The sequence below is a fragment of the Arvicola amphibius genome, unplaced genomic scaffold (assembly GCF_903992535.2).
Source record: "Arvicola amphibius unplaced genomic scaffold, mArvAmp1.2, whole genome shotgun sequence".
Classification (NCBI taxonomy): Eukaryota; Metazoa; Chordata; class Mammalia; order Rodentia; family Cricetidae; genus Arvicola; species Arvicola amphibius.
Genome location: NW_024582351.1, coordinates 3,896 through 75,984, shown reverse-complemented (window position 1 = coordinate 75,984; position 72,089 = coordinate 3,896). Strand labels below are relative to the sequence as shown.

Below are 72,089 nucleotides of genomic sequence, written 5' to 3'. Positions count from 1 at the left end.
TTGGATGAGGAACAGGATATGCTTTAGGAAAGTGGGATGAATGTGTAGAAAAATACACTTTGTGGCCTAGGTCCCTGTCCACTGGACTGGAAGGGCAGAGCAGAAAGTTCTGTGATATCTGAATAATTTGATTTCTGATCACCCAGTCTGGGAGCTGATAATATTCTGAGGCCCAGCTGGGTGTTGTTACCCAGTGACGGACTCTGGGAAGGCTTAGCAAGCATGGATCATATTGGTAGGTAGATTACAGATGCTTCTTTCCAGTAGTCTTCTCTGCTTCTGTTGTAATGAGTTGTAAGGAAGACCACACATTATGCCATGGTGAGTGTAGCATGTTCAGAGGTCTGTTGAGCTGTCATTTCTGCTGGTATTTGGATGGACCATGAGCCAGGTCATGATTCTGTTGGTCTAGTCCTCTGAGTCTCCCTGAGTTTGGATTTCCTGGGGAGAGGGAGACTCTGCAGCCCTGGCATGGAAGGATATTTTGCTTGTAATATCACTGTCCAGTGTACAAACTGAGTCATGCTTTTGGTGTTCAATTGGAAGACAGATTTGAAAACTAATAGTCTGGTTTCTAGAAGTTCTGAATATTGCAGTCTACTTTCAAGTTTGTCTTATAAATGTTTCAAATAGTTTAAAAGCTGGTAGAACTACAGTGATGTTGATTTAGCAATGCATGATTAAAGTGTTTCTTACTTTCTTCTACCACCAGCTGCAATGGAGTGATTCATTGATGTTTATTTTCAGGAGACAAAAGGAGTTTCTGAGCTGCAGGGGTTTCTTAGGTGTGTATAGTGTTGGGCAGGTAGATAGAGTAGAATCTATATCTTGTGCTATAATCCATATGACAGGAAGCACAAATTATTCTATATTGTTTTGGGATTGGGCATTAGTGGGGCTGGGTTTACCTGAAAACACAAGGAGGTCTAAGGGGCTGTAGAACCATAGCAGTAGATCATCTTTTTATTTGCAGAGAGGGCTCTAGAACATGGTGACTCTCTGGAATAAAGAACAGTTGCTGGAGGGTTAGAAACAACAGTTTCATGGTCACTTTGTGGTAATTTTGTGAAAATTGTGAAGTCTTTTTATTTAATTTTTATACACATAGAATCATAGGTAGCTGGATAACATTAGGCAAGATAATACATTTCATGACTAAGTTTCCTTTGTTCTTTTATTAATAGCTGACTATATTTTCCTGCCTTTGTTCTTGGCTTTTTCGCTCCATTCTCTTTATTCTTTCCCAATTATCATACACATTCTTGATTGATCAGCATTGTGGTAATTTTTTCCCCTGAGACAGAGTCTTTGTGGCTTTGGAGCCTGTCTTGAAACTTGCTCTGTAGACCAGGCTGGCTTCACACTAACAGAGATCCTCCTGTCTCTGCCTCCTGAGTGCTGGGATGAAAGGTGTGTGCCACTCCCACCCAGAAAGAAGTCATATAATGTCTGTGTACTATTTTTTTCATAATCCCATTGATTACTCTGTGTGCTTCCAATATGAATGTAGCTTTGTAATTAGCTTTCCTATTATAAAATGTTGGGAATTGTCATTGCCCTATGTTCACTTATGGTTCAAATTTAAAATACACATCATCTTAATTTTGATGCATCATGTTTCCAAGGATCATCTATTCTTTATTTAGGTTTTGTTGCTCTTGTTAATGTGTGAGAGACTTTTGATTTATTGGATAAAAGGTATTATGGTTGTTGGCAGGTGGCTCAGCACATATTCATTTTTGAGGTGACCTGAGTTCAGATACCTACACTCAAGTTGTGAGGCTCATAACACTACCATTTCAGATCCAGGAGTGGAGTAGTGGCTGTCCTTGGTATGTGGAGGTGGGGGTGGGGTTGCTGTCCCCACGTGTGGAGGAGTGGCTGGGCTTGGCAGGTAAGGGGTCCCTGTCCCGAAACTAGATGGAGCTTATTGCTGAGGCTCATGGCTGGTGTGGTGGGTCCTCTCCTGCCTGGGTGGGAGTCAGTGGACAGACACAGAGTTTATTGTGTTCCTGCCTCATCCTGCCTCATTCTAAGTAGTTCCAAGGGATCCCTGCTTGCAGCCTCTGAATAACTTCAAGGCCTGGGCTGTGTCTGCACAGAGCAGAGCTTTTAGAGCAGCAAATGTTGGTTCATGTAGTGCTTTTATTGTCACATGTGGAGAGAGATCAACAAATATTCCAAACTTGGAGACTACTGGTCTCTACAGTATCCTCAGAAGTTTTGCACTGTTAACAATTATGTTTATTATCCGTCTGTAGTTAATTTTGTGGCTCTTGTAAAATGTTTCTACTGTGTAGAGTAGCACTCTGCTGCTAAACTGTGTTGTAGAAGAGTAGAATTTATTATAGAATTAATGGTATAAGGATTTACCAGTTCTTAGGAGACATTAGGTCACACAAAGTAGAATTTAAGTAAGGGAGGACTGCATCCCAGATACCCCAAAGATAAGTAGTATGCAAACCATGCTGGTTAGAGATTAGTATAATGAGATTCAATTGTTTGTTCACCAGGATTAATCAGCTATTAAAGTACATTCCTATAACAAAGAGACAACCATGATTTACAACCAGCCAAAAGACTCACTTCCCCATCAATGGCCTCTAACATGCTGCTGAAGGGGCCATTACAGGGTCACAACCTGTGGGCCATGAAAGTATAATAATTTTAGAATAGCAGCATTTTTCAGCTTTTAGAAAAGCGAATTAGAGTCAATGTCCCCTATACTGGTTGAGGTGGACTTGTTTCCTGTCTGTAGCCCCACACGACATTACCCTTGCTGCACCACAGGTATAAAATTACCAGTTTGAGTTATATTGTGGGGTGTCCATTGCAATAACAATAAAAGGATTGGTGTGAGGAGCATGGCTTCCCCCTCAGAACAAAAGAGTAGGAACAGTGTACTGTGTACACTGCAGGGGTAAACACACTGGACAATTGCTAGATCTTAGACTGAAGTTTAAGACCATGGACTGAAGGGTTACCATAACAAAGAAGGACCTGATGGTGCACAGTGTGTGACTTTCTGTGGAATTTCCCATTATACATTATTTTCTTCCATGTGAATGAAGACAGACACTGGTAGGTGTACAGTTTAGTGAGGATAACTTGAACTCATAAGTATTCATTTTCCAAATAGTAAACTCTCCCATGCAGATATGTTCAATCTTGGTTGACACATTTAATCAGCTCATGTGCTTGAGACACAGGCCATTGGCTGTAACTCCATGTTTCAGCTTAGAGCACTCAGCAGCTAACATTTTTCATGGGACAAAGTCATTTTTTCTCTCACTAATGGCATTCTCCCTACCAGGGAAGTACCTACTCTGTTTCAAAGTTAGTATAACTAAGTGTCCAATTATTTTTATTGTTTTTAGAATTGAAATATTGTTTTCAGTTTTCAGATTTCACTTTCTTCAATGGCAGTATTGCTATAATCTCTTTGTTTCTATTTTCCAATGTTTCCCAGTTTTTTAATTTAATTCCATTTATAAGTGCTGTTTATTTATTCATCTATTTATTTTTATCAGCTTAGAGCAGTGATTCTCAAACTTGGTAGGTCATGACTCATTTTGGGGGATCAAATGAACCTATCACGGGACTGGGCTAAGACCATCAGAAAGTACAGATATTTATATTATAATTCATAACTAGCAAAAATACATTCATGAAGTAGTATTGAACATAGTTTTACAGGTGGGGAGATCACTACATCAAGAGGAACTGTATTAAAGGGTCCTAGCAATGGGAAGATTGAAAACAACTGGTTTAGAGTAATGTGTCCTCTAGCTCAGGCTTGCATCATACTATGTAACTGACAATTGCTGTGAACACCTAATCCTGCCTCTGCTACCCAGTGCTGCAAAGACAGTCCTGCAGCTCCTATCAGGCTGGACCTTGACTGGTCTGTGTGAAGGAGGAATAGATCAGTGAATGAGTCTCCTCCAATTTCTGTAGATTTTATTGTGAATTTACAAGTGAAGTGGGATCTATTTAAGAATTGAGTTCACTGACCAAGTGTAAAGCGAGTGTAGTCACAATAGACAAAGGATGGCCACGAAGGAGGGTTAAAAACTTTCTTGCTGTGACAGTAGTTGACATTAGCAGTACGTAGTGAGGTGATCAATTTTATATTTTCCATAAATGTCCTGTCTGGCCATTTCATGGGTCCACATACCATGCATACAAGAATCTATATAAATCACTTATCATTAAACCAAATTACTGTAGTTACAGTAGTTCAAGTAAAATAGAAGAGCTAAATAAAATGGTGTATCCCTGCCTCCCATGATTTATTTTTCAGGTTTAAGATGTATACTCTGAGAGAAATGATGGTAGTAATACTTTATTTGCTTTAATACAAATCCATAGTCTCTGGAACACATGACCATAAAGCCTGTTTCAACTTTTGAACAGAATTTTTCGGGATCATAAATACATTATTTCCACTATTTTCTGCCTTCAAGCCCTGTCATATACCCTTCATTGTGTTCTAATTCATGGCTTCTTTTTGTTTAACAGCAATTACTGTTTGAATGTGACCTGTGTTTGATTGCAGGACTTCCCAGCTATGAAGTAAAGGGTTGGCTACACTGGAGCAGGTTGGCTGAGCTGTCAGGGCTGCTTGTACAGGGATGAACCATGAACCAGACAGTTTTCTGTTGTTCTTTGTCGTGACCTCGGAAGTGTCCCTTGGCCTCTGACCTTTGTTGAGTATTGGGGAGATTGTGATATTGTTGCCTTGTGCTATATAATTGAGAATTTCTTTGAACACCTCATACTGCCTCTGCTGCCCAGTGCTGGGTAGATAGTCCTACAATTTCTTCAGGACTGGGCTTTGACTGGTCAGTAAAAAGGAAAAATGAACCAGCTAATGAGTGACCTCCAGTCTCTCTGACTTTCAGTGTGTGATTTTAGATGAAGAGAGATCTGTGCAAGAATTTAGTACATAGACCAAGCTTGAAGCTGGTAGATTCACAGTGCAGATAGGGAGAGACAGGACAGTGGTTGAGAACTTTCCTAATTCAACAGTAGTTGAGATAAGCAATATGAAGCTAGGTGATCAATTTTAGATGCTCAATAAATGTCCTGATGGTCATTTCTTGATGTCCACAGACCAGGCAATCAAGAATTTTGACGGACCTTATTATGAAACCAAATTGCTATAGTTGCCCAAGCCCTACCATGACTCCTCAGTGTCTTCTAATTCATGGCCTGCTTTTCTTTAACAACAGTTGTGACTGTGACTTGTGTTTGGCTGCAGGATATCCTAGGTAAGAGGCGATGGATTGTCTGCACTGTACATGGAGCATATGATGGGATGTCTACATAAAGGACCCTGTGCTTCGGATGAGCAACAGGATATGCTCTCAGATATACTAACTTTCTAGACTAGGGCCCTGTGCAGTGGACTGGAATGGCATAGCAGAAATTTTTGTGATATCTGAGTAATTTGATCTCTGATCACCCAGTAGGGGAACTGAAAATATTCTGAGGCCCAGCTGGGTGGCATTAGCCAGTGAGGGACTCTGGGAAGGCTTAGCAAGCAGGAATAATAGTTGTAGCTAGCTTACAGGTGGTTCTTTCCAGGATTCTTCTCTGCTTGTGTTGTAATGAGTTCTAAGGAAGACCACTAGCTACGCCATGGTGCATGCAGGGTGTTCAGAGACGATCTCTTGAGCTCTCAGTTCTGCTGGGATTTGGATGGACTATGAACCAGGCTATGGTTCTGTTGGTCTAGGTAGTGACCTGGCCAGTGGTCCTTGTCCTCTGAGTCTCCCAGTGTATGAATTTTCTGGGAAGAGAAATAATGCAGCTCTAGTATGGTATGATATTATGCTTGTAATATCATTGTCTAATGTACACATAGGGGCATGCTTTTGGTGTTCAGTGGGAAGAAGGATTGGAAAACTATTGGTGTGGTTTCTAGAATTTCTGAGTATTGCATTCCACTTTCAAGCTTGTAATATAAATGTTTCAAATAATTTAAAAGGTGGTAGAACAATGGTAGTGTTGATTTTCTTTTGGCAATACATGATTAGAATGTTTCTAACTTTTGCTATCACCAGCCACAATGATATGATTCAGTGATGTTTACTTTCAGAGGATCAAAGGAGCTACCAAGGTTTCTCAGGTGAGGATGGTGTTGGGCAGGTAGATACGGCAGAATCTATATCTTTTGCTATAATTCTTGTGACAGGAAGCAGATTTTAAATTATTCTATTTTTCTAAATATTTATCTTAAATATTGTTCACATTCTTGATTGTTATACCTTTTTGGAATTTTTTTTTTTTTAGTTTTGCTTTTTTTCTGGTTTTGAACTCACAGAGATCTGCCTGTGTCTGCCTCCCAAGTGCTGGGATTAAAGATGTACACCACCACTTTCCAGCAGGAAGTCTTTTCATATCAATCTGTACAATATTTTTTTTTATAATCACATTGATCACTCTTATTGTTTATATACTCTCCATTACAATACAGTTCTCAGTGGACATAGTATGTCAGCCTGATAGCACTCAAGGTAAATTCCCACTTTTAAAGATAGCTTTCTCATAGCTGCATACACAGAATGTACATCCTGCCAAGTCTTTCCCAGGCTATGTACTCTACCTCATTCCTAAAACCACAAGGTCACATGTCATTAGGGATGAATTGCATACAGTTGCCTGGAAAAGAGGCTGTGTACTTTGATGGATATCCTTTGTAAGCAGTCCCAGGTTATCACACGAAGGTACCAATTGTTTGCCTTCAGATAGTGCTGAGCAACTACAAATAAAAGAAAACTGAATAGAAACTGTATATAATAATGTAATAAGTTAGTATTTCCTAGTTATAAACTGTTCAACTAAACTTTAGATAAAACACAAGACATTATTTATATGATACATGGCATCACTACCATAATCATTCTTTTGGGTTTTAATGTATGTAGTTGATACCAAGAAACAGCAAATGCATAACAAAATATCATGGAATTGATATTTACAGCATCCAGTACAACACAACTAAGAAATCCCTCTTAAAACGATGATGCTCCAGCTTATTCTAGAGAGTTACACAGGTAGACTCTATCCTTTCTATGGGTGAGCATCTCATTTGCTGTTATCACTACATACATGTATACACAAAGGGTAAATAAACATTTACATCTTAGCATCCAAATCTCTAATAGTCCTGATTAGCATACTCCTTGTGTTCTGGGGTATTTCAGAGGCAGCACTCCCTCAGCTAAATTCTACTCTGTGTGACTTATTCTCTCCTAAGCATTGGTCAATCCTTAATATCACCAATTGTACTCTTGTACATTGCGACTGAGTAGTGTAGTACTATGCAGTACATGAGATGCCATTTACAACTTCCACAAATTAACTCCCAATGGGTCTTACACCTAAATTTTCCTACTTCAACAGTAGCTGAGATTAGTAATGTGGAACTAGGTAATTAATTTTAGATGCTCAGTAAATGTCCTGATGGTCATTTCTTGGTGTCCACAGAACAGGCAATCAAGAATCTGGACTGACCTTATTATGAAACCAAATTGCTATAGTTATAATAGTTCAACCAAAATAGATCAGAGTGAAGTGTTTTGGCCTTGTCCGACAGGACTTTTATTTTACTGGTTTTAGATATATACCCTGAAGTAAAAGGTTTGAGATATCTTTGATGTGCTCTAATACAAATCCCTAGTTTCTGGAGCACATGGCCATAAATCCTGTTTTAACTTTTCAAAATAATTTCTTGAGATTATAACTATATCATATCTACATTCTCTTTTTGGTCCTCAAGCCCTACCATGGCCCATCAGTGTCTTCTAATTTATTGCCTGCTTTAATTTAACAACAGTTGTGAATGTGACCTGTGTTTGGCTGCAGGATTTTCCATGTATGAAGGTGATGTGTTGGCTGCACTGCACATTGAGTATGTAATGTCATGTGCACACAAAGGACCCTGGGCTTTGGATGAGTAACATATATGCTCTATGAAAGTGGAGGAATCTCTACTAAAATACAAACTTTCTGGACTAAGGCCCTGTCTACTGTGCTTGAAGGGCAGAACAGAAAGTTCTGTGATATCTGAGTCATTTGATCTCTGATCACCCATTATGGGAGCTGATAATATTCTTAGTCCCAGCAGGGTAGTGTTAGCCAGTGAGGGACTCTGGGAAGGCCTAGCAAGCAGAAATAATAGTGTGTGCTAGCTTAAAGGTTGTTCTTTCCAGGATTCTTCTCTGCTTCTCTTGTAATGACTTGTAAGGAAGACCACAAGCTATGCCATGGTGAGTACAGGGTGTTCAGAGAAGGTCTGTTGAGCTGTTATTTCTGCTGGGATCTTGATGGATCATGAGCCAGGCTGTGATTCTATTGCTCTATGTAATGACCTGATTAGTGCTCCTTGTCCTCTGAGCCTCCTTGTGTTTGAATTTCCTGGGTAGAGGGAGACTGCAGTCCTGGTATGATAGGATATTATGCTTGTAATATCACTGTCCAGTGTACAAACAGAGTCATGCTTTTGGTGTGATGTAAAAAGAGAGATTTGAAAACTGATGATATGGTTTCTAGAAGTTCTGAATATTGCAGTCTACTTTCAAGTTTGTCTTATAAATGTTTCAAATAGTTTAAAAGCTGGTAGAACTACAGTGATGTTCATTTAGCAATGCATGTTAAGATGTTTCTAACTTTCTGCTACCACTAGCTGCAATGGTGTGATTCATTGATGTTTAGTTCCAGGGGACAAAGGTAGTTTCTGACCTCCAGAGCTTTCTTAGGTGTAAGAATTTAGTTCACTGACCAGCTGTAAAGCAAGCATAGTCACAACAGAAAAAGGAATGGGCAAAAAAAGAGGGAGAAAGCTTTTCTGCTGTGACAGTAGTTGACATTAGCAATGAGTAGTAACTCACCACAAACTATGCATTCAAGAATCTGTATAAAAACTGAACTTATTAAACCAAATTACTGTAGTTACAATAGCTCAAGCAAACTAGAACAACTAGATAAAAAGGTGTGGTCCTGCTTAACATGACTATATACCCTCAGAGAATGATGTTTTACTTGGTATGCTCCAATACAGATCCCTAGTCTCTGGAGCACATGAGCATGAAACTTGTTTAAACTTTTTAACTGTAATTTTTGATATTGTAATTACATTATTTTCACAAACTCTCTCTCGCTCCTGTTTCCATGGACCCTTTATTGTGTTCTAATCCATGTCCTCTTTTTAACAATTATTGTTTGAATGTGACCTGTGTTTGGTTGCAGGACCTCCCAACTATGAATAAAGGGTTGGCTACACTGGACATTGAGTGTATAATGGAATGTGTACACATAGGACTGTGTGTCTTGGAGGAGGAACAGGAATTGCTCTGGGAGAATAGAAGATTTTACTAAACTACAAATTAGGGTCTTGTCTCACGATAGTGTGGAAGGACAAACCTGGAGGACTTTTGCTCTCTGAGACATTTAATCTCTGTTCACCCAGTAGGTTAACTACTAATGTCTTGAAGCCCAGATTGGTGATCCTAGCTAATCAAGAACTCTCCTTGGTAATCAGGAGCACCAGTAGCTTACAGGTTCTTTAAAGGATTCTCTTTTTCCTTGGTAATCAGGAACACCAGGAAGAGCAGGTTGGCTGAGCTATTAGCTGCTTAGAAAGCAATGCACCATGAGCCAGACAGGTTCTGTTAGTTTGTGTGGTGACCTGGGTAGTGGCCCTTGGCCTCTGAGCTTTGTTGAGTCTGAATTCCCTGGGGGAGCGGGAGGCTTTGCCATACTCGCATGGGAGACTATGAACTTATAATGTTGTTGCCTCCTGCTATGTAATTGAGAATTGCTTTAAACACCTAATCCTTCCTCTGCTGCCCAGTGCTGGGTAGGTAGTCCTGCAACTCCTTCAGGACTTGGCCTTGGCCTGTTTGTGAGAAGGAAAAATAGACCAGCTAATGAGTGACTTCCAGTATCTCTGTCTTTTAGTGTTGCTTATAAATGAAGAGGGATCTGTACAAGAACTTGAGTACATAGGTCAAGCTTGAAGCTGGTAGATTTACAGTGCAGAAAGGGAGAGACAGGACAGTGGTTGAGAATTTTCCTACTTCAACAGTAGTTGAGATTAGCAGTGTTTAGCTATGTACTAATTACCTAATTAGAAATTAGGTAATAAATGTTAGATGCTCCATAGATGTCCTGGGTGGCCATTTCTTGTCCACAGTCCAGGGTAATCAAGAATCCTGACAAAGAACTGACTTTGTCATAATGCCAAATTGCTATAGTTACAGTAGTTCAACCAAAATAGATCTGAGTAAAATGTGGCCCTGCCTAAGAGGACTGTTATTTTACTGGTTTTAAACATACACCCTGAGATAAAAGGTTTGAGAAATCTTTGATGTTCCCTTTGATTTTATGCTGCTCAAGGGGCCATTACAGAGTCACAATCTGTGTACTCTGAAAGTTTAATAATTCTAGAACAGCTGCATTTTTCAGTTTTTAGAAACACATTTTACAGTCAATGTCCCCTATAATGATTGAGGTGGACTTGAATCCTGTCTGTAGCCCCACAGAGCATTTCCCTTGCTATCCTCTTGATGAACCACCTTAAATTTTTGGATTAGTGTAGGCCCATATTTTGTTATGGCGCAAGTGCCATAGGCCTGGTCTGAGGTTGTCACGTAGCTTTGCAGACAAGCTGTCTCAGCCTAACAATAGCCAGGATGTGCTGCTCCTTCCTCTTTTGTTATTAATGTATGTCACCTGAGGAGAGGTGTTTGCTGAAGCTGATCAGGCTGTTTGGTGCTCCTTCCTTTTGTTGCTTGGTGGATGTCTTATAGAGATGCTAATTCAGGCCTACGTGACAGTTAGCATCCTAGCAAGCAGGTAGATGCCCACGTGACAAAAAAGCCATTCACTGGGTTACCTAGGAGACAGAGGAATGTATTCCCTCCCCCATGTGACATGATGATATACAAACTGTATGGAGAATAAACGAGAGATCTTGTCCTTCAAGGATGACCATGTAAGTTGTGTCTGAATTTTCACGGCTCCGTTTCAGTCTAGTTAGGGAAAATAGTTATCTATGTTGCACCCACATGTGCCTCGACATAATGGCGCCACAACGTGGTGCTGACCACCGAACCCCAAGATTAAAGCCAACGTGGTGCTGACCATTGAACTCTGAGACGAATGCTGGAGGAAGAAGTACGAAAAAGAACGTGGTGCTGACCGACGAACTCCATAAAAAGCCAGAGAAAGGAGACGACGATGGAAGACCGGAAATGCTGTCCTCTGAACCCCATGAGAAATCGGAGAAAGGACTGAGGGGAAAGTGAGGCTGATTGGCGCTCCCCAAAAAGCAGGGAAGAGGTGACCAGACGTGAGGAACCCGCGAGAAAAAAAATCTGTTGATGCGTGAGTAGTGAGCTCTCAGAAATAGAGATGTAGAATAGAGAAAGAAATGTAGAAAAGCAGGACAAAATTTAAATGGGGTGTAAAAATTTGTAAATAAGTTATGGTGTAAGGAAAAAGTATTCAGTTATATATGTTGGTAACTAAAGCGAGTGAGAATGGAGCAGGAACAATGGCAGAGTTATTAAGAATCTGTAAGCGATATAGATGCAGAATTGAAACTTTTATTACTTGCTAAATGAGTAGCAAAGGTGAAGGAAAAATCACTTTTGGCCTAAGAATCAACTAATTACCTCTGAGATTGAGGAGCCATGTGCTCACAGTAGCCAGCTAATACAACCCACCTACAGGTAAAAGGCAAGCAGGAGCAAGAGTAAGTAAGTTTAGAGAGCAAATTTAACCTCACAGTCTATAGAACAGAGGAGAGGATTCAAAAATTCTTCTAATTTTATGTTTTACAAGTTAAAATAAAAGAGATATTTAAAAATCTGCCCACCAGAGCTCCGGAAGGCAGGCTAACAAAGTGAGCCTGGAGAAAAAAATGTTTAAATTAAGGTAGCCTCTATGATAAGCAGGTTAAAATGCTTCTTTTCTGTTTCACAATTTTTCTTCTCTGTCAAAAGTCTGCTGTTTGTAGGCAGGTGAATTTGTAGTCAAGGTGTGTTCATTTCAGTACTGTGGCTCTGTAGTAAAGTTTAAAGTCAGAGATTGTAATACATTCAATAGTTCCTTGATTGTACAGGACTTAAAGATTGTTTAGGCTATCCTGATTTTGTCCTTTCTCATAAGGTTGAGGGTTGTTTTTTTGAAGTCTGAAGATTTTTGTTAGAATTTAATGGGCATTTGCATTAAATCTGTGGCTTGCTTTCAGTAAGATTGTCAATTTTCCTATGTTGTCGCTGTTTTTACAAGAGAATCGGAGATCTTTCCATTGTCTGACTTAAATTTCTTCCTTCAGAGATTCAAAGTTTTTGTTATACAGGTTTTAAAATTTGTGCGATTAGAATTACTCAAAGATATTTGTGGTATTTGTGGCTATCTCATTTATGATGTGTGTCGAAGGGATACATTTAGATCATTTTCAGATTCTGTGTATGATTAAGTAATTTTGCTGTGAATATGGTTGAGCACATGTGCTTTTGGCGTGGTTGAGCATCTTTTGTATATAGGCACCAAAGTGGTATTGCTGAGTTTTTAAAGTAGCTTGTTACCATAATTTCAAATTCTTTTCAGTCATTACCGATGTATTTAGCACTATTGGTCATTACCAGATTTTTCCCTTCACCTTATGCAGCTGTAAATACAGGTCATTAGTGTTAAGAGTATAATACCATTTGCTGTTATTAAATCCCATTTTCATTCATTGCAACTGTTAAACCCTTAGTCTGCCCCATGGTTAAGTGAAGAGGGGTTTTAGTCATTCTTTATTTTGAGTCTTTATTTACCTGAGGGGAAAGCTTAGGTGTTCTTAGGTTTAATATTTTATTCAAAATGAGTTCTGTGTCCCATAAACCGAGAACACTCAAATGTTCAGTTTGTATCTTAGTTCTGAAGCAACAGGTTTCACACCACAGCCAGCTGCAGACACTGCAGTCATCTCATCTCAGCAGGATGGATCTCTTTGTCAGAAGTCTCCCTGTGGCAAAGCGAGTTGCAGGTCCAGATCAGGCTCCTCTCTGTGGGCTGGGTTACCATATTCCTCCTGGAGCTCTTCTCATTCCCTTAATTCTGCTGGGCAGTTGTCAGCTAAGCTGTCCTCATGTCCATTGTCCTTCTGCTGAGTGCATCGAATTAGTCAGTCTGGAAGCCATCTGGCTTGATTTTCATCCTGTGAGAAAACACAGACATGCCCTCGACCCCACATTAGGATGGGATCGGGTCCTTTTCAAATTCCAGAGCAAGGATCCTTCCACCTTGCTTTAGCAAATGTGGTTTTTGTACCATTATGCCACTATCTGTCCGCAGTTAATCACTCTGGACATCCGTATTTAGAAAGTCTAGTGTAAACAATGCATGATTTAAGGCATTGTGTGGCATCTGAGGACTAATTTTTGCCTATTTTTTGAGTTGTGTTTTCAAGGAGCTATGTGCACACTCCACAATTCCTTGTCCTTGAGGATTATATGGAATACTAGTTTTATTAACGATGTTCCATTGAGTACAAAATCTTTGAAAAGCTTTGTTAACATCCGGATCCATTGTCCGTCTTTATTACCTTTGGGGTTCCCATGCATGAAAAGCATTTTAAGCAATGAGTTATTACATGTTTGGCAGCTTCCCCAGTTTGTGCTGTGGCCATCATGAATCCTGAGTACGTATCAATTGTCACATGTACATATCTCAATTTTCCAAACTCAGTAATGTGAGTTACATCCATTTGCCATATATGGTTAGGAAGCAGTCCACCGGGATTTACCCCCAAATGAGACACAGGTAAATATTGTGGACATCTTTCACATTGTTTCACAATTTGTCGGGCAGCTTCTCTGGTTAGCTTAAATTGCTTTCTTAAACTTAAGCTGTTTTGGTGGTGCAAAGCATGTGATTGCTGTGCAAGTTCAACCTGAGATATAGCAATTATTTTGCTTCCTGAGTATGCTGAAACAATATTTTAACTTGTTCATTACTAGTTCCTATATATGACACAGTTTCTAAGATTTGCAATACCTCAAATATACAGGCTATCAGTATATAGATTAAAAGCCTTATTATCAAAATTCTTAAATATCAGAGCTACAGCCTGCAGCTCAACTATTTGAGGTGAAGCCGGTTCTGTCTGTACCACGTGTCCTTTACCATTGACTACATAAACAGCTTTTCCATTAGATGAGCCATCCGTGAAAATCAACAAAGCATCCTTCATGGGATTCTTTGCTATTATTTTAGGAAAAATGAATGAATGCTGTTGAGTAAACTGCAATAACCAGTCAGCTGGGAAAAGATTATTAATCTGACCCTGAAACTGAGCAAGTGCAATTGCCCATGAATCACTGTTTTGAAATAACCATTCAGTTTCCTGCTGTGTAAGGAACATTGATTACAGCTCGTTCTTTGACAAAATTTTTTCTAGATTGCATTCTGCTTTTCTGTGCTAGGCATGCTACTGCTTCAAAATAAGGATTTAATACTTTTACTGGTGATACAGACAGATGCAGCCACAACAGTGGTCCGTTCTGCCATAAGACTGCTGTAGGTGCCAGTCTTGTATGTAACATACATGCTTGCCATGTTTGGCTGTAATCAATCTAGCACACCTGCTGTTCCTGTATAGCCTGCTCTATCTGTTAGAGAGTCTGTCTGGCAGCTTCTGAAAGCTGTCATAATTTGGATCACTGACTCCTTTAAGTAATTCATTTAAAGACTGAAGGTCACCTTTAAGAAACCTTAAGGCCTTGGCCATTGTATATTTCCTAATAACCTTTGAGTTTTAAGTCATCCTTCCTGATTTTTATCTTCTGAGTCTTGATTTCTTTGGGGTATAACATATAACCCACATTGAAAAGGCGGGTGCCTCTGTGCTTTCTCAGGACCAATAATTAACCCTGCATGGCTTAGGCTTTGTTGCAACACGAGAGAAAGCTAGGAAGCAATGTTTCCCCATGTTTTGCCTTCATTTATTAGCTTGAGTTTATATCCTAAGCTCCCAGAAGGTTGGACTGTGATCTAGGAATATCAACCAGAGAAACTTCATTACCTGAGTTGCTTTTTGATAGAGAATTTATATCACAGCAACAGAGAAGAATGTTGCAACAAAAAAATGATACCTCAAATGTAATTTTCTTACTGTAAAGGACTTGAAATTCTTAGGCCCGCCCTTGCTATCCTGAAGGGTGAAAACTGGTTATCAGTTCCAACACCACTGTGGACTTTGTTTATAATATTCTTTATTTACCCAATGTTCCTCTTGTGCAACATTGTCTGATTAGCCTCTTTCTGAATTTGTATACTTCCTTTTAAAACCAAACTCATTGATTTACATTAGCAAGATACTTGCTGTTGAATTTGATGTAAACCTTCAGTCAATCTGGGATTTGTCTTTCTGTAGATTAGCAGACAGTGCTGGGAATGCTGTGCTCTGTCCCTTCTGCTCACCTGGTTCTGTCACTCATACCTCACTAACCAATCAGAGCTTCCAGAAGACCCACCAGTCAAATGGGATGGTTCTCCAGGGAACCACGCTTCTTGTTTAGTGAATCCTGAAGAAATCATAGTCTCATGCACTGTGCCTTGGGCTCTCTTGTTGGGAAAGACCATTTATCCGCTCAGCAGCTGCACCATGGTGAGTGGTTGCTCTCCATAGATTGGAATAGCAGTGGGCCAAGGTGAGTTAGGGACCAATGTCCCCAGGTGGGGAAGAGTGGCAAGCTTTGGTGCTTGTAGCCGCTCTCCCCACCTGCAGAGGAGTGACTGGGCTTGGTGGGTGAGGGGCCACTGTTCCCAAACTAGGTGCAGCGGCCTGCTGAGGCTTGTGGCTGGTGTGGTTGCATCTTCTCCTGGCTGTGTGGGAATCAGTGGATAAACAGAGTTTAGTGTGTTCCTGCCTCATCCTAAATAGTCCTAAGTGATCCTTGAAATACCCTGCTGGCAGCCTCTGGATAACTTCACTGCCCAGGCTTTGTCTGCACAGAGCAGAGCTTTGGGAGCTGCAAATGGTGGTGCCTTGTAGTGCTTATGTTGTCGCATGTGGAGAGACATCAACAAATTTTTCAAACTTTGAGACTACTGGTCTCTCCAGTATCTTCAGAAGTTCTGCACTTTTAGCATTTAGGTTTAGGATCCATGTGTAGTTAATTTTGTGGAGCTCATAAACAGTTTCTCATGTGTAGAGTAGCACTCCACTGCTAAACTGTGAAGTAGGATTGCATAATTGATAATAGAATTAATGTTATAAGAATTTACCAGTTCTTAGGAGACATTAAGTCACACAAAGTAGAATTTAAGTGACGGAGTGCTACATTCCAAATTCCCCAATGATAAATAGTATACTAACCATGCCTGTTAGAGATTAGTATCATGAGATGCAAATGTTTGTTCACCAGGATTAATAAGCCATTAAGGTACATTCCTATAACAAATGAGACAACCATGATTTGCAATCAGCTAAAAGACCCACTTTCCCATCAAAGGCCTCTAACATGTTGCTCAAGGGGCCATTACAGGGTCACAACCTGTGTGCCATGAAAGTATAATAATTCTAGAACAGCTGCATTTTTCACTTTTTAGAAACACAGTTTACAGTCAATGTTCCCTATACTGATTGAGGTCAACTTGAATCCTGTCTGTAGCCCCACAGGGTATTACCCTTGCTATCCTCTTGAATAACTGCCATAAATTTTTGGATTACAAGTATGCAGCACCACAGAGTTCTAAAATTACCAGTTTGAGTCATATCTTGTACCGTCCATTGCAATAACAATAAAAGGATTTGCATGGAACATGGTTTCTCCCTTCATACCAGAAGAGTAGGAACAGTATACTGTGTACACTGGAAGGGGGAAAAAGACTGGACAATAACTAGATCACAGAATGAAGTTTAAGGGAGTGATCTTCAGAGCTATTCATTACAAAGAACGACTTGATTGGGCACAGTGTGTGACTTTCTGTGTAATTTCCCATCATACATTAATTCCTCTCATGCAATTGAAGACAGACACTGGTGTATGTACAATTTAGGGATAGCTTGAATTACTACATATTTAGTTTCCAATTAATAAACTCACGTACAGATGTATTCAATCCTGGTTGACATAGTTATGTCAGCTCAGATGTTTGAGACACAGGCCATTGGTTGTATCTCCATGTTTCAGCTTTGAGCACTCAGCAGCTAACTTTTTACAAGGGACAAAGTCATGCATTCTCTTATTAATGGTATTCTCCCTACCAGGGAAGTACCTACTCTGTTTCAAAGTCAGTATAACTAAGTGTTCAACTATTTTTATCATTTTTATAATTGAATTATTATAATTTTTTAGATTTCATTTTCTTCAAAGGCATTACTGCTTTTATCTTTTTTCTATTTTCCAGTGTTTCCCAGTATTTGAATTATCAGTTTAGAGCAGTGGTTATCAACCTGGTGGGTCATGGCTCATTTTGGATTGATCAAATGAACCTAGCATAGGACTGGCCTAAGATCATCATAAAGTACAGATATTTATATTATAATTCATAACAGTAGCAAAAATATAGTTATGAAGTAGCAGCAAAAATAAATTTATAGATGGGGTGTCACTACATGAGTAATTGTATTAAAGGGTCATAGTACTAGGGATATTGAGAACAACTGGTTTAGATTAATGTCTCCTCTAGCTAAAACTTGTATCATGCTTTGTAACTGAGAATTGCTGTGAATTCCATAATCCTGCCTCTGTTACCCCATTGATGGAAAGATAGTCCAGCAACTCTTACCAGGCTGGACCTTGACTGGTCTGTGTGAAGGAGAAATAGATCAGTGAATGAGAATCCTTCAATTTCTGTAGATTTTATCTATAAGTGAAGCTGGTAGATTCACAGTGCAGAAAGGGAGAGACGGGACATTGGTTGAGAACTTTCCTACATCAACAGTAGTTGAGATTAGCAATGTGGAACTAGATAATGAATTTTAGGTGCTCCCTAAATGTCCTGATTGTCATAACTTGATGTCTACAGACCAGGCAATCAAGAATCTGGATAAAGAACTGAACATATCATGAAATCAAATTGCTATAGTTACAGTAGTTCAACCAAAATAGATCAGAGTGAAATTTTGTGTGTCTGCCTAACAGGACTGTTATTTTACTGGTTTTAGATAGACATCCTGAGGTACAAGTTTGAGAGAGATCTTTGTGCTCTAGTACAAATTCCTAGTTTCTGGAACACATTGTCATAAATCCTGTTTCAACTTTTCAAAATAATTTCTTGAGATTATAACTATATCATCCACATTCTCTTATCCTCAAGCCTTACCATGACCCTTCAGTGTCTTCTCATTCTTGTCTTGCTTTTGTTTAACAGCAGTTGTGAATGTGACCTGCATTTGGCTGCAGTGCACATTGAGTGTGTATGGAATGTGCATACAAAGCACCCTGTGCTTTGGATGAGGAGCAGGGTAAGCTTTAGGAAAGTAGAGGAATGTCTACTAAAATACTAACCTTCTAGACTACAGCCCTGTCCACTGAACTGGAAGGGCAGAGCAGAAAGTTTTGTGATATCTGAGTAATTTGATCTCTGATTACTCATTATGGGAGCTGATAATATTCTGAGGCCCTGCTGGGTGGTGGTAGACAGTTAGAGACTCTGGGAAAGCTTAGTAAGCAGTAGGTAGCTTACAAGTGGTTTTTCCAGGAGTCTTCTCTGCTTCTGTTGTAATGAGTTGTAAGGAAGTCCACAAGCTATGCCATGGTGAGTGTAGGGTGCTCAGAGAAGGTCTGTTCATCTGTCATTTCTCCTGGGATTTTGATTGGCCATGAGGCAAGCTATGGTTCTGTTTGTCTTGTCCTCTGAGCATCCCTGAGTATGGATTTCCTGGGTAGAGGGAGACTCTGCAGCTCTGTCATGGTAGGATATTATGCTTGTAATATCACTGTTCAGTGTACAAACAGTCATGCTCTTGATGTGCATTGGGAAGAGATTTGAAAATTGATGTTGTGGTTTCTAGAATTTCTGGATATTGCATTTCACTTTCAAGTTTGTCTTATGAATCTTTAAATAGTTTAAAAGCTGGTAGTCTTATGGTGATGTTTATTGTCTCTTAGCAATACATGATTAGATACTTCTAACTTTCTGCTATCACCAGCTATAATGACATGATTCAGTGATGTTTAGTACCAGTGGACAAAAGGAGCTACCAAGGTTTCTCAGGTGTTCATGGTTTTGTGGAGGTAGATAGGGCAGAATCTACATTTTTTGCTATAATCGATGTGACAGGAAGGAGATACTAAATTATTCCATTTTTTAAATATTTCTATAAATATTTATCCTCAATGTTTTTATAAATATTGATCATGAATATTTTTCCCATTCTTGATTGTTATAGCTCTTCCTCTACGCCTGCCCAGACTCCTAAGAAGCAACATGTGATCTGCCCTGCGATGAAAGGTACTGAGCCACATGGCTAACATAGATCAGAATAATGGATTACTTTAAGCCACAAGAGCTAATAAGTAGCCAGAGCTACTGGGCCAATCAGTTTTATATCTTATGGAGATCTCTGATTTTGTTTACGGCTTGTCAGCTGGTGGGGAACTGGGCAGAAACCTCAACATGCAGGCCCCCCTCATGTTACAGAATGGCGTCCACATGGATAACTGCATCCACAGAATGTCTGAGAAAGCTATAGAAAGAATACAGTTAAGCATGTTTTCTAGGTAGCAGTAATTTCTTGGGTCTGCTTCCTAGAGGAAAGTAAGCACTCTCATGTAAGGGAAGCTTCCTGACCCAGCTTTAGCTGCAAAACCCTGCAGCTATTTTAAGAGTTCCTGCCATGAAACATTTAAACGGTGTTGATGAAAAGGTAAACATATGCTTTTCAGTTTTCAGCCATAGCAGAAAAAAAGCTGAGCAGTTTTAAAATGCTGACTTTCTTGGCTGTCCTGCCAGGGCAAACTCTGATTCTTTCAGTCAGTAAGTCCGATTACGAAAGCACTTGAGTATGGTCTGTGAGCAGAATGCTGCAGCTTGCTTGGTGGTAGGGACCTTGAAACACTGTAGAGTTGTGGAAATCAATGCTGCTCTGGCCAGTACCTGAGCCACAAGGCTGGAATCAGAGAAAGCTAGATCCAGCTGTCAAAGCCATGGCTTTAATCCTCTCCATAAAGACTCATGTGGTCAGAAAAAGAGATATACAGTAAAGAGAGAGTCAAAGATGAAGAAAACCTCTAAATGGTTTATAGTGTGTTTAAAATATGTAGGCTATAGGTTAAAGTTCTTAAAGTGAAAAAAGAGTAGTTGGGTGTTGTGGTACACACCTTTAATCCCAACACTTTGGAGCCAGAGGTAGATTGACCTCTGAGACCTTGGTACTTCAGGGTGTGGTGGAACACACCTTTAATCCCAATGCCTGGGAGGCAGGGACAGACAGCTCTGTGAGTTCAAGGTGTGGTAGCACACACCTTTAATCCCAGCACTGGGGAGGCAGATCTCTGTGAGTTCAGGGACTGCCTGCTCTACTGAGTTGTTCCTGGATGAAGATATACAGAGAACCTGTCTCAAAAAGTAAAAGTAAAAATAAAAGAAATGGAGGTTAAGTAAATCCACATAAAGATGGAAAATACACGGAGAATCTTGATACTGTATGTTATGCAGTCTTTGAATTGTTTTAATGCTGGCCCTTCATCTTACAAAACAGCATTACAAATAATATGGCTTCTGTGTGATTATTTTAGGTCTGAGCAGCTGGGAACAAACAAGCAGCCACCCATCCATTCCTTCGAGAAGGTAAGGCACATTGCTTTGTGGAAGGTCCAAGCCCCTATTACTATATCTAGGCTGAGCAATGTATCCATCCAAAGAGAACAGGTATCCGAAAACCAGTACAAGCAGTAGAGATAAATCTGGTGCCACTCCCAGTGGCCCATCCGTCTGCCCCAGCCATACCACTGTCAACCACATTCAAGGGAATAGTTTGTACCTATGATGGTTCCTTCCTAGTCTGAGTGGTGATGGTGAGCTCACAAGAAGCTCATTTAAACTATTTCAGTGGGTGGACCCATCGTGGTCTTGACCTCTTTGCTCATATTCTCATTTCTTCCACTCTTCAATTGGACTTTGAAAGGTCAGTCCATAGCTGTGATGTGGGTCAGTTGCTGGATGAAGGTTCTTTGGTGATATGTAAGTTATTCATTAGTCTGACTGCAAGACAAGGCCAGCTCAGGTCACCTCCACTCTTGCTTAGGGTCTTATCTGGGGTTATGCTTGTGGATTCCTGGGAATTTTTCTAGAGTCAGGTTTCTAACTCCATAATGGCTCCCTCAATCAAGATATCTCTTTCCTTGCTCTCATCTCTGACCTCCCTCCCTTTCAACTATCCCATTTCATCTATTCTCACCCCTTCCTTTTCCCCTCCTCTACCTTCCCTTTTCCTCCATTCCTGGGTTCCCATTTTTATTCAAGTGATCTTGTATATTTTAACTTTTCAAGTTGATCTATGTATGTTTTTCTTAGTGTATACTTTGTTACTTAGCTATTCTAGGATCATGAACTATAGGCTCAATATTCTTTATTTATAGCTAGTATCCACTTATGAGTGAGTACATACCATATTCATCTTTTTGGGTCTGAGTTACCTCACCCAGGATGGTGTTTTCTAGTTCCATCCTTTTGCATGCAAAATTTAACATCATTGTTTTTTTAACCACTCAGTAGTACTCTAACTAAAAGATAGTTTTTGATGACAGCTTCTGTTTCTTTACAGTTTATTCATCTATTTAAATTGCTCACCTGGTCTTGATTTAATTTTGATATATACTACTTAACTAGAAAATTGTCCATTTCTTTTATGTTTTCGATTTTGTGGACTATACATTTTTGTAGTGTGATCTGACAATTCTCTGGATTTCCTTAGTGTCTGTTATGTATCCCTTTTAATTTCTGATTATGTTAATTTTGATGTTATCTCGCTGCTTTTTTATTAGTTTGGATAAGGGTTTGTCTAGTGACCTTTCTCCACTTTCTTTATGTGTTTTGAACTTTCCTCTTAGCACTACTTTAATAGTGTTCTATAGTTTTGGGTACTCTGTGGCTTCATTTTTGTTTAATTTTAGGAAGTCATTAATTTCTTTATATTTTCCTTGATCCATGGTTGGTTCAATTATTTACAGTTCAATTTCCATGAATTTGTAGGATTCTTGATAGTATTGTTGTGAAGTTCTAACTTTAAAACATGGTGATCCAATAGTACAGCTATTACTAAACCTAACATAAATTTGGATTCTTTAAATATCTTATAGAAGAATTCTATAACAGTATGGTCCAGAGAATTTTGAGCCCAAGAATGACCTAAGTTTACATGTAGACAAATATGTGTTCACTGATGTAGTATCATAAGGGATTCATTTTGAGGGTTAAACTTAGGAATTAATACATGAATGCAATTGCTAATCATAACTAATTCCAGTAGTAAAATTGAATCTTCCAAATAAAAATACATATGGTAGTAGCACACAAGCAGTAACATTACTCTTGTATATAAGGATAAATATATAAGCAGAAGTGAATTCTTCTGTTCCAATGTACGTAAAGCACAACATTCACATAAGCCTGCAAGAATGTATGTAAAGCACAAAAGCCCCATAAGCCTGCAAGAATGTATGTAAAGCACAACATCCACATAAGCCTGCAATAATGTAAGTAAAGCACAACAGCCCCATAAGCCTGCAAGAATGTATGTAAAGCACAACAGCCCCATAAGCCTGCAAGAATGTATGTAAAGCACCACAGCCCCATAAGCCTGCAAGGATGTATGTAAAGCACAACAGCCACATGAGCTGTAGCAACAACAGCAATAAGGTTAAAAAGTACAGCTATTACTAAACCTAACATAAATTTGGATTTTTTAAATATCTTATAGAAGAATTCTATAACAGTATGGTCCAGAGAATTTTGAGCCCAGAATGACCTAAGTTTACATGTAGACAAATATGTGCTCACTGATGTAGTATCATAAGGGATTCATTTTGAGGGTTAAACTTAAGAGGAATTAATACATGAATGCAATTGCTAATCATAACTAATTCCAGTAGTAAAATTGAATCTTCCAAATAAAAATACATATGGTAGTAGCACACAAGCAGTAACATTACTCTTGTATATAATGATAAATATATAAGCAGAAGTGAATTCTTCTGTTCCAATGTACATAAAGCACAACATTCACATAAGCCTGCAAGAATGTATGTAAAGCACAAAAGCCCCATAAGCCTGCAAGAATGTATGTAAAGCACCACAGCCACATAAGCCTTCAAGAATGTATGTAAAGCACAACATCCACATAAGCCTGCAATAATGTAAGTAAAGCACAACAGCCCCATAAGCCTGCAAGAATGTATGTAAACCACAACAGCCCCATAAGCCTGCAAGAATGTATGTAAAGCACCACAGCCCCATAAGCCTGCAAGAATGTATGTAAAGCACAACAGCCACATGAGCTGTAGCAACAACAGCAATAAGGTTAAAAAGTACAGCTATTACTAAACCTAACATAAATTTGGATTTTTTAAATATCTTATAGAAGAATTCTATAACAGTATGGTCCAGAGAATTTTGAGCCCAAGAATGACCTAAGTTTACATGTAGACAAATATGTGCTCACTGATGTAGTATCATAAGGGATTCATTTTGAGGGTTAAACTTAAGAGGAATTAATACATGAATGCAATTGCTAATCATAACTAATTCCAGTAGTAAAATTGAATCTTCCAAATAAAAATACATATGGTAGTAGCACACAAGCAGTAACATTACTCTTGTATATAGGGATAAATATATAAGCAGAAGTGAATTCTTCTGTTCCAACAAGTGATGCATTAAAAAGCTGAACATGTTTTAAGGCAGTTATGATTTTCCAAATATGCGTCTGTATTTCAGTAAGGACTGTGAATAAGGCAATGAGATCATCACTGACTCTCCCTTCTCCCAATGCCAGAAAACTTTCCATTTATCATTTATTCTCATTTCTATTCATCCTGGTAACATTAATCAAGTCACAAGTGGTAGGATTCCATTCAGAACAAGTGTTAATAAATTCACCATATGGACCACAATTGATCCATTTATGTTGAATTATTTTCCAAATTTTCCCAAACAAGTTTTTGGTTAGTCTTCAGGTTAGTCTTCAGGTTTTGGTCTGGGCTTCTGATTTGAAGTATATTTTATGGTTCAGGTTATGTTTTATATTCATGAGGATTTAGGTATCATTCGGGTTTGAGTTTATGGTATGGTATAGTGTTCAGGTTTGTAAAAAGCATTACCTCAAATCTGAAATCCCTTTTTACTCATGTACATAGTCATTAGAAACTCTTGCCTCTTTGCAATAAACAATACCTCAATTAATAGCAGTAATGAAAATGAAAACAAGTACATAAAAACAAGGCAAAAAGTATACAGAAGCAAAGCAGTTCTTTATAAACTGGTAGGGTATGAATAAATGAGCTCAAAGTCCATTCTTTTATCCATGGTCCAGATTGTGACAGAACATTTGAGATAAGTTTGTTTTCATCTATGCTTGATTTGCCAAGCATCTGTTTCCCAAGTTCATCTCACCTGTCCCATGAGGAGCCTGCACTCTGAGCCAGTTCTGTGTCTCCAGTTTCCTATGTTATTTTTAATTTCAAGTCAAAAGGAGCTTTAACCATAAAGTATGTACATATTCTGTGTGTTTAATATAAAACTCATTCATAAACCAAAATAAAAGTATAAGGTTGTAAGAACCCCCTAGGATCTAACCCTGTCAGTTTTTCACAAAAAATTTGTCCAATGTTAAAGGTATCTGAATCAGGAAATGATTTAGCAAAAGTCCTATATCATTATGTAAGTGATCATTGAAAGATTGAACATAGGCATTGCCCAAAAGATTTCATGTAAAGAATTGTTATAAGCCCAATCATTAATGCAAAAAGTGGTTGAACTCCAATCTCAACACAGTTATTTGTATCTTGTAAAGATACAAATAACTTAAGTACATCAATCTCTGTCTGAAGTCAAGCATATGTTTGAAAAGTCAAGCATATGTTTGTAAAGATACAAATAACTTAAGTACATCAATCTCTGTCTGAAGTCAAGCATATGTTTGAAATGGCTTAATCAAGATTCATGAGAATCTTTATGCCATTGCCCTACAAAGTGTTTCATCTGTAAGAATGTATGTAAAGCACAACATCCACATAACCCTGCAAGAATGTATGTAAAGCGCAACAGGCCCATAAGCCTGCAAGAATGTATGTAAAGCACAATATCCACATAAGCCTGCAAGAATGTATGTAAAGCACCACAGCCATATAAGTCTGCAAGAATGTATGTAAAGCACAACATACACATAAGCCTGCAATAAATGTATGTAAAGCACAACAGCCCCATAAGCCTGCAAGAATGTATGTAAAGCACCACAGCCACATAAGCTGTAGCAACAACAGCAATAAGGTTAAAAAATACAGCTACTACTAAACCTAACATTAACTTGGTGTTTTTCAAAATCTTATAGAATTCTATATCAATATTATCTAGAGAATTTTGAGCTCAAGAATGACCTAAGTTTACACGTAGACAAATATGTGTTCACTGATGTAGAATCATAAGGCATTGATTATGAGGGTTAAACTTAAGAGGAATTAATACATGAATACATTTGCTAATCATAAGTAATTCCAGTAGTAAAATTGATCCTTCCTATTAAAAATACATGTGGTAGTAGCACACAAGCAGTATCATTACTCTTGTATATAAGGTAAATATATAAGCATAAGTGCATTCTTCTGTTCCAACAAGTGATGCACTAAAAAGCTGAACAGGTTTTAAGGCAGTTACGATTTTCCAAATATGCATCTGCAGTGCAGTAAGGACTGTGAATAAGACAATGTGATCATCACTGACTCTCCCTTCTCCCAATGCCAGAGAACTTTCCATTTATCATTTATTCTCATCTAAATTCATCCTGGTACAATTAATCGAGTCACAAGTGGTAAGATTCCATTCAGAACAAGTTTTAAAAAACTGTCCGTATGGTCCACAATTGATCCATTGATTTTTGAATTATTTTCCATATTTTCCCAAACATGTTTTCCAAATAATTTGCTGATATTTTAAATTATAATATGTAAAATCTGGACATACAGAATATGCCAATTCATTATTTTTTGTGATATTATCCCAGGTATGATTAATGGACTATGATCATAGTCTTTGAAGATAAGTACGATATCTGCCTATTTTAAATACCAGGTTGTAAGCAATGCTGAAATCCCATTGGAAAACAAGGACCATTTCCAAATCCTATTGGTTTCTTTTTATCCACACAAGTCAAATTATATTGAGACGCCTCAAAATTATTCAGATAAGTCAAATTATTCCAAGAAGGAGAGAAGATACTGGGATGGTATACACTAACACATCAGTATCTCCCCAAAAGACAGGCTCAAATGTTGGTGGGTTAGGTACATAAGCCCAATAACTTAGGGCTGATCACTGATCAGTAGAGACAGATACCAGAGCACATATGGCCAGAAAATGATGTTCAGCTATAACCAGTCTTCTGCTGGAAAATAATCTAACCCTGGGATGCCAGAGATATTACGTGACCCCATGTTGGTAAGGGTAAAGACCTATGTCATCGAGGTCGCTTCCATAAAGATAATTGTGCCATTGCCAATACTAGAATGTCATCTTTGTGTCTCTACATTACCCCAAGATAGTTTATGTAATTTGTGGCTTTTTTCAAAAGTGATATTTTTCTGATTTCTCTCTCATCTCCTTCATCATTTGTATATAGGGGGCTACTGATGTTTTTTTGAGTTGACCTTGTATCCTGCCACTTCACTGAAGGTATTTATCCTATGTAGGAGTTTCCCTGTAGAGTTTTTGAGGCTACTTACACATAATCTAATAATGTTCGCAACTAATAAGTTTGACTTCTTCCTTTATAATTTGAATCACCTTGATTGCCTTTTGTTGTCTTACTGCTTTATCAGAACTTGAAGAACTATATTCTATATGCAGTGTATATCCTCATCTTCCTTATTTTAGTGGAATTACCTTTCTTCTCCACTTAATTTGTTTCTGGGCGTCAGGTTGCTGTATATTGCGTTGATTATGTTTAAATATTCTCCTCGTATCCCTGATCTCTCCCTGACCTGTATCATAAATGTGTATCAGATTTTGTCAATTCCTTTTTTAGTATGTAATATGTTGGTCATGTTTTTCTTTCAGTTTATTTATATGATGGATCACATGAATAGATTTTTGAATGTTTTATCATTCTTGCATCTCTGGGATGAAGGTGATTTGATTATGAAGGATTTTTTTGATGTTGTCTTGGATTTGGTTTGCCAGCATTTTCTGGAGTATTGTTGCATCCATGTTCATAAGTACGACTAGTTTGTAATTCTTTCTTGTTTGAGTCTTTGTGGTTTTGGTATCAGAGTAACTATAAAACTATTTGCTCCTGTGATATTTCTGTTTGTGAGGGTTTCTATGACAGCTTCTATATCCTTGGAGTTTATATGTCTTTAAATTTTTCACCTGTTGATTTAATTTTGGTATATGGTACCTAACCAGAAAATTGTCCTTTTGTGTTTCTTAATTTGGTGGAGTACAGGTTTGGATTAATATGTGTTATGGTTATAGTTCTTGTTTTTGTTAGTGTTTTGGTTTTGCTTATGGTATGTGTTTGTCTTCGGGTTTGATTTAGAGTTTGTTTAGAGTTAGGGGGTTCACGTTTGGTTTAGTGTTCATGTTTGTGTTCTGGTTCCATTTAAGGTATGGTTTATGGTTTGTGTTTGGGTTCAGATACTGGTTTAGGGGTTTGCTTTCAGTGATCAGGTCAAGGTTCTGGAAGAGGGTTTGTTAGTGTTTTTTTAGGGATCCGAGTTTGGGATAAGTTTTCTGTTAGGTAGGGTTTGGTTTTGGGTTAAGGTTTAGGGTTCCGGTTAGGGATCATGTTTTGGTTAGTATTCAGGTTTTTGTCTGTGTTTCTGATTTGAAGTACATTTTAGGGTTCAGTATGGTTTATATTAACATGAGGATTTAGGGATCGTTCATGTTCAAGAATATGACAGCTTCTATATCCTTGGAGTTTATATGTCTTTAAATTTTTCACCTGTTGATTTAATTTTGGTATATGTTACCTAACCAGAAAATTGTCATTTTGTGTTTCTTAATTTGGTGGAGTAAAGGTTTGGATTAAGATATGTGTTATGGTTATAGTTTTCGTTTTTGTTAGTGTTTTGGTTTTGCTTATGGTATGTGTTTGTCTTCGGGTTTGATTTAGAGTTTGAGAGTCAGGGGGTTCACGTTTGGTTTAGTGTTCATGTTTGTGTTTGGGTTCCATTTAAGGTATGGTTTATGGTTTGTGTTTGGGTTCAGATACTGGTTTAACGGTTTGCTTTCAGGGATCAGGTCAAGGTTCTGGAAGTGGGTTTGTTAGTGTTTCTTCAGGGATACGAGTTGGGTTAAGTTTTCTGTTAGGGTACGGTTCGGTTTTGGGGTAAGGTTTAGGGTTCCGGTTAGGGATCATGTTTTGGTTAGTATTCAGGTTTTTGTCTGTGTTTCTGATTTGAAGTATATTTTAGGGTTCAGGTTATGGTTTAGATTCACATGAGGATTTAGGCATCATTCATGTTCGAGTTTATGGTATGGCTTAGTGTTCAGGTTAGTAAAAAGCATTAACACAAATCTGAAACCCCCCTTTACTCATGTACATGGTCATTAGAAACTCTTCGCTCCTTGCAATAAACAATACCTCAATTAATAGCAGTAATGAAAATGAAAACAAGTACATAAAAACAAGGCAAAAAGTATACAGAAGCAAAGCAGTTCTTTATAACTGGTAGGCCATGAAGAAATGAGCTCAAAGTCCAATCTTTTATCCAGGGTCCACATTCTGACAGAACATTTGAGATAAGTTTGTTTTCATCTATGCTTGATTTGCCAAGCAACTGTGTCCCAAGTTCATCTCACCTGTCCCATGAGGAGCCTGCACTCTGAGCCAGTTCTGTGTCTCCAGTTTCCTATGTTATTTTTATTTCAAGTCAAAAGGAGCTTTAACCATAAAGTATGTACATATTTTGTGTGTTGTTGGATATAAAACTCAATCCAAAATAAAAGTATAAGGAGTTGTCGAATATAAAACTCATAATCCAAAATAAAAGTATAAGGTTGTAAGAACCGCCTAACACCTAATCCTGTAAATTTGTCGCCAAACAATTTGGCCAATGTTAGAGGCATCTGAATCGGGAAATGATTTAGCAAAAGTCCTATATCATTATGTAAGTGATCATTGAAAGATTGAACATAGGCATTTCCCAAAAGATTTCATGTAACGAATTGTTATAAGCCTAATCATTAATTCAAAAAAGTGGTTGAATTCCAATCTCCACACAGTTATTTGTATCTTGCAAAGACACAAATTTCTTTCCCAACCATCCCACAGATTGCTTAAGTACATCAATCTGTCTGAAGTCCAGCATATATTTGAACTTGCTGAATCAAGATTCATGAGAATCTTTATGCCATTTCCCTATAGTGTTTTTTTTTTTTGCAAGGATGTATGTAAAGCAATACCAGCCACATATGCAGTAGTAACAACAGCAATACAGTTAAAAATTGCAGCTATTACTAAACCTAACATGAATTTTGTTCTTTTCAATATCTTCTTGAAATATTCTATAACAATATGATCTAGAGAATTTTGAGACCAATAACTAACTACCTAAGCTTACACGTAGACAAATATGTGTTTACTGTTCAGTATCATAAGTGATTGATTATGAGGGTTAAACTTAAGATGAAAAGTAATTCCAGTAGTAAAATTTATTCTTCCTATTAAAAATATATGTGGTAGTAGCACACAAGCAGTAACATTACTCTTGTATATACGGGAAATATATAAGCAGAAGTGCATTATGTTCCAACAAATGATGCATTAAAAAGCTGAACAGGTTTTAAGACAATTACTTTTTTCCAAATATGCATCTGCAGTGCATTAAGGACTGCGAGTAAGGCAATGCGATCATCAATGACTCTTCCTTCTCCCAGTGCCAGAAAACTGCTTCCATTTATCACTTATTCTCATCTAAATTCATCCTGGTAATACTGAGCAAATCACAAGTGGTAAGATTCCATTTAGAATAAGTTTTAAAAAATTGACCGTATGGTCCATAATTGATCCATTGATTTTTGAATCATTTTCCAAATTTGGCCAAACATGTTTTCCAAATAATTTGCTGATATTTTAAAATATAATATGTAAAATCTGGGCATACAGAATATGCCATTTTCTAATTTTCTGTGATATTATCCCAGGTATGATTAATAGACTATGATCATAGTCTTTGAAGATAAGTACAATATCTGCCTATTTTAAATACCAGGTTGTAAGCAATGTTGAAATCCCATTGGAAAACAAGGACCATTTCAAATCCTATTGGTTTCTTTTTATCCACACAAGTCAAATTATATTGAGACGCCTCAAAATTATTCAGATAAGTCAAATTATTCCAAGAAGGAGAGAGGATACTGGGATGGTATACACTAACACATCAGTATCTCCCCAAAAGACAGGCTCAAATGTTGGTGGGTTAGGGACATAAGCCCAATAATTTACAGCTGATCATAGTTCAGAAGAGACAGATACCAGATCATATATGGCCAGAAAAAGATGTTCAGCTATAACCGGTCTTCTAGACTGATGGAAAATAATCCAACCCTGGGATGCCAGAGATCTCACGTGACCCAATGTTGGTAAGGGTAAGACCTATGTCGTTGAGGTCGCTTTCATAAAGATAATTGTGCCATTGCCAATACTAGAATGTTTTCTTTGTGTCTCTACATCACCCCAAGATAGTTTATGTAATTTGTGGCTTTTTTCAAATGTGATGTTTCTCTTATTTCTTTCTCAACTCATTTATCATTTGTACATAGGTGGCTACTGATGTTTTTTTGAGTTGACCTTGTATCCTGCCACATCACTGAAGGTATTTATCCTATGTAGGAGTTTCCCTGTAGAGTTTTTGAGGCTACTTACACACATAATCTAATACTTATTGTTCGCAAATAATAAGTTTGACTTCTTCCTTCATAATTTGAATCCCCTTGATTGCCTTTTGTTGTCTTACTGCTTTATCAGAACTTGAAGAACTATATTCTATATGGAGTGTACATCCTCATCTTCCTTATTTTAGTGGAATTACCTTTATTCTCCACTTTATGCCATTGCCCTATAGTGTTTGCAAGGATGTATGTAAAGCAATATCAGCCACATATGCAGTAGGAACAACAGCAATATGGTTAAAAATTGTAGCTATTACTAAACCTAACATGAATTATGTTCTTTTCAATATCTTATTGAAGTATTCTATAACAATACGGTCTAGAGAATTTTGAGACCAATAACCACGTAAGTTTACATGTAGACAAATATGTGTCTCCTTCCCTTGGTGTCCTGAGTTCTGTGACTGCAGATGCGCATCACCAGACCTCGGTGACACTTTAGAGCTATGTGCAGTTTAGAGTCTGGATCTGTGATAATATGGATGGTGACGTAGTTTCGAAGTTTGAGAGATGACTGACAAACTTAGGAAAGCAGCCAAACGTGTCCCCGGGAAACGCTGGGATACCCAGATAAATGATACTGCTAGGCTTAGGTGTTTTATGGGTGTGAGAAAAGAGTAGGGTTTAACTCAACTCTTCTTCCTGCTCTGCCTGGTGTTTTCTCCAGTCTCTAGAGGTCTCTGACATTGAACCTCTGGGTTGTTTTGGGAACATCTCAGTCACAAAACCCCAACATTTTAATGGCTCTTGGTGCTCTTTGAAGAAGATAAATTTTGTATCCATTTACCAAGTAGAGTAAATGCTGCAGGTGGGTTATGGTTTGGTGTCCCACTTTTAAAACTGTATGATTACTTGAAATCTGATGGCTTGTTTTTGTTAGGTAACAAACCGAAAGTATCCAAAACTGAAAGAAGTGGATGATGTGCTTGGTGGAGCAGCTGCCTGGGAGAACGTGGACTCTACTGCAGGTGGGAAGTTTTCCATTACAACGCCAGTGACTCAACCCTGCTTATTATTACTTATTATATTTAATAATAATAAGTCATTTATTATAATACAGCCCTGTATATTATTAGGACCAATGACATGGTTTAGCAGGTAAAAGCTCTTGTATTTGACCCTTGAAGCTCAGATAGCTGACTCAAGGAAAGTTGTTTTCCACCCTCCCCCAGTAAGTATGAAAGAACTAAGGAAATATAAATAATGACAAATATCAGTAATTACAAATATCTTGTGTTTGCAAATACAGGAAGTTTTTTTTTTTTTTTTTTTGGTTTTTCGAGACAGGGTTTCTCTGCAGCTTTTTTAGAGCCTGTCCTGGAGCTAGCTCTTGTAGACCAGGCTGGTCTCGAACTCACAGAGATCCGCCTGCCTCTGCCTCCCGAGTGCTGGGATTAAAGGCGTGCGCCACCGCCGCCCGGCTACAGGAAGTATTTTGATGATACGTTTTAGTTACAATATAGTCGTTCTTTAAGCAAGGCATTTAAACTTTTTGGTTTATTTGATTTGTTTTGTTTTGTTTTGAGAAAGAATTTCTTTGTGTAGCCCTGTGTGTCCTGGACCTACTCTGTAGACCATGCTGGCCTCGAACTCAGAGATTCACCTGTCTTCCTGCGAAATTCTAGGGTTTTTTGTTTGTTTGTTTGTTTTGGTTTTTCGAGACAGCATTTCTCTGTAGCTTTGGAGCTTGTCCTGGAACTAGCTCTTGTAGACCAGGCTGGTCTCGAACTCACAGAGATCTGCCTACCTCTGCCTCCCACGTGCTGGGATTAAAGGTGTGTGCCACCACCACCACCCAGCTCAAATTCTAGGTTTAAAGGCATGTGCACCACCACCTGGCTGTATTAAAAAATTTAAAGCAGGTTCTTTCAAGGAAAGATATTCTGAAAGGGAAATCACCATACTGATACCCGCTCCATTGTTTCATTTAGATTCTCCAGGTCAGATTGGACCAGTATAAAAATCTGGTATACTCTTTTTGAAGCAGGTTTGGAGTTTATTACAAAAAAGTTTCAATGTTGGTTTAAACTTAAATATTGATGGTTGTTGAAAGGGGAGAGATACATAGAGGGCAGTCATCCATGCTTTTTATTCTGTATGGATTTAAAAGTTTTGTGGCTCAAGCTTGTAAGCCAGTACTCTCAACCCTATCTCAATCAGTCAATCAGTCAATAGTTTTGGGGAAGCTGGGTGGTGCCAGCACTCAAGAGACAGAGACAAGCAGATCTCTGTGAGTTTGAGGAAATACACAAATCTATGTTAAAAGTTAGAATTAGCTAGGTGTGGTAGTACAGTTTGAGAGGTGGAGACAGGAAAATCAGGAGCTGAAGGTCATCTTGGCTACCTAGTGACCTTGAGGCCAACTCCAAGAACTTGTTTTTATAAAAGCAAACAACAAAAACCTTGAAAATGGAAAATGAGTAGGGGCTTAATATTTTTTAAATCTATTTTTATTTATTTATTTATTTATTTATTTATTTATTTATTTTTTGGTTTTTCGAGACAGGGTTTCTCTGCAGCTTTAGAGCCTGTCCTGGAACTAGCTCTTGTAGACCAGGCAGGTCCCGAACTCACAGAGATCCGCCTGCCTCTGCCTCCCGAGTGCTGGGATTAAAGGCGTGTGCCACCACCGCCTGGCTATTTGTTTATTTTTGAGATAGACTCTTATTATATAGCCCAGGCTGGCCTTGTGGCAAGCCTCTTGTCTCAGTCTCTTACGTCCTGGAATATAGCTGTGTACTACCACCCTGGGCAGGTATTTTTGTTTATAGCCTCTCAAAACAGACTACAAGAGACCCTTCTCATGCTATGCTTCCATCCAGTCTTCAGTAAAATTTGAGAAAGTGATACTAGGAAGGTGCTTTCAAAGTCACAGTCTCTCCAGTCCCCTTAGTATTGGTGTGCTGTGGGTCGGATGTTGCTATTGGCAAATTTACCATTGGCAGCATAGTCTGGATGAACGTGGGAATGAGATATTTACCCATACTTAATAGTATTTGTGTAATGTGGATGACTGGTTTTTCTCTTTGTCAGAGCCATGTCCCAAATGTGAACATCCGCGTGCCTATTTCATGCAGCTTCAGACCCGTTCTGCAGATGAGCCAATGACCACCTTCTACAAGTGCTGCAATGCTCAGTGTGGACATCGCTGGAGAGACTAGGGGCAGGGCTTCCCAGCTGCAGCCCTGACTTTGTGTGCTGAAGGTCTTTGCTGTGTGATAGGAAGCTAACTCTTCTGTGGTGGAGGACGAGGGTGAAACAGGTCCTCTGCAGGTCAGCAGATAAAAACCTTAATGCACAGGGGCCTCGGGTCCTTGGGAAATACACATGGTTTTGTTCCTTTATTCTTTGTGTTTATATACTTACTACCATTAGAACTAGAAACTTGGTTTATAGCCAAAGATAATCTTGAACCTCCTATTCCTCTTGCCTCTGTCTCAGAAGTATTAAGATGATAGGCATGTAAACTATGTTCATTCTATGCAGTGCTGGGCATTGAACTCTGAGCCTCATGCATGCAGACAAGTACAGACAATTAACTCAGTCAACTGAGCTATATCTCCAGCCATTTAATTTTTAAGATAATTTGTATTTTTTCTCTCTAGAACAATTATAAAAATATCCACAAAATCATTGAAAAGCACTTTAAAATTCAGGACTGACACGATACAGCTTGTATGATTAATAACTAAACAAACTTCTGTTATTTGGATTTTCTGAATGATGTTGATAGGAATTTAAAAGTAACCAAAAATATTTTCTATTTTCAGCTAGGGAGAAAGGGCCACAATAGAGCCTATGCCTAGCACTTACAAAAGTCTGTGTTTGAGCCACATTCAAAAGCCTATTAAAACTTCAATAAATTTAGAAAAGTTACTTATTTCCTAGAATTACTAGTGAGATTACTCTATATAGTGGGCATATTTTTTATGATGGAAGCTCTGGTCCTTTCCATGCAACTGGACAGTCATATACATGATAAAGAATGCAGATAGTAAGGAAATCTAAAATATCAGTATCCTCTTATGAACATAACACATCTAATGTTTTCAGAGTCCTTAAATAGTGTGGATGAGTAATTCACAAACAAAAGCTGACTTTGAAATCTTTGATCTGTGGTTATTTTCAAGCCTTTAGAACTCTGTTGACTATCTCCTTTCACTGATTCTGTTACAAAGGAGAGCCACATAGTCTTCTTTGAATGAAGATGTATTTGGGTATTAGATCACTTGCCTAGCATATGACAAGTTCTGGGCTCAATCCTTGGTACTGAATGACAGAGGTGTGGGGGAGAATGATAATTTTTACTGTTGGTAAGGGTTAAGACATTCTCACATTGCTGGTGAGAGTAGAAGATTCTATTCCTGAGAATAGTTTCTCAGGACAGTGAGGTAATATCTATCAGTAATTTAAAATGCTTCCCAAGGCTGACAGACATGCAATGTTACCACCTGAGAGGCCCATTCTCTTTTTCTCTGTTCAATTTCCCGCCTGGCTTTACTCTGCTAAGCCATTGGCCATAACAGCTTTATTCATCAACTAATAAAAACCACATATGTACAGAAGGACATCCCACATCAGTAGACATGAAACTAGACAAGAATTTGTAATAGTTTAAGTAAAATGCTATAGGTCCCCGAATGGCAGCAGTGGGCAGTGGGTCCTGAGACTACGGCAGGCCATGAAGGCAGCCGGGTCCCAGGAAGGAAGCCATGTGGTGGGTGAGAGACAGAGATGGACAGGCACGCCATGCAGAGTGAAGTTGGATAATTATTTAGTGGGTTAGGGAAGGGAAGGGGAGAAGGAGGAAGAGCAGAGAGAGAGAAAGAGAGAAATGGGGGGAGAAGTGGGGAGAAGTGAGACAGAAGCTGCCTCTTAAAGAAGGAAGGGACCCAGACTGGAAGCTGAAGATCAGCTTGCCTCAGCAGATGGAGGTGGGGGAATGGGAGTGGCTTGTCTCTTAAAGGGACAGGACAGACCATTACAGAATTGGTTTAGGCCGCACTAATAAGTTACTACTATACTGAATGGGTCGCTGTGTTCATCTCAGTATCTGGAATGAGCCAGGGACTATACCTTATTCACCTTTAGGTCCTCTGCATACTACTTGTTCAGTTTTAAAATGCTACCAGATGGGTCGATTAACCTGGCTTTTTCTGGCATTTGTACAGGTAAATAGTAGTTTGACTTCAGCCTTTCTTAGGTGAAACTCTCTTAAAGCCTTTCCTCTTTTCTCTCAGATAGCTAAACATTCCCAGTCTTGAAAGAATTCTGTCAGTCATCCTCAAGTATCAGCCTTGTGGTGGCCAAATGGACAGCTGATTATCTTCTTGCAGCCTGTCTTGGGCTTGTTCTAGCAGATGAATGATATTATAGACTTGAAATGTAACTCGGTGGTCTTAGGTTCAATACTAACATTAGGAGGTAGGAGGGTTGTCTTAGGGTTTCTATTGCTGTGAAGAGACCCCATAACCACAGAAACTTTTATAAAGGAAAACATTTAATTGGTGTGGCTTGCTTACAGTTCAGAGATTCAGTCCGTTGTCATCATGGTGGTGACATGGCAATATATAGGCACACATGGTACTGGATAAGTAACTGAGAGTCTTACATCTTGCAGGCAACGGGAAGTTGTTGTGGGATACCTCTTGTTTGTTTCCAGCTGCTCAGCCCTGAAATGATCACACAGAAATCATATTATTTGCAATACTGTTCGGCCAATAGCTTAAGCGTATTTCTAGCTAACTCAAATCTTAAATTAAGCCATCTCCATTAATCTGTGTATCGCCACAAGGCTGTGACTTACTGGGTAAAGTTCTGGCATCTGTCTCCAGGAGGGCTACATGGCTTCTCTCTGACTCTGCCTCCTTTTCCCCAACATTTAGTTTAGTTTTCCCTGCCTAACTAAGTTCTACCTTGCTAAAGGCTAAGCCAGTTTCTTTATTCATTAACCAATAAAAGCTACACATAGATAGAAGGACCTCTCACACCAGGAATTGATCTGAGAAACTGGGTGGTGTCTTAAGCATATATTAGACCTTAAAGCATGCCTCCACAGCAACATACTTCCTCCCACAAGGTCACACCTACACCAACAAAGCCACATTTCCTAATAGTGCCTCCCTTTGGGGACGACTCTTTTCAAACCACTACAAAGGGGGAGAAAAATTAATGACACAGTTACATCCAGAACTGTGTCATAGAACATAAAGGAAGGCTCCATAGGAGCGTGTAGGTCCTCCCATGGCTAGTCTCCACATAGCTTATTTGTTGAATGTGTATTTTAAATAACGCAAAAATCATTCTTGGCAGAGGGATCTGCTCTTTATGAATAAAGCAGGTGCAGAGAGCTGTTAGTCATATTTGGTCACTAGATGAGATAAAGGGTCAGAGAGAGGAAGGGCCATGATAGTGATAATGAGACAAGCTTTCTGTTCTTACCTAAGATGAAGCCACTTGTCTGAGGTTTATGTTCCCAAGGACAAGATTTCCTCTTCTAGGGCTGGAGAGATGGCTCAGTGGGTAAGAGCACTGACTGCTCTTCCAGAGGTCCTGAGTTCAATTCCCAGCAACCACTTGGTGGCTCACAACCACCTGTAATGAGATCTGGTGCCCTCTTCTGGCCTAGAGGCAGGATACTAAATAAATAAATAAATCTTTAAAAAAAAGATTTCCTCTTCTAATGATGCTTTATGTCTAACACCTGTCCCTGATAATATGCTTTTGTTATAAATCGCTGATGTGACTAAAACAGGCTTTCATACTGTGCCAACTAATGATACATGACCTCCTGATTTGTTCTTTGTGTGAATACTATATAATGAAAACATGAATTCAGTAAAATCGCAGTAGATTCCAACCACTCTCTTGTGTGTTGTGTCTGTCTGTTGTCACCGACCTCATGACTTCCTGAGTACCAAGACCCTGCTTCGCCCACCGTCTGAGTGGCTCCCCTAAGCCGATCCGTGGCACCTCCCTTTATCCTCCCATTTCTTGTTTTCGAATTTTCTGTTCTGGGATTTGGCTTGAGAACTTCACACAGGTGAAGGAAGCACTCCAATACTGAGCCATACCCCTACCATTTATTTGTGTATTTGATGTAGGATATTACACTCAGGCCAGTCTCAAAATCCTCCTGCCTCAGCTTCCTGAGTTAACTAGTTTAGGAGCACGCACCACCATACATAATAAAATGTATTTCTTAAACTGGATTTCAGATCTGTGTAATTTGCATTTATAAGGTATATATATATATATATATAGTTTAAATTTATATAACTACTGTAAGGTTGCCCTCTCTAGAAGCAACTGCAGGAGCTTAAAATGAAACATAGGTCTATTTTCCAATTTCCTCTCAAACCTTGCACTTGTATCTTTCATTGTACTGTGCTGATATTGAATGGAGGTTTGCAAGAACAAAGCTCTGGATGAGATATTTTGATGAAGATGACACTTGCCTCCTCCATTCAGAATTATCCTCAGTCCAAAATAATTTCTCCATTTTAGCAACTGATTCACCAACACCTTCAGTCCCAAAAGTGACCCTGAGGGAAGACAGAGGAGGCACAACTTGCCAGAGGCAAAGCTAAAGCCACTAGAGGTAATAGTGATACACAACTTTAATCCCAGGATTTGGGAGATAGAAGCAGATGGATCTCTGTGAGTTTAAGGCCACCCTGATCGATGCAGAAATAAATCCAGGTGGTGGTGGCCTACACCTTTAATTCCATCACTAGAGGGAATATAAAATGAGAGGAGAGAGGCTGCCTGCTTATTTGTGGTCACCCAGCCTTGGTAGAGGTAAGACTTCTCTAGTCGCTTGGCTACACTTATTTTCTGATTTTTGGGTTGAACCCCAATTTCTGTCTCTGAGTTTTTATTATTCATGCAACATTTGGTGCCCAATGTTTGGGGTACAAATACACACACACACACACACACACACAAAAAAAAAAAAAAACATTTGCCTGAGGCTTTATAGCTGTCAGTACAGGCCAGGGTTGCATGTGAGGCTTCCATCTGAGCTGCACCTGGGGCTCCAGCCCCACCCACTAGGCTTTCTTTTCTTCTTCCCTCCCCTCTCCACCATCAGTTGCAGGCTCTCCTTGAACCCCCTTCTCGGGCTGCTGCCAAACTAGGTAGCTCCTTGAAATCCAGCCAGACCTGCTGTTTTATGCAGCAGCAATCAGCCTCACATCTTCATCAACATCATCAGTAGATTTGGTAAGACAAATGGGAATTCTTAAAGGGAGGGATTATTTAAAAGAAAGTTTTTCCTCCACATTAAAATTTAGAAAAACCATTATAATGAAGGGATTTGGGTCTCTGTATGGTGATATGCTAGATATTTTATAAATAGAATCATTAAATTAGAGGATATCTAATTTAGATGGGATTTATGTGATGTCAATTGTGAACATTATCAGCATGATTATTGTCTTATCACTAAAAAAATTGATTAATCTAAGTGCTAAGATATAGAATTCAGAAAAATCTATTAAAACATCATAGATTCAAATCCAGACAGAATAATTTAATAGAGAGCCAATTTCAGCATTACATTATAAGAATAGAGAGGAACAGCCTAAGTTTTTCAGACAACCAACCTTAATATATCCAGTAACCTTACAGGAATTGCCAAATGGCAGAATCTCTTACAGCTAACTGGACTATTGTGCCAATGTTAGATTTAAGGAGATTCAAGGAAGCAGTAGTCCCATATGGCATGCATCACCTTTTGTGAAGCAAATGTTAAACTCATGGTCAATTTGTAATAGAATTATCCGTAGTGACCAGAAAGATTTGGTTAATGGCGTTTTAGAGACTGGTGCACAATTACAATGGAGTCCCTGGTTCAGAGAAGAAGCTGAGGTATTGAAAAATGGACTAAAGCTAGAGATAGGGAAATCTCCCAAGATCAAAGATTTGGAGAAGGATACTACACTACTTACTATAAGAATGCAAACTGTATATGATGACTGCACTCTGGATTTATGCCACATAGCAGCTTTGAGTGCTTGGGACAGAATTGGAGAAATAGGAATAAAATTGAGTCATTTACTAAAGTTATACAGACCCCAAAGAAAGCCTTTATGGATTTCTTACAAAGATTGACTTCAACAGTAAACAGAATGAAACCAAATTCAGAAGCTAGACAAATAATAATTAAATCTCTGGCTTCTAAAAATGCCAATTCTCTATGCAAATGGATAATTAGGCCATTAAAGGCAAGGTCATTATCTGTGCAGTAAAGGATCTGAGTACAATTAATATAGACTCTCATGACCATGATGCTACATGGATAGGAGAGGTGATTTCCAGAGGTTTGAGGAAAAATCAAAATGTCAAGTGTTATAATTGTGACAAACAAGGTCACTTTAAAAGAGATTGTCAACAGGGCATTCTAGAAACAATGTTTTTTTTTCTAAAAATAATCCATTCAGAATGCACCTCCATTCTGGATTATGCAGAAGGTATGGCAAGGGCAGGCATTGGACTAATAAATGTAGGTCAGTGAGGAATATTCAAAATAATACTTTGCATTGGGAAAGTCCATGAGGGGCCTCTTGCAGACATTTGGCCCCTATGCCAAATCTGGTTCAGTAGTTTCTTGCCAACGTAGAGGAAACCCCTTCCCAAAGCAATGAAAAAACCTAATGTCTATTGTAAGAAACTATACTGCTCTGGATAATTGAACAGCTATAGAAGAGAGGACAAAAAATTCAGGAGAAACCATAAAGCAACTATTTTGGCACGTTTCAATAAATGAACAAAGACCAAAATTAAAAACAGAAATAAGTGACATTGTCATTGAAGATCTGGTAGTCACAGGTGCAGATGTAACAATTTAATCAGAATCTTTTTTGGAGGAGGGGCCTGCTTCTTGGTTCTGGGCTACCTGGCTAGCTTAGATCAGAAATAATCACAGAAACTGTATTAATTAAATCACTGCTTGGCCCATTAGCTCTAGAAATAGTGATGCAGGAGGGAAATTATATAAGTCTTGCAAAACCTCGTACATGGTGTAAGTAAAGAGGCTATTGAAACCTTGAAAGGTTATATTGTCCATAAAAAATCTTACCTGTGGTTTAGGTAGCTGAAGTAGGTATAATTACTGTTACCTGCCAGTAGGGGGTCACTGTGCACTTGGAGCTGTGTGGCTGGTTTAAATCTGATTCAATGCTAAAAGATATGCTCAGATTAAAACGGTTATTTAGTGTAAATATAAATCACAGACTGTGTACTCAGCGGAGGTCTCTGGCTATTCAACAGCTACATGAGACAGTTGGCAGAGGGAGACTGGCGCCTCCTACTCGGGACAGAGGGCGTGTTGCCCGTGGCGGTAGTGGTGGCGCTGGGCGGGACCTCCTCAACCTTTTCCGCCTAGGTCTCCCGCACGTCCCTGCCTGTTGTGCCCTTGGCACTGCCTGAGCTTCCCCAGGCACAGAAAAAGCTCGACCCAGATTTCAGCTGGTAGCAGCTAATCAGGGCTGCTGTGTGGGAAAAAAATCTATGCCCAAATGAATGGCAGCATTTTACCTTTTGTACAGTCTAAATCTCCAGTCCTGTGTACTGTTTTGGTACCCTCATTGATTTATTTGGCTTCTGGTCCTTATTTGGCACATATGATTCCAAGGTAAGAAATTTGTCCAGTAAAGACAACATCTCATCCCTGACATTATTTGGATGACATGTACATGCCTTTCTGTAGAGATACCTTATCCAATAACCTATCATACTTTTTAACAGATTCCGATTGGTAAATTCAACACTATGAATTCATTCAGATAATTCTTTTAGCACCCTTTGACATGAATTGAATTTTGTCTGTCAAATTAATGTTATCCTTTTAATAGTATTAATTTTTAAAGCTAGCTGTTTATTATTAGTCTGTAAGGACTGTATCAGTTTTAAAAGTGCCTGTTGGCTCTGTTATCAAAGCATTTTATTGAAGATATAATATGAAAAATGAAGCTAATTTACAAAATCAAATAAATGGATGCATAAGGAAAATCACATAAGCCTTGCAGAATATCATCCATAGTGTAAGCAATATGGTATTAAATTCCTGAATGGTAATATTGTCTGTCATCATATAACTTTCAAATTTTACAATTTACATACCTGCCTTAGGAATTTTAGTGGAGTAGGTGTAATAATCTTTATTAGCCAGTAGGTGTCGCAATTGCAGCTGTGTGCCAAAGGTACACTGTTGTGTTATTGCACAGATTTTGCATGCACTGTTGCCTACTTAGATACTGACAAATATGCTTTGTTTAACAAAATAAGAGCAGTTATTACAGACAATTAAAGAGATTCTGTACATGGAGAGAGTTGGTTGTTGCAAGCAGGGCTGCTTGCTGGTTCACGGCTGCCCAGCCCCGACATAACCACACAGAAAATGTATTAATGAAAATTGGCCCATTATCTCTAGCTTCTTATTGGGTAACACTTATATCTTAATTTAACCCATTTTTATATATCACCATGTAGCTGTGGCTTATCAGCTAAAGTTCCCAGCGTCTGTCTCTGGTAGCTCCATAGCTTCTGTATGCTCCTGCCTTCCTCCTCAGATACTATAGGTCATGCTGGTTCTTTATTCATTAACAAACAAAAGCAACACACAGACAGAAAGACGGCCCACACCAGTTGGTGGCTGGGATAAGGACACCGAAAGCTTCCCCTCAGTCGTAAGTCCCCTCAATGTCGGGCTGCAGCGGGGAAAGTCAGGTTCCTGAGCAGTGGCAGGTAGCCCACAGGTGGGTGAGAAATGTGCCCAGACTGGCAAATAGGTAGCATGGTAGGGGGCGGGGGATTCCTGGTAAATGTGGACTTGGCCCAATGTTGGGTGACAGATGATGCTGAATGCATCAAATTGTGTGGGGGGGGGACGCGAAAGAAATAATACCCACTAGCTCTGAATAGGGTATACTAAGGTTTTTCTTTATTAAAAGGGAAACTCATGGATCACAATGAGAAAACAGAAAGGGGTCCAACATCCAGGTGTGGTGAGCAGGAAGAGGCCAAGCAGGTGCTCCTGTGGGCTTTTTGGTACAAAAAAGCCTCACCCAACTGGTTAGGCCTCTTTAGGCCATTGGCTGAAAGCAATACCCCATCAGTATACTGCAGCCTAAATGTAGAAGAAATAAAAGAAAAATTTCTAATAGTAATATGGGTTTCCTAGAGATTGAACTCAGATCATTGCACTGAAAAAAATAGCAGGATATCATTTTCACCTGCAAATAGGATTTATTATTCAAATTATCTTATTTTTTATCTATCCACAGAGGAAAATATGTTTTTACAACCTGAAAGGAAGACACTATTTTGTGATGCAAATTTTCAACTAGTCATACTTGAGCATCAGCGACATGGCTCAGTGGGAAATGCATTTGGTGTTCAAGGCTTGTAACCTCATTTTTATCACTATTTGAAGGAGAAAAGTAGACCCCACAAAGTTGTCTTATGGTCTCCACATATCTGTCATGACCTAAAAGAACGTAATATTACACATACACACATGTGCACAAACACACACACATACAAACACACACACCCCAGAAATGTTTATTTATTCTTGGCATTTTTTTTTTTTTTTTTTTTTTTTGGTTTTTCGAGACAGGGTTTCTCTGTGGCTTTAGAGCCTGTCCTGGAACTAGCTCTTGTAGACCAGGCTGGTCTCGAACTCACAGAGATCTGCCTGCCTCTGCCTCCCGAGTGCTGGGATTAAAAGCGAGCGCCACTACCGCCCGGCTAATCTTGCCATTTTTATGCTTAAATCTTGCCATTACATTATCTGGCATCTCTGGATAATATCCTTAGAATGCAGTACTTCGAGATGAAGTGCCAAATGGACAACTGATGCGAATATAAAGACACATGTAACTTCAAATTATACATATTCATAGCACATCAAGCTGTGTTGTGAAATGTACAATTTATTGCTGATTATCCTACATTAGTACTTCCCTATCAGATATATGAAAATATTTCTATGGATACACATGAGATATTTACTGTTTCTTATATTCTCTGCTATTAAGCATTTTAACATTAACATTGTTAAAACATGTTGACAAAACAGCATACATTGGGGGTACATCATCTATCCTTGGACTTGTACTCAAGAGGTTGACAAATGTGGGTCATGAGTGACATATGATATACCTAGTAAAGAAAGAATAACAAATAAAAGGTTTCCACATTGAATTTATAGTTTTACTTTCTGTTCCTCATAAATGTGGTATAGTGTTAAAGGTTTCCCCACAACACCCCTTGACTCTTGACTCTAACTGTTCCTCTCACTTAGTAAAGTTAAAACAAGCATATGAATAACATTGCTTTACTATGGACCATTTGCTTATTAGAAGGTTTGGACATATACATATCACCTCTTCAATGTGTATGCCTTCTGTAACATGAGTGGTACAAAACTAAATGGATCGGCAGTTCTACACCATAGCTATAATGGGGCTTTGATTCAAATAGTGATATCTGTTAAGGCATTGTTTCTTTGTCTTCTTCCTTAGTGCAATGCCTAGCAAACTCAATTCATCTTTCTGAAATTGAGGTATATGGTTTTGTGAGAATTTGGTAAACATCCATACACTTTAAGTTGTGCTTATTTACACTGTTTCTTTTCTTTAAAACTTTCAGGACACATTACAATTTCTTCAGAGGCACATTTGTATTACCTTGCACGTAAAAATTACCTTTTATGTAGCCGGGTGGTGGCGCACGCCTTTAATCCCAGCACTCGGGAGGCAGAGACAGGTGGATCTTTGTGAGTTCAAGGCCACCCTAGCCTACAAGAGTAAGTTCCAGGACAGACTTAAAAGCTACCGAGAAACCAGGTCTCAAAAAAGAAAAAAAAATTACCTTTTAGGTCTTCTAGAACTCTGATAATATTCCTCAATTCTATGGTCTTCCCAACTGTATCCTAAAATATATTACAAGAAAGTGTATGGTTTATTATTTAAAATTGTGTAAAATTTAAGTTACCATCTTCAGTGAACCCTAGATCCATGCCTGATTTATTCACCTCTATAGTAATATTTTGTTTATGATCTAACAAAGTTTGCCTGAAGATCAGAGTACAAAGCTAGACACAGTCATAGAGGCCAGTCAGTGGTGTTACACACTGTTAATATCAATAGCCATATTAGTTAGCCAAAGAGGCCAGGCGGTGGTGGTACACACCTTTAATCCCAGCACTTGGGAGACAGAAGCAAATGGATCTCTGTTAGTTCAAGGCCACCCTGAACTACACAAAACTGATCCAGTCTAAAAGGGAAACAGAGCTCATAAAAGATGATCTCAGCACTTGGGATCACAAGCCTTTAATCCCAGCACTAGAGAGGAATATAAAGGGGAGGAGACAGGAGCTCAATGCAGTCTGCAGTCATTCTGAGGACAGGATTACCTATTCAGTCTGAGTATTGAGAGAGGTGAGAACTCTCTTGCTACGTCTCTGATCTTCAGCTTTAACCCCAATATGTCTCTGGGTTATTATTAAGAACAATTAGAATTCCTGTTACATACCTCATTCGTCCTCTTTCTCAATCCAATTACAGAAGAACATTAATAACCAAGGAACAGTTGTTCCCTTATTTGGAAACATAAAGGAAAATCAGCCTTACCTATAGTAGCAAGATTCCTGTAGGTCTCCAGCATCACATCTTTGTAGAGATTTTTCTGGGAAGGATTCAGCAAAGCCCACTCTTTCCAAGTGAAGTCGATATGTAAATCATCATAGGTCACTGTATTCTAAAATATCCCACACATGTAAACAACAAAACTGACAATGTTGTGATACTGACAACATTGTAAATGTATAATTCTTTGACAATATAGTCATATAATTCTGGTGCTCCCCATGCTTATTCTATGACAAGGATATTATAATGTGTTTACCAAGTTTAGAAGGAAACTAAATAGGAGGTTAACCTCTGACATTTCTGTACTGTTTGAATGGGCTATCACCTTGCAAGAGAAATGACTATTAACAAACATAAAGAGACAATTAAACAATCAGCAGTATAAAGTACATATTAGAGAAATTATTTAAACAATTACTAACTACAAAAAATGAAAAATAAGATGGGCAATCTGAGTGTATTGATTCATGCCTTTAACCCCAGCACTCAGAAGGCAGAGGCAGGTTTATCTGCCCCTGAGTTGTGTTCCAACCTAGTCTATGCATCAGTTCAGAAGTACATGTTAAGACCTGGACTCCTGGGTAAAAATCATTCATAGAAACAAAATAGATCTCAGAGCTCACATTTATTTATTGATCTATCTATTTATCTATCTATCTATCTATCTATCTATCTATCTATCTATCTATCTATCTATCTATGCTGAAATTCTTGCAAAGTGTTAGGGATTCATCTTTCCAAAACCTGAAATGCCCCAGTTTAAAGTGTAATGTCACTAAGATCTTACTAAAAAGCACTGCATGTTTAAACAGTTACAAATGGACAATGAAATATAAATATTGATTACAGCAGGGCTGTGGTGGCGCACGCCTTTAATCCCAGCACTCGGGAGGCAGAGGCAGTCGGATCTCTGAGTTCGAGGCCAGCCTGGTCTACAAGAGCTAGTTCCAGGACAGGCTCTAGAAACTACAGGGAAACCCTGTCTTGAAAAACCAAAAATAAATAAATAAATAAATAAATAAATAAATAAATAAATAAATATTGATTACAAACAATCAACACAGAGCAGAGATGACTCAATAATAAAGAGCTCTTCTGGTCTTGCATATAGGGCTTAATTGCCAGTATTTACATGGGGTATCACATTTATCCATCATTCCATGTTCAAGGTTTCTAAGACAATCTTTTGGCCACTACGAGGATGAGGTACCCACGCGGTGCATATCCATGAATACAGGAAAAATACTCATATCCATTAAAAGTATCAAAAAACAAACAAAACAGGCAGAAAGAAGGTCATACACATGCAATCCAATGACTCAGAAGGCTCAGGAAGTACTAATATCATGAACACATGCCATCCTGGGAAAAACAATGATAGAGTCTACCAAATTTCCAAATTCAAAATATGCATGAAGCTCAGCACAGCAGAATATGAAGCACAAATAATAAAAACCCAGAGCCAGATATTATGAAGCTGAAGATCAGAAAAGCAAAACAGCCATAGCCAAGTCACTAGAGAGTGCTCACCTCTAGCAAGGTTCTGACAAACAAAGGGATGATCCTGTCCTTGGCATGACTGCAGACTGCAATGATTTCCATCAAACCTCAGACTGCAAGGAAGTCTTGTCTCCTCCTGCCTTATATACTTCTTTCTGCCCAGCCATATCACTCTTGATCCACCTTCCTAGTGCTAGAGTGAAGACCTGTGATTCCTGATTGCTGGGAGCACCTTTGTGTGAGTTCTGTTTCTCTTTTTAGAAAGATTCAATCTCACATAGTCCAGGGTGGCTTGAGTTCTAGGATTAAAGGTGTGTGCCACCACTTCCTGACCTCTAGTGGCTTAACTCTGCACTCTGATCTTTAGGCAAGCTTTATTTTTTTAATATTTATTTATTTATTATGTATACAATATTCTGTCTGTGTGTATGCCTGCAGGCCAGGAGAGGGCACCAGACCTCATTACAGATGGTTGTGAGCCACCATGTGGTTGCTGGAAATTGAACTCAGGATCTTTGGAAGAGCAGACAATGCTCTTAACCATTGAGCAATCTCTCCAGCCCCTAGGCAAGCTTTATTTACTAAAATACAAATAAAATATCACTACAAGTATATGCTTGACATGTACAAAAACCTGCATTCCAGGACCATCACCCAATAATATAAAAACAAAGTCGAGAATGTTGGCCCATTTTTAATCTTAGCAATTGGGAGCCAGAGTCCAGGGGGATCTCTGAGGTCAAGGCAAGCCTGGTGTACAGAGCTACTGTGAGGACAGCCAGGCTTACACAGAATAGCAAGTTTTTCTACTATATCTTATGTAACTTAGGAATAGAATCTGTAATGGTGGTGAAGGCATGACAGCACAGGAAGGATACTGCAACACACTATACACAAAGAACATGAAATGGGTTATAAGCACTCATATCATACCCCCAATGAAGAATTTCATCCAGAAAGGCTTCTCCTACCAAAGGTTTTATAAGCAACACAAAGCAACACATCAAAGAGAAACACATGTTCAAATACATCATCCTATCTGGGAGATTTTTTACTTTAGCATTCTGACCCATGTCACTATAGGTTCATGGTCATCCGTGAAGAAAATGCATTTAGTCACTTCAAAGATTTTCATATTCTGCAACAGCCCCTACACTGTTGAAATGTCCAAAGTATCTTCTAACACTCAAGGCAATCTCTTGTGTGTGAGATGTTGTAAAATCAGAAAACAAGTTACATCTTTCCAATTTACAATGGCAAAGAATATCCATTTGCACTGCAAAAGAGAGGAATGGGAACATAGTGAAGGAAGATTGGACCAAGGCAAGATTGAAGCACAACAGGACAGAACATCAAATCCTGTAGCTCTGTCTCAGATGGATGGGGCTTCAGTTTCCAAGGGCTTAGATAGCCCTACCCCTGAAACTTCTCATACATCTCTTTTTGTGTACTGCTATTCCATATATACAGCTACCCCTCCATGGCAGATATCTTACAGCTTTGGAATTTCAACATCTTGTGGTCTCAAAATGCAACCCAGGCTTTATCCTCACAGCTTCATGCAATGGACTCTCACAGTCTCCATACTGGGTTTCTGTCACTCCTAAACATAGATGCCTGCAACAATGCTGAACTGAAACCACAGACTGAGAATCCATAACCTTAAATTTTGATTCTTTCTTGTTTCCAGGGCTGCCACATCAAGGGTGATCTTGTAAAATTTGACTTCTTAATTGGGATGGACATTAACATACCTGGACCACACGTGCAGCAGGTTTTGTAAGAAATTGCTTCCTGGGAGTAGGAATCACTATGCTTAATCCTTATATAAATTAAAGGTGAGTGGAGTCTTACCCTTAGGGCACCTTGATAGGTTTCCATTCCAGAGCAACAAGGTCAGAGTTGCAGGTGTCCAAACCAAGGTTGCTAACACAAAACACCTAAGAAAAGCTTGCCAATTCTTCACGTGCTAAGTCTAGCTGGAAATAGACACCCACGTCTCAAAGTTTGTCACTGTGCACTGTGTCCCTGCTTTCTCTGATCACAGCCTTACTCCTAAGACCTTGTTGCCATGGTCATTGGCTCAATTCCTTATCACTTACTCTAAGAATGTGCTTTTGACCAATGAGACGTAACTTTTTCTTTAGCTTCAAGCCTCCTGAAGGAGAAGAAATCTCAGGCGAGAGGAGAAGAAGCTAGGAGGTATTAGAATTAGGAAAGAATTGGAATAGAGGCAGAAGAATAGAGACATGTTTGGAACAGCATGTTATCCCTCAGATATTTTAAGTCCTTTCGCTTGCTGTAGCATTTCATCTGAACCCTGAAGAGGGTCTTGGGGCTGGACCCCAAAGGCCCTTAATAAGTAACCCCCATACACTATCCCTCATTATTGTGAGCTAGCCCCCAACTTGGACACAGACCCCTGCTTGAACAAAGGAAACACCGTCTGCCAGAAGTTCATGAAGGCCACCTGCCTGCAGACCTCCCACACTCTCTCAGTGTCCCTTCAACACTATCCTCAAGACCCTTCCCCTCTTTGCTTTTTTCAACCCCTAACTTGGACAGAGACACTCATATGGAACGATAGCCATGCCTACTGCCAGATTTCTGGCCCCTCCCTATCTTGGGAGGGGGAACACATGTCTAATCATAGGCCACACAAACCAGAAGATCAGAGAGCAGATAGAAACTGAGGAACAAAACAACCAACCAACAAAGACAAATTGAGAAATCAGCACCTAGACCCAAAAACACCTCAAACCCAGATACCTAGACACCAGAGTAAGAGCACAATCAACAACAGCCAGGGCAATATGTCACTACCAGATTCTCGCTATCCTATGACAGCAAGCCCTGAATATTTCACAACTAAAGCACAAGCAAAAGACAATAAGACCAACTTTATGAAGATGATAGAGGTCCTTAAAGAGGAAATGAATACATTAAAGAAAGCTAAGGAAAAAAAGTTGATACAAATGAATGAATCTGTTCTAGTCCTGAAAATGGAAATAGAAACAATAAAAAAAAAAACACAACCTGAAGGAATTCTAGAAATGAAAATCTAGGTAAGTGAATGGGAATTATAAAGGCAAGCTTCAAAAAAAAGAATACAAGACATGGACCAGAGAAATTCAAGCAGTACAGATACAATAGAAGAAATGGAAATTTCAGTCAAAGAAAATGTTAAATATAAAGTTTCCTGAAATATAACATTCAGGAAGTCTGGAACACTATGAAAAGATCAAAGCTAAGAATAATAGAAACGAAGGGGAAGAATTCCAGCTCAAAAGCCCAGAAAATATTTTCAAATGCATCTTAGTCAAAGATTTTCCTAAAAGACACCAGGAAAACAAACCCCACAGAATCACCTTAACAGGGCTTGTGGGGTGCACAGAGACTAATGCAGCAATCATGTGGACTTCAAGGGTCTTAGCTAGGTCCACTGCATATACATTAAGGTTGTGTAGCTTGGTGTATCTGTGAGACTTCTAACAGTGAGAGTGGGGGAGGGTGTCTCTGACTCTTTTGTCTGCTCGTAAGACCCTTTTTCTCCTCCTGGTTTGCCTAGTCCAGGCTTGATATGGGGTTTGGTGTAGGATTTCCCTCTGTATGCTATGAATATGTTTTATTACCACTGGTTAATAAAAAAGTTCTTTGGCCTATGGCAGGGCAGAATATAGCAAGTAGGAAAGAAGGAGTCAAAGAGATGTCATGTAATTGCTGAAGCAGAAGGATGCTAGAACCTTACTTGTAAGTCACAGCCTCGTGGCAATATACAGATAAATAAAAATGTGTTAATTTAAGATATAAGATCTGGCTAGGAATACACCAGTGTTGTAATTAATATAGTTTTTGAGTGGTTATTTGGATCTAGGTGGCCAGGAAATGAGTAAGTAGTCTCCATTTACAGGTGTTTATGCCTAGTCTTGCTGTAACTTGTCACGCCATGTTTGGCTGATATTCTTATGAAATCTGCTCTGTTCTGAAGGGAAATGGAGGAGGAGGAGGAGATCTGGGGCCAGGGGAGTGGGGAGGGCACTGGAAGGAGTGGAAGTAGGGGAAACTGTAGTCAGTTTACATGAGAAGTTGTATGCCTATTCCTCCCATAAATTGAAGGCTTAGGTACCCTTGGGTACCTTCCTTGGCTTCCAATGCAGAGCGAGGGCCTTCTCGTCAATGGCGCCAAACACTTTAATTCCTCCCTCTGTCTCACTACTGGGCTGTCATCTCCAACTACCTAGTGCTGTTTTTCTCTACAAAACACAGACTTTTCATTTCTTTCTTCCCCACTTGTTTCTTTTTTCACTATAGACCTAAATGAGTTATATTAGTAATAACCATCCAACGGAATTAATACTTCGTCTAAGAAATCAGCCCAGTTAGCTTTTAATTTTTCCTTACTCAATCTCTCAGGGAATAGAGAAAATAAGAACAACGTTGACACAAAATTTATACAAATGACCACTAGCTAAATTTTCCATGGAGTCTATTTCCCACTGAAAACCTACTGTCTGCATTACTCAAAACACTCCCAAGTTTCAAGTCCTACAAGTACATATGATTAAGCTCTATGTGAAGCTTTCTGATTTTTGCCATCTAAAGTCTTGATCTATTCAACATTCTTCAGAAGTCAACATTCCCAGGTTGGTTGCAATAAGAAAAACACCTTTGATGCACCATTTTTTTTTTTCCTAACTTGCTGGTTTCTTGCAGTGATTAAGTTCTCTGACCAAAAGAGTTTCAGGTAAAGAACAGGTTTATTGGGCTGATTCTGCCAGATCACAATCTACCATTGTGGGAGTTTAGAATGGAAACTCAAGCTCATGGCTGAAGGTAAAAAACATGGGCTAACTTTGCTAACATTTTTCTTGTTTGGTCACTTGCCTCATTCTCAACTTATTCATCTCAGGCCCACTTGTTTAGAGCATTGCAGCCTCGGTGGAAGAGCTTTCATCCCTCATCCATCAACACACTTCCTAACAGAAAGCAAGCAGCCATTCTGACGGGGCATGACTTCAATTGATGTTACTTCAGATGAGGCCATACTGACAGATGAAGCAAATTAATATGAAGAAATAATAACACATGAGGTTTTAAAAACCCAAAACCAATGTATTAACCATATCAATTATTTAAGCAGCAAATACCCAAACATAAAAGAGCAACAACTTGAAAACAAATATATGCCAAGAAATGAGGAAAGGCAAGCCTCTAAGATCAAGAAAACTATCTCTCCACAGAAAGTTCCCAAACTAACAAAAACTCAAGGAACTCATAATATATATAATGTAGTAAATTTTCTGAATACAAAAGCTGGTGAAGGCCCATCATTTTCCAGAGAAACAACAATATGGTTAGATGATAATTAATAAAATCAGAAACATAGATGGCACTACAGACAAAACAGAAAGGCACACCTGCAAATACATACCATGGTCCTTTAACCAATAACTGCAAGATTCTACTTAAAATCCAAATCCAAGAAATCACTGGCTAGCACTCATCTTGTGAACTCCAGTTCTCTCCTTTGCTAATAGTAGAAAATGGGGTGTTCAAAGAGGGATGTTCAACCAAAACTAGAAAAATTCAATCGAAGTCGTCTGATGTTTTAACTTTGTAGAAAATAGATTTGTGTACTAAAAGGACCTTCTTTTTTTTAAAAAATATTTATTTATTATGTATACAATATTCTGTCTGTGTGCATGACTGCAGGCCAGAAGAGGGCACCAGTCCTCATTACAGATGGTTTTGAGCCACCATGTGGTTGCCGGGAATTGAACTCAGGACCTTTGGAAGAGCAGGCAATGCTCTTAACCTCTGAGCCATCTCTCCAGCCCAGGATATTTGTTAGGACCACTTGAAAACCATTTTGTTTCCCAAGATAGATGAATGGATGCAAGTCTGTATCAGATGAGGAAATGGAAAGTCTTCCAAACCAAAAGCACGATAACAGATTTTTAAAGAAACAGTGTATGACTTGTACATCCAAAGCAACTTGTTTTATTCTAATTGTTTTGTAAGTCACAAGAAATTCTGAAAATGAGTTTATCCCCATTTTTTGTGTCTGTTTGTATGCGAGAGACCAATTTTTCATGTGCCTGCAGGTAACCACTAAAGAAGGTGTCAGATCCCCTGTATTTGGAGTAGCAGGTGGTTATAAGCCTCCCAACTTAGGTGTTGGGATATGAACTCAGGTCATCCCCAAGAAGAATTTTTGCTGAGCAACCTACTCAGCACCATAGTATTTTTATCCAGTAAACTAAACATCTTTCATAAATTAACAACAATAAAAAACCCAAATAAATAAAGAAGTAAATTAATGGCCCTTGGAAATACAATGCAACAATATTAATATGTTGTCTATGGTAAATTTGCAGCATGAATTGTATATGATCCAAGGAAGATTCCCAACAATTTATAACAGGAAAGCTGATTACAAAGCTACATGCAAAGTGGAAACACAAAGAATCCTCAATGAAAAATACTATGCACATTGACACAATGTGACTTCTATACTTACAACAAAGTTACAACAATTAAAAATGTGTACAATATTTGTGAAAGAATAAAAGGATGGTGAGAAAAAGCCAAGAAGAAAAGCAGAAAGATATGGTCAACTTTTAATCAAAAGACTAAAGGAAGCTCAGCCAGAAAAAGTGTGATGTTGACCAATGTTATCCAACTACCTACGATTCTATGCATATAAAAATTAAATAAACAGACTTCATAACACCTACCAAATGAACTCAAACAGACACTAAAATTGTTATGTTTCTGACCCTCCAGCTACAGATACTTCTTCCAAAGAGAAGCCCCATGTTCTAGAGACCACTCTACAAATGGAGGTAATCTCCTGCTATAGCTCTGAAAACTCTCATGCCCCCTTGAGCTTTCAGATAAACCCAGTCTCAAAGATGCCTACACACTAAACAATGTCAAAGAACAATCTAATGTCTATTTTCTGCAACATAGATTTGTGGCACAAGATGTTGAATCTATTTTATCCACCCACCTAACACCAAGCATACTAGAAAAATCTCTGCAGCTCAGAAACTCCTTTTCTCCCCTGCCTAGACCCAGACAGGGCCATGGTCTAGGAAACGTGTAATTTAGTAGAAATTCTTCCAGTTTTGTACACCTTCCATTATATACTCAATGTCCAGTGCAGTCAAACACAAGTCACACTCTAACAGTAACTGTTGTTACTGTGTAACTATTGTTAAAGCAAAAGGGGCCATGAATTAGAAAACAATGAGGGTCATGGTAGGGCTTAGAGGCAGGAAAGAGACTATATACGATGTAGTTATAATCTCAAAGAATTCTTTTGAAAAGTTGAAACAGGCTTCATGACCATGTTCTCCAGAGACTAGGGATTTGTATGAGAGCACATGAAGGGATACTTATACCTTTTCTCCCAGGATGTGCACCTTAAATCATAAAAATAACAGTCTTGTTAGGCAAAGCCACATAATTTAGCCAGATCTTGTAGTCTACTTGAACAAGTGTAACTATAGTAATTGGGTTTCGTGATAGGGTCAGATTTTATCCTGATTCTTGATTGCCCTCCTCTGTGAACACCAGTAAATGGTCAGTCAGGATATTTGTTGATCATCTAAACCTGACTACCTGATCCACATTGCTAACCTCAACTACTGCAAAGCAGGAAAGCTTTCAACCTCCATCCTATCCCTCCCTTTCTGCACTGTGACTACATCAGCTTCAAAGTTGGTCATTGAACTCAATTCTTGAACAGGTCACTCTTCATTTTCCCAAATAAAAGCCAGAGATGTTGCAGGACACTCATTAACTGGTCTATGTTTCTTTCTTACTTACCAGTCAAGGCCCAGCCTGGAAGGTGCTGCAGAACTGTCTTCCCAGCACTGGACAGCAGAGGAAGGAGTAGGTATTCAATTATCGACTTGATAGTGTGGTGCTAGCGTGGGATAGAGAAGGCATTGCTCTAAACAGAAATAAATCAATAGTACTTGATAAAAAGAAATGAAATTCCTAACGACTGAGAAACACTGGAGAACAAAAACAAATAGAGATTAGCGCAGTAATGCAATTAAAGAAAATGAAATTTTCAAACGTGATACCAGTAATTGGCATTTTTAAATGGCGAAAATGATTTATTTTTAAGATAAAAAAACTTAGCTGTATTGACTTAGAAAAAGAGTAGTCCCTTCCCTAGTAGAGGGAATGCCATTAATAAGAGACTGATAGATGTTGACTGCTGAAATCTGTAACCTGACATAGTAATAGTCAAAGTTCTGTTTACCAATCTTTGTGTCAAGCAGGACTGAACATATTGGCACAGAAAAGTTCCCTAATTGGAAGATCTTTATTTGGCTCAGGCTAACCTTCTCAACGTGGAAAAACTACCAATCTGGTCTGCCTTCATTCACAGGACATGAATTAATACACCATTGGAAATTACAAAACTACTCCCCCTGCCACAATCAAGTCCTTTTTCATACTTGTGACTCCAGCAGCTAATTGTGGACCTTGTTTCCCCTCTGCAGTGTAGACCATGAACTATTCCTCATATTCGAGTCTGAAGGCAGGGAAGTCATGCTCCTCATGGAAATCTTTTTCTATGACTGCAATAGATAGCTGATAATTTAATTTTTTTTTAAATTCCAAAGTTGTACAGTCATTTAACAATTTAGGAAGTGTACTATGGAGGATAGCAAGGTCAATGACCTGGAGAGCAACAGACTGGGATCAAGGCCACTGGAGTCAACAACATAGGAGAGCCTGTTTTAGAAATATTCTTCTAAAAGGCTGGAAGTGCAGATGTTCTAGAATTAATATGCCTTCCCAAGAAGAAATCACTCTACACACTTAAGAGTTTAATAAAGAAAAATCGCTTTAGTACTAGTATGCTTCACCTTACTCTAATGCTCAAAGAGGAGCCAGCCTAGAACAGACTTTGCATTACACACTTCCTGTCATCCTTATTTTAGGTTCAGGCTCCAGGTTACACTTTGAACAATTTAAATAAGCACATGGGAGATTTACACAGTAAAGATATTCCCAGAATTATTTCTTAAGTATAACAGCAACATAAAATAGCAGGTCATTCTCCAGTGACAGGGTCCTGAGGTGGAGGTGCCAGGAGAAAGATAGGAAATGGAGAAGGTAGAAAAGATAGAGGCTGGGGTGAGGTGGTCCTGCACAAGCTATGCCTCTTACCAAGTAAGCTTCTTAAAAAGAATAGCATCGTGTATACTACGAGGAGGGAAATGGAAAGAAATGGGAGATGTTTATGAAGTCAGCAGAAACTGTCATGAACTATTGCGGGCCAGGATGCAAATGCAGCAGATAGCAATTGATAAATCTGATGTCAACCCACCAGATGAATAATTCTCTGATGGAGGAAAACCTTGTTCAAGCAAGGCTTATGGAACTACTGACTCTGGAAACTGTTGCTTCTCTCTGTAATTCCACATGTGCAGAAACAACTGTAGTATCTCCCCAATATCTGCACTGTAATGTGTATCTCATGTGATATGTATATGTAATCTCATGATTATATCTCAATCTTATGAACACATATATCCATGGATAGTCAGGAAGATGACTTCTCATTTATCTGTATAATTTTAAAGAACAGAATATGCTAGGATATGCTTCATAACTAGATCTATTGTCCCATGAGGACTGTAAGACACTTAAAAGTCTGTTTTGTTTTTCTTTTCACTCAGAATAACATAAGAAAACAACAATTTCCCCCAGTCTAAGACAGGCTACACACATTTAGCTGATTTGAAACCTCAGAACAATTTCAAACTAGACTGAATGGTTTTGTATACACATCTTAATTTAAAACTTTACAGATATGAAAAATGACAGTCGCAGATGTCTATCCAAGGCTATTAATACAAAGCAATGTAAAATACTATGCCGATTGTTTGCTTACTGAAAGTCTAGCTGATAAAGGCCACAATCACTCCCTGTATAAATTCCTCAGCAGTGTGTCTCACAAGGCAATGTGGCCCCAGGTTCAGGATGGGAAACTAGGTTCCTTGAGCTCAGGCACTGTCATGGTTACTCATTCCCCTCAGTTTTTGTAATTTTTTTATTGCAGAAAGGTTGTTGTTGAAATAAGCTGTGGAGAATTGGAGCAGAATGGAATAAAGAGAAAAAGGAGAATAAAACAATGAAGAGAATTAGAGCTGAAGAAGAATAAAAGGGAATGATCCTCAGATTGTATGAAGCCCTGCTACTCTAAAAAGCATTTCCTTAGTGACCCTGGGTGCAGCCCCGAGAGCTGAACTCTCCCAGGCTGCCTAAAAAAAAGCTACAGAGAAACCTTGTCTCGAAAAACCAAAAAGTGAAAAAAGAAAAAAAAAAAAAAGAAAAAAAAAAAAAAGAAAATACCATACAGTGGGACAAGTTCAGGGAGGACTAATAAAATAAGTGGAACAGTGTATCTTAAGACCAAGCCCACAGAGGCCTTGGACTGATAACCATAGCTCCATGTGATGGGAAGAGTTGGATTCTCAGGAACTGAATCAACCCCTCCCCCAAAGCCCTGGCCCCAGATCACTACCAGTGAGAAAGCTTGGGGGGGGGGGGAGGGTAGACCAGAGCCAAGACAGGCTCTCCTTGCAGCCCTAATAGAGATCAGGCCTTAGTTTCGGTTCACTAAAATAGGACAGAGCTAAACAGTCATCCGAAAAACCACAACTTAGGAGCAGACATCCCAGTCTTCTGCTAGCTCAGCAGTCACCCCATGGCCCCTTCTGCTGGCTCAGCACATGACCCCCAGTCTCCTGATAACTAAAGATAGGTTTACCTACCCTGCTGCTAGAAGGTCCCTAAGCATTAGGACCTCCCTCTAACCAATCAGGCCCCAGACTAATCTTTCCTCCACCAATCAGTCACAGAGTAGTCTCTCCTCCCTGGAATTTCCCTAACTCTGCTTAAAAGGAGCTTGTGACCTTCTTTAGGGGTTGCCAACTGCTACCCCAACGTTGGAATCAATAAAGCACTCTTGTTATCGCATACATGGCTGTTGGTCTTTCCTTGGAGGCTTCTCTCAGACCCTAACAATTGGGGCATTGTCCGTAAAGTTCCCCAGAGAACCCCACCATGCTGAGCGTCTGATAACCTGGCTGGCTGGTAAGTGAGTGAGCCCTTTTTGTCTGGATCTGTTCTGTTCCTTGTTTTATGGTCTGTGTTTTCTTCCCCCTCTGGGTGGCTCAAAATAACTGAATCTGTAGCCTGGGGTTTTGACCGATGGATGCATTAGAGGCCATGTGGGCTGGGAGATGTCCTGGGCCCACCTGGATGGGACAGAGGGTCCCTTTGGTTGAACAGGGAACACAGGTCACACTTGTTTCAAAACGGAACTCCCCAGGGAGATATGCCATCAGCCTGTTTTGGTTCATGGTTTCTTTTTAAAGTGCTGTGTTGATATAATTCTGTCAGTGTTATTTTTGTGTTTTCCTGTTGTTTGAAATGTTACCTCATTTAGGTAACTTCTTTTAGGAGTGGGTCAGTCAAACCCAACTTCTTCCCTGGAGTCTTATTTTGGACCATTCCAAGGACTTTCAAACCCAAGTCAATGACTTGGGGCTCATTATCTGGAGGGGGTGAAGGCATTCTTGATAAGGACATGGTAGGATTTTGGGTGCCTAACAGAGAACCAATGGTTGATCACTGTGGTGGCTGGGAAAGCTGATTATCATTGGTTAGGGTGAAAAAAAAAAACCCTACTGCTAGTCTTAGATGTTTGTCATGGTACAAGTTTTTCTGTGATGATGCAAATTTAGAGTTATTTCTGCTTTGGTATATGTATGTTTCTGTTCTTGTTTAAATATTAAAGGCATACAATATTCTAGACTGCTAAAAGAAGCCACAGAAAGGACTTTGATAAAAAGTTTTCGTGTATAGAAAGTAAGAGAAAAGGCAGGAGACTAAAATAATAAGGAGAAGAGAAATAAAAGAGAAGGCTGTCTGAGCAGAGACAGGAACCTGAGGATGTATAGAAAGTTGTAAAAGGCCAGAGGAGGTATGAGATTTGGCCATGTTATGTTAATTCTCATTTGTTTTATTTAAAAAAACAAAGCTGATGATTCACTACAAAATGTTTGTGTTAGGAATGGGGTTATTCTCTTTAAAGGAGAGAGGGGAACAGACCACTGCCTACTGCACCCCTGCACCCTTCCTTCCTTCCTTCCTTCCTTCCTTCCTTCCTTCCTTCCTTCCTTTCTTTCTCCAGGCAACAGGGAGAAAGGGTGCTTTTTTATCCCACCTTTACCCCCAGGTACCCCAGGATGAGAGGTATGGGAAGGCAGAGGGGGAGGGATGAAGGAGCTCCCCACATACACACCCATTCTCAAAGGGAGGAGTCACCAGCTGGGGATAATTCCATGGCCCTTCCATTGCATGCTGTGGACCAACCTGATGCTTAAGGGCAGGCAACATCTAGTCCATTGGCCCTCTGTCACCAGCAACCTTTATAACTGGAAATTATAAAATCCTGTTTTCTGAGAAGCCAGCAAGGCTCAATGAACCTGTTGGATTCAGTTCTTTTCACTCACCAACCAACTTGGGATGATTGTTTTCAACTGCTCCAAGTCCTCTTCACTACTGAGGAGAGGGACAGGATTAGGATAGAAGATTAGAAATAGGTTCCATGCCCAGATGGAAGACTGGCCACCAAATCAGATCTCATAAATGTTGGGTTTTCTGTGATGTGTCTCAGTTGGGATTCTACACAGACAAATTTAGGGAGAGGCTGAAAGTCTACCTCAAGACTCTAATGGGGGGGGGGGGTCCTGTCCAAAGTTAGTCAGGTATGCCAGGGGTCTGAGGAAACACCAGGAGCATTCCTAGAGAGGTGGACAGAAGTTTATAAGACCTATACACCCTTGGATCTGGAAGCACCAGAGAATTGATCTGTAGTCAGCCTGGCTTTTGTCAACCAGTCAGCACCAGATATCCACTATAAGTTGCAAAGACTAGAAGGTTTTAAAGGTAAGAGGTTGGCTGAACTCATTGTGGCTGCTGAGAAATACTAGGGAAATCCCAGAGGAAAGGCAGACAAAGGGGCTTATGAAAGCTTTATAAAGACAGAGTTGGAGTCTCATTCTGAGATTTCTGGAGGCAGGATTGCTATTTTTGGAGGTCAAGACTACATTGGGGACCTCTGCCAGATCCACCCGGCAAGGAAATCCCACTAGCCTGTCCACACCCGACCTCTGGTAGAGCCAGCAGACAAGAAAGGCCCACCTGCCATGTCCAACCTTAGCCAGATCTAGCAGACAAGGAAGGCCCGTCTGCCCATGACTAACCACCACCTGAGTCAGCAAGCAAAGACGGCCCAGTCGCCTGCACATGCCAGACCTCCACCAGTGCCAGCAGACAAGGCAGGCCCACCCATCCCAACCACTGCTAGAGTCAGCAGGCAAGGAAGGCCCACCCACTTCTGACCTCCACCAAAGCCAGCACACAAAGAAGGCCTTCCTGCTCCCAATCTCTGCTCTGCCATTGAGCAACATCTGTTGTGACTGGAACCATGGCCCTTACTCCACCACAAGGAGAGACCATCTGAGCCTAGGATTCACTGGCACGTGGAAGGCTAACCACCAGAGACACAACCCCAACTACACCAATTGCAGGAAAAGATGGGTAGACAACAAGGTAAGAACACACTGAACAACACAAAGGGGAACACAGCACCATGAAAAAAAACAGTGGCTCTACAGTAGCAAGACTTGAACACCTCAACACAGATGAAGCAGAAGATGCCCGAAAAATAACTTTAGGAAAATGTTTCAGGCCCTTAAAGAGGAAATGAAAAATTCCCTCAAAGAAGTGGGGGGAAAAAACAAACAAAAAATTGGAAGAAATCAACAAGTTCCTTAGAGAAAACCAAGAAAAAGCAATCAAGCAGATGAAAAAAAAAATGATTGAAGACTTGAAAACCACAATAGAAACAATAAAGAAAACAGAAACCAAGGGAATTCTGGATATGAAAAATATGGGTAAATGGTCAGGAACCACAAATGCAAGCATAAACAGCAGAATACAAGAGATGGAAGAAAGAATCTAAGGTACTGAAGACACAATAGAGGAAATAGATTCATAGGTCAAAGAAAATCTGGGACACCAAACTTAATAATAGGGATAAAAGGAGGAAAAAGTCCAACTTAAAGCCCCAGAAAATATACTCAACAAAAACCATAGAAGAAAATTTTCCCAATGCCTATGAAGGTAGAAGAAGTTTACAGAACACCAAATAGACTGGACCAAAATAATGTCCCCTTGTCACATAATAATCAAAACACTAAACATACATAATAAAGAATATTAAGAACTGAAAATGAAAATGTCCAAGTAGCATATAAAGGCAAACTTATTAGAATTACACCTGACTTCTCAGTGGAAACAATGAAAGCTAGAAGGTCCTGGTCAAGTGTTATGTAGACACAGAGACCACGGATGATGTGTTCTTGGATTCAGTTTGCCAGTATTTTATTGAATACATTTGCATCTATGTTCATGAGGGAGATTGGTCTGTAATTCTCTTTCTTGGTTGAGTCTTTGTGTGGTTTCAGTATCTGGGTAACTAATCTCAAAAAGGAGTTTGGCAATGTTCCTCCTGTTTCTATTATGTGGAACATCTTGAGGAGTATAGGTATTTACTAACTAGGCACAGCTACAGGTGGACCAGTGTGTCCAGTTGGCAACATTTGCAGTTACATCAAGATGCAAACTAAAAGAGAATTTCAGCTCTAATCAAATCTAAAATCAACTCAGTCAAGGCTGAATAACTTCAGTCTATATTTTATACTACTCTATGTCCTATAGGGGGTATACCAGGCTTCTTCCTATCATCCTGTAAGCTACATAACTAAAAAGTTTGCTCTTCATAGTTGGCACTGCTGCTATTCTTCACACTGCCTCCTGCAGTATTGACACAGTTAGAGAAATGAGGGCATTGTGGGTTTCTATGATTCTACTTCATTCCCTGTTCTTAAATTCTTCCTATTAACTCTTGATATCATCTATTCTTTTGTATTACTCTTAGACTCCTGTGGTTAGAATCATTCTCTCCAGGTCTATCATGCAAAAATATCATGTCTTGAACTACTGTGACTCTTTCAGACTACTCACAAGGTGCTTTGGAAAGGCAACATCCTGTTCTTGAGAATCCTGAATTCAAGGTCACACTTGAAACAACAAAGGCTTTAAAAGCTCAATCAGATCCACTGTATATTTTTAACAACATCCCCTCTGGCTCACCCAGAGGAGAATCATCAGGGGATAGTTTTCCTAATAAAATATTTATTTCATCTATCGCTCTGAGAAAGTGAAACTAAAGGCAATCAACAATAATTTTTGTAAGGAAAGCAAGGAGAGCAGGTAGCAATATGCTCCTGGAGTCATGCCCAGAATTATACAGCAAACTATCTATTGGCCTTACCAAAAATGTTTTAAATTCCCCTAGGCCTTGCCAAAAGGAAAACTTATTCAAGTTATTCTCAGGCCTTGTCCCCCAATGAAGTCATATGGTTCCCAGCATCAATGGATGCCATTAATAAGAGACTGTATGACTGTCCCATGTAAATTGTTAGTTGCTGAATGCTGTAAGCTGACACAGATTTCCAGCCAATGGCCTGTGTCTCAAACCTCTGAGCTAACTTACTGTGTCAACCAGGATTGCACACATCTGCATAGGAGAGCTCCACAATTGGAAACTGAACACTCAATAGTTCAAGCTACCTCCCTAAATTGTACACCCATCAATTATGTCTGTCTTCATTCACATGCAAGAAATTAATGTATGCTGGGAAATTACACAGAATGTCATTCACCCTGCCCTATCAGGTCATTCTTTATGATAAAGACCCCTGCAGCTTCAGTCTGTGATCTAGCTATTGTCTAGTCTGTTTCGCCCTGCAGCGTACACAGCACACTGATCTTTCATTCTACAGGGAGAAGCTATGCTCCACGTGTAAATCCTTTTCCTGTTATTGCAATGGATAGCCCACTATGTGACTCAAACTGCTAACTTTAGAAATGTGGTGCTGCAGACCTGTAAACTAAGAATTGAGGGTAGTCTGTTGGGAAGGAGAGCCAAGGGCCATGCCCTGGAGGACTACAGACAGGGTTCGAGTCCACCTCAATCAATATGGAAGACTTTGACTCAAAATGATTTTCAAAAAGACTAGAGATGCAGCTGTTCTAGAATTATATACCTTCATGGCACACCAGGACTTAATGTTGACTGTACCTGGAATGGCCCCTTGACAGCATTTAGAGGCCTGCCTTTTAATGAAGGGATGGGCCTTTCATGCTGGCTGTAAATCAGGGTTGTCTCCCTTGTTATGGGAATTCAGCTCTAAAGGTGGTTAATACCGTTTAACAAACTTTCCATCTTCCCATACCATTCTCTAACAGGCATGGTTAGTGTACGACTTATCGTAGGGGTATTTGGGATGGAACCCGCCCTTACCTAAATTCTACTTTGTGACTTAAGTTCTCCTAAGAAAGGAAATCCTTATACCATCAATTCTATTAAAATTAATTCTACTCTTCTACATCACAGTTTAGCAGTGGAGTGCTACTCTATGTGATGTTAAATTGGGAGAGTCACCAGGGCCCTTGGCCTCCATCCCAGCCCCTTGGCCTAGGAGTTGCATTGGTCTGGACTCCAAATCCCAGCATTCCAGGGAGGGTTCAGGGCCACTCCCACAGGGTGTTTACATGGGCGCCCAGAGGAAGAACACGTGGTCCCGGATTTTGCACTTGCTCCTCGGTTTTCTTTCTCTCCTGCTGTGCTCTCGGCCACCCGAGAGTGTGCATTTAATAAAACATGGGCATTTTAATTTGGTTTGATTTGACCTGATTGGATTTCTTTGCGCCGGCGGAGGTGCTCCTCTTAGGACTGTTCCTAACACTCTACACAGGAGATAATCGTTTACAAGCCCCATAAAATTAACTCCAGTCGGATATGAAACCTAAATGTTAAATGTTAAAACTACAGAACTTTTGGAAGATGCTAGAGACCAGGGTTCTCCAAGTGTGGCACACAGACAATACAAGGACTACAGGCGCCCGCCTTTCATAGTGACTTCAACAACAAGGATATTTCTAAGTACAGTCCTGCTCCCAATGCTGTGTGCCGATGCAGCCGGCGGAGTGAGGTTATTCAGGGGCTGCCTCCCTGGGCCAGGGAGTTGCAAGGATCATTCAGGACCACACAGAACCAGCAGTAACACGCCCAACTCAGTGTCTAGCCCCCAGACTCCCACCAAACCAGGGGAGGGCTCGCCACACCACCTCTCGCAGCTCAGTCAGCCGCGCGGCGCCACACAGTCTAGAGACAGCAGCCTCTTTCTCACCAAAGCCAGCCGTTTCTCCCTATCTGTGGAGAACAGACTCTTTTACTCACCATGGTGCAGTTGCCAAGCTAACCCGCTTTCTCCCCACGTTGGAGCCCAAGGCACAACACACAGGACAACTTCCGACTTCCACAGGAAACAAGCTGAGCCAGAAGCCTGGCTCCCAGAAGTACCCTCCCATTTAGCTGACTGGGTCCGCAAGAGGCTCTGATTGGAGAGTGAGGCCTGAATGACAGGACCGGTGAGCTTAAGGCACAATGCACAGTAGTTCCTAGCCCTGGCTTCCAATCTTAGGACAGACCTATCCAGGTTGGCTGGAGATTTGTGCCAAATTCAACACCAATGGGTTCAGTTTTACAAATTCAGAAGGAGGCTACTCAGACAATTTTGCACAAGAGGAACACAGGGTAACTCAAGGCCATTATAAACAAAATCCACAGCGGCCTTGGGATGGATAACCGCAGCCCCAACTGTAGAAAAATGTGGGTTCTCAGGATCTGATGCCAGTCCTCTGCCAAAGACCCTACCGTACAATTTCCCTGTTTTAGAGAAGGCGTTCTCTTACTTTCTTAATACATCGGGACCTTAGATAAAAATTCCAAATTTGAAGTGGAGAACTTCTAGACGACATTTGAAACTAGGCCCCTTTGAGTTTGGCAACCTATGTAGTCCTTTGGGTGGACAAAGAGTGTTATATATACTTTTAATTTTATGAATAGGCTTGCTAGATCCTGACCCCCATGGTGTCTGCTGCATAAGAAGGTACAAAAAAGTATATTTTGGCAGGTGAAGAGAGCTGTCAGGCATATTTGGTCACTAGATGAGATAAAGAAAGGGTTAGAAAGAGGAGGTTGGGGGGGCATGAAAGCGGCAATGAGACAGAAACTTTCTATTCCTAGATAAGATGAAACCACTTGTCTGAGGTTTATTTATTCCCAGGGACAAGATTTCCTCTTCTAAGGATGCTTTTATGTCTAACACCTCTTCCTGATAATATGCTTTTCTTAGAAATCGCTGATTTGACTAAAAGAAGCTTTCATACTGTGCCAACTGATGATACACGACCTTCTGATTTGTTCCTTGTTTGAATACTATATAATGAAGACTTGAAATCAGTAAAATTGTAGCAGATTCAAACTACTCTCTTGTGTTTTGTCTGTCTGCCATTGCTGACCTCGTGCCTTCCTGAGTACCAAGATCCTGCTTCTCCCACAGTCGAAGTGACTTCACTGAGCCGGTCCGTGGCACTCAGTGGTGGAACAGCCTTTTAATTTAAGAACTTAGTTTAATCAAGAGGACAGCAAGGTAACTGCCCTGGGAAGGAACACACTGGAATTAAGCTCACCTGAGTCAATATGAGAGAGTTTGTCTCAGAAACATTTTCTTAATGACTGGAGGTACAGCTGTTTTGGAATTAGTATCTTTTCCCAGGAAGAAATTACTTCATATATTTAAATGATTAATAAACAAAAATCTCATTAGTAATTGCCAGGAGCCATGTGACTTCTTCAGGGGACAAGGCCTGAGGATAGCACAAACAAGTTATCCTTTTTGCAAGGCCTAGGAGAATTTAACCCATTTTTGACAAGACCAATGGATAGTTTGATGAATAATTCTGGGCATGACTCCAGGAGCATATTGCTACCTGCGCTCCTTAGTTTTCTTACACAAATTTTTGTTGATTGCCTTTAGTTTCACTTTCTTAGAGCCATAGATGAAATGGTTATTGTATTAAAAAAACTTGCCCCTGATGATTTTCCTCTGGGTGAACCAGAGGGGATGTTATTAAAAATATACAGTGGATCTGATTTAATCCCTTTTTTTTTTGTTTCAAGTGTGACCATGAATTCAGGATTCTCAAGAACAGGATGTTGCCTTTCCAATGCACCTTGTGATTAGTCTGAAATAGTCACAGAAGCTTGCTACGCCCACGGCTGTCACGCCTGTCACGCCTGTGTAGCAGAAAAATGCCGCTGAGGTGGAAAGACGCTGAAGGGTTGGGGTCTGCGCTCCCAGGAGCTGAGCCCCAGGCGGTTCCCTGGCAATCAGCCACAGTCATGATTCCGGATCAGCAAACTCGCCCTCGCTAGCCCTGGCGCTGTACTGAGCTTTCTGTTCTTTGTTTCTGTATTCTGTGTAGTTCTTTTACCTTGCCAAGCAGATCAAGATGTTCTAGGACATTACCAATAATAATAATAATCAAACTACTGAGGCATATTGGACTCTGGCTCGCTCTCTGGGAAAACTTATGGACACCCTAGAACAAAAGGAGCTCATGATAGGAGAGGCTAGCCAGAATGAGAAACTGGTGCTACAGAAGCTGTTTAGCTACCAGATAGTTTCTGGGAATGGAACCTGTGTACTCTGTAACAGCATCCAATGCTCTGAACTTCTAAGCTATGTCTCTAGTTGCTTTTTTTAGTTTAAAATTTATTTTCATACATTTTAATTAAAATGTATTACATTACTTTCCCTCTTCCTTGTCATCTCCCCCACTCCTTCCCAAATTCTTCCCTTTCAATTTTTTCCTTGTTAAGTATGTGTGATTAAATAAGCACAAATATATGAATGAAATCTGCTGAATCTAATTCTTTTGGTTTTGTGTACATGGTTTCAAAGCTGAACACACAACACTGGATAAGCAATTAGGGAAATCATCCATTTCTGAGGCTAATTCTCTCACCTGCAGGAGAATTCTTTTTTTGTTTGTTTTGCTTTGTTTTTGTTTTTCAGCACAGGGTTTCTCTGTGTTGCTTTGGAGACTGACCTGGAACTTACTCTGTAGAACCAGGGTAGTCTCAAACTCACAGAGATCTACTTGCCTCTCTGCCTTCCAAGTGCTGGGATTAAAGGTGTGCACCATGACTTCTGACCAGGAATTCTACTCTTTAATGAGCATCAGTAATCTGACCCCAAAGTGACGTAGGCTGCCTTAGTCAGGAAACATTAATAATAATAGAGAACCTGGAGTGTTAATACCTCAGTCGACACATGCTGGAGCTATGGTTCTGAAGTTCTGGACTTGCAGGGAAGACTGTGGACACTGTCCTGAACCAGTCAGAGTCTCCCTTGGTGCTATGGATCTCACATCATATCCAGCTGATCATGTTTACCTTGGATGACTTTGAAATACTGAAATTTCTTCCTTGACTTTCTAAATACCATAATTGCAGGTCTGTACTTCCATGCCTTGCCTATGTGGCTTCAACTTCATTTAGTGAGGCCTTAGATGACAGGATAAATAATATGAACAGTTACACTAAATCATATTGAAAACCAAATATCTTTGTGAGTTTGAGTATCATCATCTTCAGAGTAAGGACAGGACTCTACCCTACTCACATGATGAGTTACAATAGAATCATTGATAAAGAAAAAACAATATTGCTCATAGTTGGAAGACAGTGGACTTTAAGGTAGGAGGACTGTACTGGACAGGAACCTTTTTCTGTTACTGGAGTTGGACCCAGAGCCTATGTCTTGGCTGTCCTTACCAGCCAGGCTCACCCATTCATCCTTATTAAGCCATTTAAATGAAATAAGCTATCCAGTTGTGACATACCACCTATAATGTAGGCAGTCTAGAAGCAAGGTGAGCAGAACTCTCTGATGTCCAAGGATCAGCTGAATCTATAGAGTGAGTCCCAGGACAGTCCAGGATTCCTAGTAATACTGTTATTTAAAAAAAGAAAGGAAGGAATGAAGAAGAAAGAAAGAAAGAAGAAAAGAATTGAAAAGGATAAAAAACACGTTATTAATAAACACTGAAAACATAATATTTATTCAGTTTTACTAATTTGGTACAGTGATGAAAGCATAAGGTAACTAATCCATTCTTGGGGTCCTTAGAGGTTTAGATAGAAGGCAAAAGATAAACAAAAATAAGTAATCAATAAAATAATGAATTTTTTTCCAGCTCCCATTTTTAGCTCCTGTGTCTCCTGCCACATGGTCAGACGAGGAGTTAATGTTTCTTCAGTAGAGACATACTCATCCTGAGGAGTCAGACTGTTCTCAAAAGGAGATTCCCAGGGAAATTAGAATTTCATGGAGTCTACTGTTGTGTTGGATGTTAGCCAAAGCAAGATATGTCTTTTAAGAATATGTTTATTCATGACTTGAAGGCAGGTTACAGGGGTGTCAGAGTGGGGACTGAGAAGCTTTAGGTCCAAGTGGGGATGCAAAGGTGGGAGCTGTAGGATATTGTTACTGACAGGTACATATAGCTGCCAAAAAAGGGAAATAGTGGAGACCTAGAGGTGGCTATCCCACCATAAGTATGTGAGTACAGAGAGCACAATAGGAGCCAACTTGTCCTTAGTTACACCCCAAGCTTTGCTCTCTGAGCATTTGATCTTTTGGCTTTTACACCCAAAGCTCCCTCCATAACAGTTCCTTCAGACTCCACAGACCTTTGTAAATGCCTGAGTGCTCCATCCTTAGAGTGACTTCTGTTTAAAGTCTCAGGATCTCCTAACAACTTGCATGTCATCTGGAGCCACCACCATTCAGGGCTCCTAATGGAAAGTTTTACAGGCATCAAGGAAGCAGATTACCATTCTATTTAGACAACTCCATCTTCATACCTGCAAGTTCTGTTTCTCTCCTTACAGGAGGCATAAACTTCCGCAGGGTACACCTGACATGTGTTCTTGTAGCCTCCCATTGCTGCCTATTTAGCACACTTAAGGTAATCTCAGTCTTGTGGCTTTGGTAAAGTCGTGACCCACTTTTCACAGATGAGCACAGTCAGTTTCACTCTTGACCGTTTTTGTACTCTTCCCTCATTTTGTGGAGATTTAGGCTTAGAAACTTATTTAAGCACAGTGTCAAGTGAGTTAATGATTCTATCAATCCTGTATTTCTTCTGGATCATCGGGGCTGAGGTAAAGATGAAATCAGGATCATCCATTTACACCTTATAGCTGTAATGAAATGTTTGTGTGAATGAATAGATGGTTCAACACCTATGAGCATTGACTGCTTATCTACAGTGCCTGCCTTTGATTCACAACACCCAGAGACAGCTGACAACCGTCTGTAACTTCAAGCACTGGGGATCAGACATGCTCTCCTGACTTCACTGGCATGTACTTTGATCTACACAATGGCAAAACTTTTACACTTAAATTAAATTTCATTCAGTTTAAAAGTAACATATCCAAGAAGAGAACTTTTTAAAAATATGGAATTACATATATATCTGTCTTTTCACTATTTGCATGTCTGGTGCCCTCGGAGACCAGAAGAATGTATTATATCTCCTGGACCTGGAAATACAAGTAGTTTTGAGCCATTTGATGTAAGTGCTAGGAACCAAACCTAGGTACCTCAGAGTATCAGTACTATTGAACAAACTCTCCAGCTCCTAATGTCATTATAATGTCAAAGAGAAAATGCCCCATTATTCCTGTCTCCTATTATTGATGGTGATGAAAGTTCCTCCTAGATGGTTGACAAAGGATTCAATGGCCTTCTACACCTCTGTGAATGGACTCTCTATATTGCTTTATAGTTTTATTGTTAACACAGTTCTCTTAATGCGAGTGAAGACAACAAAAGGTTTGGTTGAAACCGGTCAGAGTCTGGCCAGATCATATTAGGATATTTTATAATTTGAGATTACCTTTTCATTCTGGAATTTTTGGAGATAGAATATCTCCACATACCTATGGCTGTTCTGGAACTCTCTATGTGGACCAAGATAACCTCAAACTAAGAGAGAGTGGCATGCCACTATCTCCCAAATGCTCAATTTACAGGCATGCAACTCTAAGACCAGCTGAGATTTTTTTCTAGAATGACTTATCTTTGAATCAGATAATTAAATTTTAAAATAAGATTTAAAATGGAACCATCAATGTTTTTATGAACAGTAATACTTCCTAAAATTCTATAACAATGTAAACTGGCAAATTATTTCATATGTTCTCAATAATTGGGTTATTTTCTTTGCCTTCTTAATTTTATCCATTTAAAAATGTTTGAGCTATGCTTGTGTATATATACCTTTGTGATGGAGGAGAGTCATCTGTCTATGTGTTACTTTTTCATTGGTTAATAAAGAAACTGCCTTGGCTCTTTAATAGGGCAGAAAATTAGGTAGGCAAAGTAAACAGAACAGGATGCTTGGTAGAAGGTAGTGAGGCAGATGCCTCAGGCAGTTGCCATGCCTCTCCTCTCTGAGACGGACGCAAGTTAAGATCTCTCCTGGTAAGCGACCACCTCCTGGTGCTACACAGATTACTAAATATGTGTTAAAGCAAGATGTGAGAATTAGAGGCTGAAACTAATGGGCCAGGCAGTGTTTAAATGTATACAGTTTCCATGTAATTATTTTGGGTAAAGCTAGCCGGGTGGCAGGAAGAGGTCCTCCACCCTTCCTTCAACACCTTTGCTATGATGTTTGTGTGCCAATGAGAGGATAGGTATCTATTATCTATCCTATGTGAGTTCTAGAGATGAAAGCCAGGGAATCATTTGGCTGCAAGTAACTTCAATGACACTTGTTTGGGTTTTAAAATTATTTATGTATGTCTTGGCTGCTATGTGAGTGTGCAGATGCCACAACACAAGTGTAGAAATAAAAGTTCATAGGTGTAATATGGGTTTCCTAGAGATTGAACTCAGGACATCAAAATTAGCAGCAACCACCTTTACTCATAGACACTATTCTCTGTCATTCATTTGTAGTTCTGAGAAAGTGTTATGAATAAGTGTTTAGTGCTCAGAATAAACTTAAACATTCCACACACGAAATAGGAAAAACAAAAGAGATAGCAGTATATCGTTTTCATTTTCAAATAGGATTTATTATTCAATTCCTCCTGTCTTCCATTATCTTTCATTAAAAATATGTTTACAATCCGAAAAGAAGACAATGTTTTACTGATGCGTTGTTTCAACTAATCTAATTTGGCAGCTCTATTGGTAATGTCTGTGTTGTGTAAGGCTGTGGCCTCATCATGGTCACCATATGGAGATATACAAAAGTAGACACCACGAAATTGTTCCCTGCTCTCTACATATCTGTCATGGCCTAAAAGCCCAGTCACATTACATAGACGACAAAGTTTTAAAAATAAATCTCATTGCCATTACATCATCTGGCATCTCTGGTCATTCCCCTGGGAGACAATACTTCAAGATGATGTGCCAAATAGATAACTGAGGAAGACAAGAAGATGCATGGAGCTTCAGATAATATACATTTCCAAAGCACATCAAGTTATATAGTGAAATATACAGTTGTTTGCTGATTATCCTACCTTATTACATCTCTTCCAGATAGACAAAAATGTTTCTCAATGTTAAATGTAAAGCATTTTAATATAAACATTGTTAAAACGTTTTGACAAAACAGCAAAACATTGGGTGTATATCATCTACCCTTAAAACTTGTACTCAGGAGACTGACACAGGATGATCATGACTTCAAACGTATCCCAGA

General features: G+C 39.4%; 1 protein-coding gene and 1 long non-coding RNA gene across 19 annotated transcripts; one reads left to right on the top strand and one right to left on the bottom strand.

The window, feature by feature from the left end:
• Positions 1-19,449: 19,449 nt before the first annotated feature.
• On the top strand, positions 19,450-50,992 carry LOC119805913. 4 transcript variants are annotated; one of them, XR_006020721.1, is made up of 8 exons: positions 19,450-19,464; positions 20,751-20,802; positions 30,052-30,183; positions 30,994-31,046; positions 32,003-32,090; positions 34,156-34,395; positions 48,970-49,117; positions 50,948-50,992. It is a non-coding gene; the product is annotated as an uncharacterized LOC119805913 (long non-coding RNA). The 4 variants fall into 4 exon arrangements; XR_006020720.1 differs by lacking the exon at positions 50,948-50,992 and having other exon boundaries at positions 48,970-49,843; XR_006020718.1 differs by lacking the exons at positions 48,970-49,117; positions 50,948-50,992 and having other exon boundaries at positions 34,156-34,466.
• LOC119805911 (zinc finger protein 120-like) lies at positions 36,605-65,179 on the bottom strand. Of its 15 annotated transcripts, XM_042054413.1 has the most exons (7): positions 64,690-64,898; positions 59,831-59,879; positions 55,113-55,212; positions 45,762-45,888; positions 45,001-45,061; positions 38,580-38,666; positions 36,605-36,794 (listed from the first exon to the last, which is right to left on the bottom strand). In XM_042054413.1, exons 4-7 carry the CDS (start codon positions 45,793-45,795, stop codon positions 36,656-36,658), a joined length of 321 nt encoding a protein of 106 aa, XP_041910347.1. In that variant the 5' UTR covers positions 45,796-45,888; positions 55,113-55,212; positions 59,831-59,879; positions 64,690-64,898; the 3' UTR covers positions 36,605-36,655. The 15 variants fall into 15 exon arrangements, 11 of the variants coding, with proteins under 11 accessions (XP_041910347.1, XP_038173612.1, XP_038173611.1 ...); XM_038317684.1 differs by lacking the exon at positions 59,831-59,879 and having other exon boundaries at positions 64,690-64,895; XM_038317683.1 differs by lacking the exon at positions 59,831-59,879 and having other exon boundaries at positions 45,762-45,904; positions 55,113-55,239; positions 64,690-64,871.
• Positions 65,180-72,089: the final 6,910 nt, after the last annotated feature.

What these genes read in the sequence shown, in the direction of transcription:
- LOC119805911 (XM_038317676.1), bottom strand. An exon ending in CAGGAATCTTGCTACTATAG is followed by an intron (nt 45,062 to 45,761) that starts GTAAGGCTGATT and finishes AATATATTTTAG; the next exon opens with GATACAGTTGGGAAGACCAT. An exon ending in AGTTCTAGAAGACCTAAAAG is followed by an intron (nt 38,667 to 45,000) that starts GTAATTTTTTTT and finishes GTCTTCCCTCAG; the next exon opens with GGTCACTTTTGGGACTGAAG.